Source organism: Cibotium barometz, chromosome 37 (assembly GCF_041138505.1).
Source record: "Cibotium barometz isolate CiBa-2024 chromosome 37, ASM4113850v1, whole genome shotgun sequence".
Taxonomy (NCBI): domain Eukaryota; kingdom Viridiplantae; phylum Streptophyta; class Polypodiopsida; order Cyatheales; family Cibotiaceae; genus Cibotium; species Cibotium barometz.
This window is the reverse complement of record NC_141082.1, coordinates 4,652,080-4,724,168: the sequence shown is the minus strand read 5'-3', so window position 1 is coordinate 4,724,168 and position 72,089 is coordinate 4,652,080.

Below are 72,089 nucleotides of genomic sequence, written 5' to 3'. Positions count from 1 at the left end.
CCACCACGTAGAAGGCACACATTTGTATCTTCCCTTATTTGTAATCTATATGCATAATATCACCGTTGAATTATAGTATTTGTCTCCTCGTTTGAACCTTGTCTATTCCTACCATGGAGTGAAATTCTAACATGCTAACTATCCTCTCCTCGAGTAACCAGAACATATTTTTTTATAGTATTTGTGCGAGACATTATTTGAATATCTCTATGACCTACATGAAGAGCATCCCCTTGACCTAGCATGATAGCAACTATCTTACTACCTGTAGGAACCAATTATTTCCTTAATATTGATCCAACTTCAGTGACCATTCTCAAATCTACATGTGGACTGGACTGTAACATTTCTCTTATTGTATGCAATGCACATGCATATGGATTGTGTTTATACATCATTATTTGTAAGCTTTCAAGCATGTTATGATTTATAAAAAGCATCCCATGAAGTCTATTCTCTAATTCATGCTCCGTATCATATATATATATATATATATATAATTGGAAAAATTGAGGAGCCGCATCTCATATTCTATTAGGTATTACAAGCCAACATGATGATATGTAATACCATGGATTCGAAAATTAAATACATACCTCCCCCTAGTGATTTGATTATCCAAGTGAGTACCCAGTGAAACGAATGCTAAGGCATTGTTTTTATAAGAGCATATATTCTTTCTGTGTTCCTTACTTGCATTATCATCACCAAGTAACAGATCAACCAATGTAGGAGGAGGATTGTCCTTGCATTTGGAGGAGAGGTTTCATTCTCTCAACCTCTTTCTTTTCACTAGGATTGACTCCATCTTGCTTGAAAACCGCCACGGGCAAGTTTACCTTATAACCGTATATACATAGCCTCTTTGGAGAAGAGGTTGCATTCTCTCCACCTCCTTCTTTGCAATAGGATTGACTCCATTTGCTTGAAAACCACCACGGGCAAGTTCACATTATTATAACCATGCATATCCTCAAATGCTGGCATCCTAACCCTTCTAAACACTTTATAATGCTTATAGAAGTGATGAGCAAGCTTGGTGTTGGTATTTCCCTTTAGTGATCCATATCTAGACTTGGGAATCCTCAAGAACACAAAATACCCTTTTAATTTTCAGGGCCTCCTTTGAGCATCGTCAGAGTCCTTCATTTTCTCTTGTAAGGTCCCGCTCCCAAGCCATTTATGTGTCTCTTTTAATATAGATTTCAAGAAGGAAAGAGAGCGCACTTAGAGAAGGCTGAGACAATAAGGCTAGAAACATTAGGAAAATGATAAGAGTAAAAATATTAGCTCCATAAAATCCTAAAAGAAATAAGAAGACAAGAATAGTTCTATTAAGAGAGATAAGTATCTCCAAAAAAAGAAATTCGAATTTAGGTGATAGGAGGTCATATTTAGAGTACTTTTACATATTTAGAGACCATGCACGCTAAAAAGCATTGAAAACCAATGGGATTTTGAAACGTAAGTGTGCAGTACATCCATTTAAAAGTAACAATGCAGCTATTCTAGAAGATGCACATGCGAAAGCAACTTGATTCTATCCACGTAATCAAGATAGAAAGGCACTATAAATATATATTTTGCCTAATCCACTTGCTCTGTCAAGGAAAAAAAACAATGGCAAAAAACACTTCCATTGTTTAAATAAACAGCCTCAAAGATGGTATGAAATGCTCTTGATTGACAACTATTAAGACTCCTTTTTTGGAAAGAGCCAAATCATCCTGTTGAGAACAGAATCAAACATCATCTCTTTCCATCAACAAACCATTGTTTTCAGTAGCAAGATTTGATCTATCAGGAAGAGACAACCCTTCAAAATCATATAGATGTTTTTCATACTATTGTAAGAGGTCTTGCATGTGTAATAGAGATTGATTCTTAGCTATAGAATTACAAACACCAGTGTCACCACACCTTCTCTCCAAGCCATGAAAAAAATATTTGGAAGTTTGGTAGAGAATTTGTGCCAAACCTGTCCAAGAGATATAGGCTCACAAAAAAGCAGAATAATGACAAAAAGTTGATGCAATTAGAATCTGGTTTTTTGAAATGCAGCTTCTCGAAGACATATATACCACTCGTATCTCTCCAGCATTCCTCTAGCTTCACACGAAATCTTAAAACAACAATACAAATGTCCATTCACTGTTTGTACATCCTCAAAAGATATGCAGCCTTTACACACTATAAGTAACATGTATGGATAATATTGATTACATGCACACTCGGGCTAACATTATACATATATGTACAATCATATTTCCTTTTTTATTTTAGTCCATGATCAAAAAGTTAGATAGCACGCAATTTGAATCTGCATGCAATTGACCAGCTCTGAACCATTCAGTGAGAGTAGTTATTTAGTTTTCGTTTTCCGAGCCCGATAGTGTTTTCTAGCAGGACTCCGGCAGTCCTTGCTGGGAGGGGTACGCAAGGATTTAAAGCATTGCTATATATAGGTAGATAGATATAGATACATCCATCTATCTATATGTATCATGCTATGAGTATCAACAATGTATTGTTACAAAAGTCGACCACCACGTAGAAGGCACACATTTGTATCTTCCCTTATTTGTAATCTATATGCATAATATCACCGTTGAATTATAGTATTTGTCTCCTCATTTGAACCTTGTCTATTCCTACCATGGAGTGAAATTCTAACATGCTAACTATCCTCTCCTCGAGTAACCAGAACATATTTTTTTATAGTATTTGTGCGAGACATTATTTGAATATCTCTATGACCTACATGAAGAGCATCCCCTTGACCTAGTATGATAGCAGCTATCTTACTACCTGTAGGAACCAATTATTTCCTTAATATTGATCCAACTTCAGTGACCATTCTCAAATCTACATGTGGACTGGACTGTAACATTTCTCTTATTGTATCCAATGCACATGCATATGGATTGTGTTTATACATCATTATTTGTAAGCTTTCAAGCATGTTATGATTTATAAAAAGCATCCCATGAAGTCTATTCTCTAATTCATGCTCCGTATCATATATATATATATATATATATATATATATATATATATATATATATATATATAATTGGAAAAATTGAGGAGCCGCATCTCATATTCTATTAGGTATTACAAGCCAACATGATGATATGTAATACCATGGATTCAAAAATTAAATACATACCTCCCCCTCTAGTGGTTTGATTATCCAAGTGAGTACCCAGTCAAACGAATGCTAAGGTGTTGAACTACAGATAGAATACCTAATAGTTGCTTAGTCGGATATATGCATCTTTGCTCAGTCGAAATTCTACTCAGTCGGATTGTTGATCAGTCGGAGTTTGTTATGATCTGGTTAGTCGGATATCATCTGTTAGTGTCTTGTGACATTCTAGTTACATCCGTCTAAACTGTCTGAAGTTGCCTATTTATAGGGGCTTTGTAGTCGTCTTTTATAGAAGAAAGCAATGTATGATTCATTTTGATCAATCAAACATGGTATTTCAGTTCTGTTCTGTTATTCTCTATCTTGTTTAGCAAATCTCTGCTCAATCCGTGTTCTCTATGCTCTGTTTGTGTTTAGCCTGATGTGGGAATTGAGGTTAGTGTTACCTAATGGGGTGTCTTTGCTGTGTTGTGTTTGAGAACCCCAAACACATTGGCGATCCCGCTGATCCCGTTCTGTTACGAGAAGGGAAATGAATGTCAGAGGGGGATAGAAGAGTAGGAAGGGTTTACTATACCAGGGCTCAGGCCCAAATTGGTAACACTGACCCATTTCATTATGATGACGAGGGTGAAGATGATCAGGAACACCAAATCCCTGAAGAAATTGTTGTAGGCCAAGGGGGGAAAAGTTCAGTTGCACCAGAGAAGAGGCTAGTGGGGGGACTTCTAGGCGCCCTAATCCTGACAGGAAGGTCTGCAGGAGTTAGAAGGAGTCTTCAGTTCAACCCATTAAGGGGGGCTACTAGGCAAAGACCTAGGAAACCACCTCAGCCAAATCCGATGGCTCAACAACTACCCAACCCTAGGGTGAAAGCAGCTAAATTCAGCGGAGGATCTAAGGAGGATGCTGATTGTCATGTAGCTCAGTTTGAGACAAAATGGGAAGCAAATGGGTATACTGTGTTGTACAATGATGCAGTTGAATTGCAGCAATTTGCAGCAACTCTAGAAGGGAAGGCCATGAGTTGGTTTAGCCAATATGGGATACCACACTTCCCCACATATGATGATCTTAGAACAGCCTTTTTACAGAGATTCAGGAGGGAAAAGACTCCAACAGACATTTTAAGAAAACTCCGAGACATCAGACAGAAGAAGATGCTTGTAGAGGACTATGCTCAGAAATTCAGAATTCTGGTTGAAAGGTTACAGGGAAATGAGAGACCCACCAATGAGATGCTGGCAGGTTATTTTCTGAAAGGATTGAGAAGTGGGCTGAAAAATGCCATGGCTAGCATTGACATTGCAGGTGGAATTAATGATTTGGTAATTGCAGCAGCTAGGGTAGAGAAAAGACTTGGAAGCGGCAAGGGCAAACACACCAGAAAGAATGATTCGGATTCAGATGACCAGCCAGAGTCAGCATCAGATTTTGAGGAGGAGGATTCAGAAGCAGGATCCGACAGTGAGGAAGAAGAGGTGAAGACAAAGAAAAAGCACAAGACCAAAGCAAAGCAATCCAAAGAGGAGGATTTGGTAAGTAAATTGAGAAAGATAGGTTATTCTGTTGCAGCACCAAAAGAAAAGAAGTTCTGTGAAATTTGTGACAAGGATGGGCATAAGACAGCTTTATGTTGGTATAATCCCAAGAACAGGGGTCAGACTACACCTTATGCAGGTAGAGGCAGGGGTGAGGTTGCAGCAAACCAGGCTGCTCCAACTAGGGGCAGAGGAGGATTTCAGAGAGCAAGATCTGATAGACCACCATGGAGGGAACAGGAAAACAATGAAGGAAGACATGCAAGAGTCATGCCTTGTGTTTATTGTTCAGCACCAGATCATTGGATAGGGCCAGGATGTGCCTTATGGGTGAAACATAGAGAAGAAAGAGGTGTCCCAGTGATTAGGTACAATCAGAATAACCAGCAGGGGCAGCAGCAACAACAGAATCAACCAGCAGATCAAGCAAATGTAATCATGATTCAATTAGCAGATGAACAGGTACAGGTAAAGCAAGGTCCAAAAATACAGGAGCAGCAAAGCAAAGAGCATACTGAGGATTGGGCTTGTGACTGTAACCAATGTTTGCAGATTGAGGATATTGAGGTATTGGCTGTTACCAGGTCTAAACAGAAAGGACCAATTGATTGGAAGGAACAAAAAGGCATCAGGGACCAGGTACAAAGAAGAATTTTGAAGAATCAGGACAAGCAAGAAGAATCGGAGTTGGAGGATGAAGAAGAGTTAGTTCTGCATCAGTCAGAAAGCAATGTGAAGATGAAGGATGAAAGGGACAAAGATTGGTTTGAGGTACTCATAAATTCTCCCTTGCAATTGTCATTAGATCAGTTGTTAGCTTTGGTTCCAGCATTTAAGGAAAGATTGCTTAAAAGACTTCAGGATCAGCAGTCAGGAGATAATCCGACTTTGGTTCCAGCCGTTAATAGCATTGATCCAGCAGATGTTGACTTTGTGGTTCCTGTCATTAAGGTTGAGTACCAGGGCAGGGTGTTTGATGAAGTTCTTTTGGATGGAGGATCAGGAGTTAACATTCTCCCTGAAATTGTATACAAAGAAATGGGTGCAGCAAGTTTAGCCCCAGCACCATTTCAGGTGAAAATGGCAGATCAAACCAGGGTGCAACCATTGGGAATTCTAAAGCAGCAGGAAATTGAAGTTGCAGGTATGGGATTCTTGGTAAATTTTGTGGTAATCAGAATGTCAGAATCACTATCACCTTATGAAATGTTACTGGGTAGGCCTTGGTTTAGAATGGCTAAAGTTAAACAGGATTGGGGATTGAATGTGGTGGTTCTGACCAAGGGAAAAAAGAAGATTACTGTAACCATGCAGGGTAAGAGAAATATGTCTCTTAAAGAAAAGCCATTGTTTGCACAGACAATTAATCTTGCTGAAGAAATGGAAGATGATGAGGAGGAACAGTTTTTAATGGCTAATCCAACAGTGGTGCCACTATTTGATGTTGATGTAGAAAGAATATTGCAGCTTGTGGAATATCAGAATCAGGAAGAGTCTGAGTTCTTGCCAGGTCAAGAGATTGAAGAGACAGTGTTCAGACAGTTGCTGGAACAGAAAACAGAGATTGCTACCAAGGAACAGATGGAACAAGAGCAAAAGGAGGCAGGAGAGATGGCTGTAAGGATTTATGACAAGAAGTATGGCACGTCCAGTCGGGTTAAAGAAGATGATCTTAAGGAACTGAATTTGGGTACAGATGCAGAACCAAGGATGGTGAAAGTAAGTGTGCAGGTGGAAGGACAATTTTTGGAGGATCTTTTGCAGTTGTTACAGGACTATATAGATGTCTTTGCTTGGGAGTATTCTCAGGTGAAGGGGATAGATCCTGCATTACATCAGCATCGGATTAATTTAAGAACAGATGCAGTTCCAGTGGTGCAGCAAAGGTATAGGATGAATCCGAATTTTGCATTGCAGGTGAAGGAAGAAATAGATAAGTTGTTGGCAGTAGGGTTCATTAAACCTGTGAGCCAGGTGACATGGTTATCTCCAATAATTGTGGTGCCTAAGAAAAATGGGAAGCTGAGAGTATGTGTTGATTACAGGAAACTCAATGCAGCAACCATAACAGATCCTTTTCCAATGCCATTTTGTGATGCAGTGTTAGATGCTGTAGCAGGTCATGAAATGTATAGCTTTCTGGATGGCTTTTCAGGTTACAATCAGATTAGTGTTGCTGAGGAGGATCAGCATAAAACTGCTTTCATCACTGAGTTTGGTGCATATGATTTTACTGTCATGAGTTTTGGTTTGAAAAATGGACCACCATCATTCAATTATGTGGCACATAAGGTTTTTGAGCCACACTTACAAGACTTCATGAGAGTATTTGTTGATGATTTCTCTGTTTTTGGTAAGAAGGACTTACATCTGATGCATCTGAAGTTGTGTTTGGAGAGGTGTAGGCAGTTCAGACTGGCCTTGAACCCTTACAAGAGTGTGATTGCTGTGAAGAGTGGGATTTTGTTGGGCCATGTGATCTCACAGGAAGGCATGGCAATTGATGTGAAGAAGGTTGAGGCTATTCAAACAGCAAAGTCTCCTACTAGTGTGAAGGAAGTAATGAGGTTTGTGGGTCAGATCAAATGGCATGCCAGGTACCTCAGATATTTAGCCAATATTTGTGCACCATTGACACATTTAACTAAGAAGGATGTGGCTTTTGTGTGGGCTGAGCCTCAAGAGAAGGCATTTCAATTGTTGAAGAAGATGGTAGCTGTTGCACCAGTTTTGCAGTCACCAGATTGGACTCTACCTTTCCATATTTTTGTTGATGCCTCAGATGTAGCATTAGGGGCAATTCTGATGCAGGAGAGGGTGAAAGGATGGTACAGGCCATATTTTATGCCAGTCGGATATTATCATCTGCAGAAAGGAATTATGCTGTGACTGAAAGAGAAGCTTTGGGTATGGTATATTCCTTGAATAAGTTCAGGCATTATTTGTTGGGGAACAGGGTAATATTTCATGTGGATCACCAAGCCCTGCTATATCTGATTAAGAAGCCATTGTTGACAGGAAGATTAGCCAGGTGGATGCTTTTGTTACAGGAATTTGACTTTATGATTGTCCATACTCCAGGAAAAGAGCATGCTATTGCTGATTACTTTAGCAGGTTGGAAACTGGAGAAGCACCAAGTGGGGTGGATGATGATCTACCAGATGCCCCATTGTTTGAAGTTCAGGCTGCTGAGTCGGATTCCTGGTATGATCAGTTTTTGACATTTTTAACTGAGGGATTTATGCTAGTAAAATTTACTCCAGATCAGAGAAGGAAGTTTGCTTTGAAGAGTAGACCATTCTTAGTGATTGCTGGAGCATTGTACAAAAAGGGAATTGACCAGGTGATAAGAAGATGTGTACCTGAGTATGAGCAGAAGGCAGTAATTCAGGAAGCACATTCAGGAACAGCAGGAGGACATTTCTCAGGGGATATTACAGGAAAGAAAATATTGCAGGCTGGTTTGTGGTGGCCTACAGTTTTGAAAGATGCCCATGAATATGCCAAGAGATGTGTGATTTGTCAAAAGCTTGGACAGCCAGATAATTCAGATAGGATATCAAATCATCCTATTTTGCCTTTGGAACCATTTCAAAAGTGGGGAATTGATTTTGTGGGACCTGTCAAACCAACAACTCAAAGAGGTAACAGGTATATCCTTGTTGCTACTGATTATTGTACAAAATGGGCTGAGGCTGTAGCTCTGAAGGATAACAAGGCTGCAAGTGTTGCAAAGTTCTTGTATCACAATATCATGACCAGGTTTGGGTGTCCCGTAGAACTGGTAAGTGATAGGGGAACTCACTTTCTGAATGATGTAATTTCTGAACTGACAAGAACTCATATGATTATGCACAAAAAGTCTACAGCTTATCATCCCCAGGCGAATGGACAAGCTGAGAGTACCAACAAGACATTGGTAAGGATCCTAAAGAAGATTGTGCAGGACAACCAGAAAGATTGGGACTTGAAGCTGGACTCTGCTTTATGGTCTCATAGAACAGCTTTTAAAGTTACAACAGGGATGATACCATTCAGGTTGGTATATGGATTAGAAGCAGTTGTGCCTATGGAATTTGTGGTACCAAGTTTAAGAGTAACTGCTGAGAAAATGTCTCCAAGTTTGTCAGTGAAGTACAGGAGCAGGTATTTGATGCAGTTGGAAGAGGACAGATTAGTCAGTTCTTACATCACTGAGGTGGTTCAAAGAAGAAGACAGGCTTGGGTGAGTATGAATGTCAAATTTAAGATGTTTCAGGTTGGTGATTGGGTGATGGTGTACAATTCCAGGTTGGGACCTCATCCTGGTAAGCTAACACTGAGATACAAAGGGCCTTATCAAATTGTTGAAGATCTGGGACAAGGAACCTTTATTGTGGGGCTGATGTTTTTGGAACTAGGGTTGAGAAACCAATTAATGGGTTCAGGTTGAAAAAGTTTCAAGGAAAACCACCACATTTGAATTGGGCAAGTTCAGCATTAGTACAGGTGCTGGAAAAATAGATGTTGATGAATGAAGAGTTGGATGTAAATGGAGTGCTGATGGCACAAGGGGATGTACAGATTCTGAAGCAACAAATGCATAGCACTATGCAGGATTCTTGGGGAATGATCAAGGAGAGGATGTCTACAATGATAAATTATCCCTATGATGTTATGAAAACAGGGTTTGTAACTCAGCATGAGGCAAGATTGGTAGAAGAGGTTGGACAGTTGAAGAAAGAAAGTGAGTACTGGATTCAGCAGGTACAGGAACTGAAAAAGATGCAGAGTGTGAAGATTCAGAGTGATAGGACTGTGGAGGAAGTGTTTCAGGAACCAGAAGTTCAGGTGAAAGTACCTATTATAAATTTGAGTGTGCAAACAGCAAGTCAGAGTGAGCAGCCAGTGTGGAGACTTCAGTGGAAGATAAATCAGCAGAGAAGACTGAAGTTTTGAAGGAGATTCCAGTTGTTGAAGGGATGCAGGCTGAGCAGCAAAGTGATGTCGTACCTGACATTTGAAGAAGCAGCATCAAATTTTGTCATGTGGCCAGTATTTTCTGATCAAGGGATTGTGAATTCAAGTCCGATTTCCTTGAAATCAACCACCGGGCTGTGCCATGTGTTGAACTACAGATAGAATACCTAATAGTTGCTTGGTCGGATATATGTATCTTTGCTCAGTCGGAATTCTACTCAGTCGGATTGTTGATCAGTCGGAGTTTGTTATGATCTGGTTAGTCGGATATCATCTGTTAGTGTCTTGTGACATTCTAGTTACATCCGTCTAAACTGTCTGAAGTTGCCTATTTATAGGGGCTTTGTAGTCGTCTTTTATAGAAGAAAGCAATGTACGATTCATTTTGATCAATCAAACATGGTATTTCAGTTCTGTTCTGTTATTCTCTATCTTGTTTAGCAAATCTCTGCTCAATCCGTGTTCTCTATGCTCTGTTTGTGTTTAGCCTGATGTGGGAATTGAGGTTAGTGTTACCTAATGGGGGTGTCTTTGCTGTGTCAGAAGTAGTTAGTTGTGTTGTGTTTGAGAACCCCAAACATAAGGCATTGTTTTTATAAGAGCATATATTCTTTCTGTGTTCCTTACTTGCATTATCATCACCAAGTAACAGATCAACCAATGTAGGAGGAGGATTGTCCTTGCATTTGGAGAAGAGGTTTCATTCTCTCAACCTCTTTCTTTTCACTAGGATTGACTCCATCTTGCTTGAAAACCGCCACGGGCAAGTTTACCTTATAACCGTATATACATAGCCTCTTTGGAGAAGAGGTTGCATTCTCTCCACCTCCTTCTTTGCAATAGGATTGACTCCATTTGCTTGAAAACCACCACGGGCAAGTTCTCATTATTATAACCATGCATATCCTCAAATGCTGGCATCCTAACCCTTCTAAACACTTTATAATGCTTATAGAAGTGACGAGCAAGCTTGGTGTTGGTATTTCCCTTTAGTGATCCATATCTAGACTTGGGAATCCTCAAGAACACAAAATACCCTTTTAATTTTCAGGGCCTCCTTTGAGCATCGTCAGAGTCCTTCATTTTCTCTCGTAAGGTCCCGCTTCCAAGCCATTTATGTGTCTCTTTTAATATAGATTTCAAGAAGGAAAGAGAGCGCACTTAGAGAAGGCTGAGACAATAAGGCTAGAAACATTAGGAAAATGATAAGAGTAAAAATATTAGCTCCATAAAATCCTAAAAGAAATAAGAAGACAAGAATAGTTCTATTAAGAGAGATAAGTATCTCCAAAAATAGAAATTCGAATTTAGGTGATAGGAGGTCATATTTAGAGTACTTTTACATATTTAGAGACCATGCACGCTAAAAAGCATTGAAAACCAATGGGATTTTGAAACGTAAGTGTGCAGTACATCCATTTAAAAGTAACAATGCAGCTATTCTAGAAGATGCACATGCGAAAGCAACTTGATTCTATCCATGTAATCAAGATAGAAAGGCACTATAAATATATATTTTGCCTAATCCACTTGCTCTGTCAAGGAAAAAAAACAATGGCAAAAAACACTTCCATTGTTTAAATAAACAGCCTCAAAGATGGTATGAAATGCTCTTGATTGACAACTATTAAGACTCCTTTTTTGGAAAGAGCCAAATCATCCTGTTGAGAACAGAATCAAACATCATCTCTTTCCATCAACAAACCATTGTTTTCAGTAGCAAGATTTGATCTATCAGGAAGAGACAACCCTTCAAAATCATATAGATGTTTTTCATACTATTGTAAGAGGTCTTGCATGTGTAATAGAGATTGATTCTTAGCTATAGAATTACAAACACCAGTGTCACCACACCTTCTCTCCAAGCCATGAAAAAAATATTTGGAAGTTTGGTAGAGAATTTGTGCCAAACCTGTCCAAGAGATATAGGCTCACAAAAAAGCAGAATAATGACAAAAAGTTGATGCAATTAGAATCTGGTTTTTTGAAATGCAGCTTCTCGAAGACATATATACCACTCGTATCTCTCCAGCATTCCTCTAGCTTCACACGAAATCTTAAAACAACAATACAAATGTCCATTCACTGTTTGTACATCCTCAAAAGATATGCAGCCTTTACACACTATAAGTAACATGTATGGATAATATTGATTACATGCACACTCGGGCTAACATTATACATATATGTCCAATCATATTTCCTTTTTTATTTTAGTCCATGATCAAAAAGTTAGATAGCATGCTATTTGAATCTGCGTGCAATTGACCAGCTCTGAACCATTCACTGAGAGTAGTTATTTAGTTTCTTTCACGAGGACTATTACATCACACAAATCATTAGTCATTGAATATAACATAATTTTGCATCGAAAAATGAATAGACAACCTTTGTATATATGGTTTTCACTATGTAAATCATATTGGTATAAACGCCAACTTGCCTCTGACATAGACACATACCACGCATCCGGATATTGTCTAACCTCATCAATAAGTGTCAACTTGCCTCTGACGTAGACACATACCGTGCATCTAGATATTGACTAACCTCGTCAATAACCCCATGTGTATCTTGCGACTCTATAGTAGATCTATCATGTCCTTTGTATACATACTTATATGAATATTCTCATTACAATAATGGTAGAGCATACTTCTATGTTAATATAGACTTTGTACCTCATAGAGAGAAAAAGATTATATGGAACAACCCACATTGACTATCCACCTCATGATCCTTTACTTGTATGAAACTACTTTCGTCTTGCCGCATGTAAGTTGGATACCCATTGTCATCAATAGTAGTCTCAGAAAACTTTTGAGAATAACGATGTTTGCAACTTCCATTTACCATATAAGGAGAGAGAATATTTAGTTTCCCACATGGTCCATGTACATTACAATGACTAATTGCAACTTAGGAAACATTGCCTTCTCTGGAAGTTCAACACATACAAACTTATCATAGTGAGCAATCTCAGTAGGTTTACGTCCACTTTCCAATATCAATAGTATATGTGCATGTAGAAAGTCTCTTTTTAAAATTCAACAACAAAAACAAATCCCACCACCCTTCCAAATAATTCTTTTTTCACTCACCAACAAGTGCATCATATCCTTATGCTTCTTATAGAAAACTCGTGGAATCAAGTCATCTTGGACAACCTGACTTGGCAGTAAAGCTTTGCTTATTTCATCCCACTTAGGATTTTAAGTAAAGGTAATAAAGAGGTTAGGTTTTTCCATCTTCCTAACAAAATAACCTTTTAATCTTGATACAATTGGTACATATATCAAGGCCCCTAGTATATATATAGATGGTAGAACTATCTTGCATCTATCACTCACTGCCACAAAGACTCTATTGACAGCATCGCTTATATTAATCATATATGCAAGCCCTTAGTATACTTTAGCACACAATGCTTTCTGGCTATTATGTATCCATACTAATCTTGATTCTTTCATGCTGCTATGAGTATCAATGTATTGTTACAAAAGTCGACCACCACGTAGAAGGCACACATTTGTATCTTCCCTTATTTGTAATCTATATGCATAATATTACCGTTGAATTATAGTATTTGTCTCCTCATTTGAACCTTGTCTATTGCTACCATGGAGTGAAATTCTAACATGCTAACCATCCTCTCCTCGAGTAAACAGAACATATTTTTTCATAGTATTTGTGCGAGACATTATTTGAATATCTCTATGACCTACATGAAGAGCATCCCCTTGACCTAGTATGATAGCAGCTATCTTACTACCCGTAGGAACCAATTATTTCCTTAATATTGATCCAACTTCAGTGACCATTCTCAAATCTACATGTGGATTGGACTGTAACATTTCTCTTATTGTATGAAATGCACATGCATATGGATTGTGTTTATACATCATTATTTGTAAGCTTTCAAGCATGTTATGATTTACAAAAAGCATCCCATAATTCTCTAATTCATGCTCCGTATCATATATATATATATATATATATAATTAGAAAAATTGAGGAGCCGCATCTCATATTCTATTAGGTATTACAGAGCCAACATGATGATATGTAATACCATGGATTCAAAAATCAAATACATACCTCCCCCTAGTGATTTGATTATCCAAGTGAGTACCCAGTTAAACGAATGCTAAGGCATTGTTTTTATAAGAGCATATATTCTTTCTGTGTTCCTTACTTGCATTATTATCACCAAGTAGCAGATCAACCAATGTAGGAGGAGGATTGTCCTTGCATTTAAAGGAGAGGTTTCATTCTCTCAACCTCTTTCTTTTCACTAGGATTGACTCCATCTTGCTTGAAAACCACCACGGGCAAGTTTACCTTATAACCGTATATACATAGCCTCTTTGGAGGAGAGGTTGCATTCTCTCCACCTCCTTCTTTGCAATAGGATTGACTCCATTTGCTTGAAAACCACCACGGGAAAGTTCACATTATTATAACCATGCATATCCTCAAATGGTGGCATCCTAACCCTTCTAAACACTTTATAATGCTTATAGAAGTGATGAGCAAGCTTGGTGTTGGTGTTTCCCTTTAGTGAGCCATATCTAGACTTGGGAATCCTCAAGAACACAAAATACCCTTTTAATTTCAAGGGCCTCCTTTGAGCATCATCAGAGTCCTTCATTTTCTCTTTGTAAGGTCCCTCCCAAGCCATTTATGTGTCTCTTTTAATATAGATTTCAAGAAGGAAAGAGAGCGCACTTAGAGAAGAAGGCTGAGACAATAAGGCTAGAAACATTAGGAAAATGATAAGAGTAAAAATATTAGCTCCATAAAATCCTAAAAGAAATAAGAAGACAAGAATAGTTCTATTAAGAGATAAGTATCTCCAAAAATACAAATTCGAATTTAGGTGATAGGAGGTCATATTTAGAGTACTTTTACATATTTAGAGACCATGCATGCTAAAAAGCATTGAAAACCAATGGGTTTTCTAAACGTAAGTGTGTAGTACCTCCATTTAAAAGTAACAATGCAGCTATTCTAGAAGATGAACATGCGAAAGCAACTTGATTCTATCCACGTAATCAAGATAGAAAGGCATTATAAATATATATTTTGCCTAATCGATTCGCTTGGTCTATCGACGAGGAAAAAAAACAACGGCAAAAAACACTGCCATTGTTCTCATAAACAGCCTCAAAGATGGTATGAAATGCTCTTGATTGACAACTATTAATACTCCATTTTTTGGAAAGAGCCAAATCATCTTGTTGAGAACATAATCAAACATCATCTCTTTCCATCAACAAACCATTGTTTTCAGTAGCAAGAGTTGATCTATCGGAAAGAGACAACCCTTCAAAACCATGTAGACTTTTTTCATATTATTGTAAGAGGTCTTGCATGTGTAATAGAGATTGATATATATATATATTGGAACAATTGAGGAGCCACATCTCATATTCTACTAGGTATTATAGAGCCAACATGATGATATGTAATACCATGGATTCGAAAATTAAATACATACCTCTCCCTAGTGATTTGATTATCCAAGTGAGTACCTAGTGAAATGAATGCTAAGGCATTATTTTTATAAGAGCATATATTCTTTCTGTGTTCCTTACTTGCATTATCATCACCAAGTAACAGATCAACCAATGTAGGAGGACGATTGTCCTTGCATTTGGAGGAGAGGTTTCATTCTCTCAACCTCTTTGATTCCATCTTGCTTGAAAACCGCCACGGGCAAGTTTACCTCATAACCGTATATACATAGCCTCTTCGAAGGAGAGGTTGCATTCTCTCCACCTCCTTCTTTGCAATAGGATTGACTCCATTTGCTTGAAAACCACCACGGGCAAGTTCACATTATTATAACCATGCATATTCTCAAATGCTGGCATCCTAACCCTTCTAAACACTTTATAATGCTTATAGTAGTGATGAGCAAGCTTGGTGTTGGTATTTCCCTTTAGTGATCCATATCTAGACTTGGGAATCCTCAAGAACACAAAATACCCTTTTAATTTTCAGGGCCTCCTTTGAGCATCGTCATAGTCCTTCATTTTCTCTTGTAAGGTCCCGCTCCCAAGCCATTTATGTGTCTCTTTTAATATAGATTTCAAGAAGGAAAGAGAGCGCACTTAGAGAAGGCTGAGACAATAAGGCTAGAAACATTAGGAAAATGATAAGAGTAAAAATATTAGCTCCATAAAATCCTAAAAGAAATAAGAAGACAAGAATAGTTCTATTAAGAGAGATAAGTATCTCCAAAAATAGAAATTCGAATTTAGGTGATAGGAGGTCATATTTAGAGTACTTTTACATATTTAGAGACCATGCACGCTAAAAAGCATTGAAAACCAATGGGATTTTGAAACGTAAGTGTGCAGTACATCCATTTAAAAGTAACAATGCAGCTATTCTAGAAGATGCACATGCGAAAGCAACTTGATTCTATCCACGTAATCAAGATAGAAAGAAGGCACTATAAATATATATTTTGCCTAATCCACTTGCTCTGTCAAGGAAAAAAAACAATGGCAAAAAACACTTCCATTGTTTAAATAAACAGCCTCAAAGATGGTATGAAATGCTCTTGATTGACAACTATTAAGACTCCTTTTTTGGAAAGAGCCAAATCATCCTGTTGAGAACAGAATCAAACATCATCTCTTTCCATCAACAAACCATTGTTTTCAGTAGCAAGATTTGATCTATCAGGAAGAGACAACCCTTCAAAATCATATAGATGTTTTTCATACTATTGTAAGAGGTCTTGCATGTGTAATAGAGATTGATTCTTAGCTATAGAATTACAAACACCAGTGTCACCACACCTTCTCTCCAAGCCATGAAAAAAATATTTGGAAGTTTGGTAGAGAATTTGTGCCAAACCTGTCCAAGAGATATAGGCTCACAAAAAAGCAGAATAATGACAAAAAGTTGATGCAATTAGAATCTGGTTTTTTGAAATGCAGCTTCTCGAAGACATATATACCACTCGTATCTCTCCAGCATTCCTCTAGCTTCACACGAAATCTTAAAACAACAATACAAATGTCCATTCACTGTTTGTACATCCTCAAAAGATATGCAGCCTTTACACACTATAAGTAACATGTATGGATAATATTGATTACATGCACACTCGGGCTAACATTATACATATATGTCCAATCATATTTCCTTTTTTATTTTAGTCCATGATCAAAAAGTTAGATAGCATGCTATTTGAATCTGCGTGCAATTGACCAGCTCTGAACCATTCAGTGAGAGTAGTTATTTAGTTTCCGCTTTCCGAGCCCGATAGAGTTTTCTGGCAGGTCTCCGGTAGTCCTTGCTGGGAGGGGTACGCAAGGATTTAAAGCATTGCTATATATAGGTAGATAGATATAGATACATCCATCTATCTATATGTATCATGCTATGAGTATCAACAATGTATTGTTACAAAAGTCGACCACCACGTAGAAGGCACACATTTGTATCTTCCCTTATTTGTAATCTATATGCATAATATCACCGTTGAATTATAGTATTTGTCTCCTCGTTTGAACCTTGTCTATTCCTACCATGGAGTGAAATTCTAACATGCTAACTATCCTCTCCTCGAGTAACCAGAACATATTTTTTTATAGTATTTGTGCGAGACATTATTTGAATATCTCTATGACCTACATGAAGAGCATCCCCTTGACCTAGCATGATAGCAGCTATCTTACTACCTGTAGGAACCAATTATTTCCTTAATATTGATCCAACTTCAGTGACCATTCTCAAATCTACATGTGGACTAGACTGTAACATTTCTCTTATTGTATGCAATGCACATGCATATGGATTGTGTTTACACATCATTATTTGTAAGCTTTCAAGCATGTTATGATTTATAAAAAGCATCCCATGAAGTCTATTCTCTAATTCATGCTCCGTATCATATATATATATATATATATATATATATATATATATATATATATATATAAAATTAGAAAAATTGAGGAGCTGCATCTAATATTCTATTAGGTATTACAAGCCAACATGATGCCATGGATTCGAAAATTAAATACATACCTCCCCCTAGTGATTTGATTATCCAAGTGAGTACCCAGTGAAACGAATGCTAAGGCATTGTTTTTATAAGAGCATATATTCTTTCTGTGTTCCTTACTTGCATTATCATCACCAAGTAACAGATCAACCAATGTAGGAGGAGGATTGTCCTTGCATTTGGAGGAGAGGTTTCATTCTCTCAACCTCTTTCTTTTCACTAGGATTGACTCCATCTTGCTTGAAAACCGCCACGGGCAAGTTTACCTTATAACCGTATATACATAGCCTCTTTGGAGAAGAGGTTGCATTCTCTCCACCTCCTTCTTTGCAATAGGATTGACTCCATTTGCTTGAAAACCACCACGGGCAAGTTCACATTATTATAACCATGCATATCCTCAAATGCTGGCATCCTAACCCTTCTAAACACTTTATAATGCTTATAGAAGTGATGAGTAAGCTTGGTGTTGGTATTTCCCTTTAGTGATCCATATCTAGACTTGGGAATCCTCAAGAACACAAAATACCCTTTTAATTTTTAGGGCCTCCTTTGAGCATCGTCAGAGTCCTTCATTTTCTCTTGTAAGGTCCCGCTCCCAAGCCATTTATGTGTCTCTTTTAATATAGATTTCAAGAAGGAAAGAGAGCGCACTTAGAGAAGGCTGAGACAATAAGGCTAGAAACATTAGGAAAATGATAAGAGTAAAAATATTAGCTCCATAAAATCCTAAAAGAAATAAGAAGACAAGAATAGTTCTATTAAGAGAGATAAGTATCTCCAAAAATAGAAATTCAAATTTAGGTGATAGGAGGTCATATTTAGAGTAATTTTACATATTTAGAGACCATGCACGCTAAAAAGCATTGAAAACCAATGGGATTTTGAAACGTAAGTGTGCAGTACATCCATTTAAAAGTAACAATGCAGCTATTCTAGAAGATGCACATGCGAAAGCAACTTGATTCTATCCACGTAATCAAGATAGAAAGAAGGCACTATAAATATATATTTTGCCTAATCCACTTGCTCTGTCAAGGAAAAAAAACAATGGCAAAAAACACTTCCATTGTTTAAATAAACAGCCTCAAAGATGGTATGAAATGCTCTTGATTGACAACTATTAAGACTTCTTTTTTGGAAAGAGCCAAATCATCCTGTTGAGAACAGAATCAAACATCATCTCTTTCCATCAACAAACCATTGTTTTCAGTAGCAAGATTTGATCTATCAGGAAGAGACAACCCTTCAAAATTGTATAGATGTTTTTCATATTATTGTAAGAGGTCTTGCATGTGTAATAGAGATTGATTCTTAGCTATAGAATTACAAACACCAGTGTCACCACACCTTCTCTCCAAGCCATGAAAAAAATATTTTGGAAGTTTGGTAGAGAATTTGTGCCAAACCTGTCCAAGAGATATAGGCTCACAAAAAAGCAGAATAATGACAAAAAGTTGATGCAATTAGAATCTGGTTTTTTGAAATGCAGCTTCTCGAAGACATATATACCACTCGTATCTCTCCAGCATTCCTCTAGCTTCACACGAAATCTTAAAACAACAATACAAATGTCCATTCACTGTTTGTACATCCTCAAAAGATATGCAGCCTTTACACACTATAAGTAACATGTATGGATAATATTGATTACATGCACACTCGGGCTAACATTATACATATATGTACAATCATATTTCCTTTTTTATTTTAGTCCAGGATCAAAAAGTTAGATAGCACGCAATTTGAATCTGCATGCAATTGACCAGCTCTGAACCATTCAGTGAGAGTAGTTATTCAGTTTTCGCTTTCCGAGCCCGATAGAGTTTTCTGGCAGGTCTCCGGCAGTCCTTGCTGGGAGGGGTACGCAAGGATTTAAAGCATTGCTATATATAGGTAGATAGATATAGATACATCCATCTATCTATATGTATCATGCTATGAGTATCAACAATGTATTGTTACAAAAGTCGACCACCACATAGAAGACACACATTTGTATCTTCCCTTATTTGTAATCTATATGCATAATATCACCGTTGAATTATAGTATTTGTCTCCTCGTTTGAACCTTGTCTATTCCTACCATGGAGTGAAATTCTAACATGCTAACTATCCTCTCCTCGAGTAACCAGAACATATTTTTTTATAGTATTTGTGCGAGACATTATTTGAATATCTCTATGACCTACATGAAGAGCATCCCCTTGACCTAGTATGATAGCAGCTATCTTACTACCTGTAGGAACCAATTATTTCCTTAATATTGATCCAACTTCAGTGACCATTCTCAAATCTACATGTGGACTGGACTGTAACATTTCTCTTATTGTATGCAATGCACATGCATATGGATTGTGTTTATACATCATTATTTGTAAGCTTTCAAGCATGTTATGATTTATAAAAAGCATCCCATGAAGTCTATTCTCTAATTCATGCTCCGTATCATATATATATATATATATATATATATATATATATATATATATATATATAATTGGAAAAATTGAGGAGCCGCATCTCATATTCTATTAGGTATTACAAGCCAACATGATGATATGTAATACCATGGATTCGAAAATTAAATACATGTACCTCCCCCTAGTGATTTGATTATCCAAGTGAGTACCCAGTGAAACGAATGCTAAGGCATTGTTTTTATAAGAGCATATATTCTTTCTGTGTTCCTTACTTGCATTATCATCACCAAGTAACAGATCAACCAATGTAGGAGGAGGATTGTCCTTGCATTTGGAGGAGAGGTTTCATTCTCTCAACCTCTTTCTTTTCACTAGGATTGACTCCATCTTGCTTGAAAACCGCCACGGGCAAGTTTACCTTATAACCGTATATACATAGCCTCTTTGAAGAAGAGGTTGCATTCTCTCCACCTCCTTCTTTGCAATAGGATTGACTCCATTTGCTTGAAAACCACCACGGGCAAGTTCACATTATTATAACCATGCATATCCTCAAATGCTGGCATCCTAACCCTTCTAAACACTTTATAATGCTTATAGAAGTGATGAGCAAGCTTGGTGTTGGTATTTCCCTTTAGTAATCCATATCTAGACTTGGGAATCCTCAAGAACACAAAATACCCTTTTAATTTTCAGGGCCTCCTTTGAGCATCGTCATAGTCCTTCATTTTCTCTTGTAAGGTCCCGCTCCCAAGCCATTTATGTGTCTCTTTTAATATAGATTTCAAGAAAGAAAGAGAGCGCACTTAGAGAAGGCTGAGACAATAAGGCTAGAAACATTAGGAAAATGATAAGAGTAAAAATATTAGCTCTATAAAATCCTAAAAGAAATAAGAAGACAAGAATAGTTCTATTAAGAGAGATAAGTATCTCCAAAAATAGAAATTCGAATTTAGGTGATAGGAGGTCATATTTAGAGTACTTTTACATATTTAGAGACCATGCACACTAAAAAGCATTGAAAACCAATGGGATTTTGAAACGTAAGTGTGTAGTACATCCATTTAAAAGTAACAATGCAGCTATTCTAGAAGATGCACATGCGAAAGCAACTTGATTCTATCCACGTATTCAAGATAGAAAGGCACTATAAATATATATTTTGCCTAATCCACTTGCTCTGTCAAGGAAAAAAAACAATGGCAAAAAACACTTCCATTGTTTAAATAAACAGCCTCAAAGATGGTATGAAATGCTCTTGATTGACAACTATTAAGACTCCTTTTTTGGAAAGAGCCAAATCATCCTGTTGAGAACAGAATCAAACATCATCTCTTTCCATCAACAAACCATTGTTTTCAGTAGCAAGATTTGATCTATCAGGAAGAGACAACCCTTCAAAATCGTATAAATGTTTTTCATATTATTGTAAGAGGTCTTGCATGTGTAATAGAGATTGATTCTTAGCTATAGAATTACAAACACCAGTGTCACCATACCTTCTCTCCAAGCCATGAAAAAAATATTTGGAAGTTTGGTAGAGAATTTGTGCCAAACCTGTCCAAAAGATATAGGCTCACAAAAAAGCAGAATAATGACAAAAAGTTGATGCAATTAGAATCTGGTTTTTTGAAATGCAGCTTCTCGAAGACATATATACCACTCGTATCTCTCCAGCATTCCTCTAGCTTCACACGAAATCTTAAAACAACAATACAAATGTCCATTCACTGTTTGTACATCCTCAAAAGATATGCAGCCTTTACACACTAAAAGTAACATGTATGGATAATATTGATTACATGCACACTCGGGCTAACATTATACATATATGTACAATCATATTTCCTTTTTTATTTTAGTCCAGGATCAAAAAGTTAGATAGCACGCAATTTGAATCTGCATGCAATTGACCAGCTCTGAACCATTCAGTGAGAGTAGTTATTTAGTTTCCGCTTTCCGAGCCCGATAGAGTTTTCTGGCAGGTCTCCGACAGTCCTTGCTGGGAGGGGTACGCAAGGATTTAAAGCATTGCTATATATAGGTAGATAGATATAGATACATCCATCTATCTATATGTATCATGCTATGAGTATCAACAATGTATTGTTACAAAAGTCGACCACCACGTAGAAGGCACACATTTGTATCTTCCCTTATTTGTAATCTATATGCATAATATAACCGTTGAATTATAGTATTTGTCTCCTCGTTTGAACCTTGTCTATTCCTACCATGGAGTGAAATTCTAACATGCTAACTATCCTCTCCTCGAGTAACCAGAACATATTTTTTTATAGTATTTGTGCGAGACATTATTTGAATATCTCTATGACCTACATGAAGAGCATCCCCTTGACCTAGCATGATAGCAGCTATCTTACTACCTGTAGGAACCAATTATTTCCTTAATATTGATCCAACTTCAGTGACCATTCTCAAATCTACATGTGGACTGGACTGTAACATTTCTCTTATTGTATGCAATGCACATGCGTATGGATTGTGTTTATACATCATTATTTGTAAGCTTTCAAGCATGTTATGATTTATAAAAAGCATCCCATGAACTCTATTCTCTAATTCATGCTCCGTATCATATATATATATATATATATATATATATATATATATATATATATAGAAAAATTGAGGAGCCGCATCTCATATTCTATTAGGTATTACAAGCCAACATGATGATATGTAATACCATGGATTCGAAAATTAAATACATACCTCCCCCTAGTGATTTGATTATCCAAGTGAGTACCCAGTGAAACGAATGCTAAGGCATTGTTTTTATAAGAGCATATATTCTTTCTGTGTTCCTTACTTGCATTATCATCACCAAGTAACAGATCGACCAATGTAGGAGGAGGATTGTCCTTGCATTTGGAGGAGAGGTTTCATTCTCTCAACCTCTTTCTTTTCACTAGGATTGACTCCATCTTGCTTGAAAACCGCCACGGGCAAGTTTACCTTATAACCGTATATACATAGCCTCTTTGGAGAAGAGGTTGCATTCTCTCCACCTCCTTCTTTGCAATAGGATTGACTCCATTTGCTTGAAAACCACCACGGGCAAGTTCACATTATTATAACCATGCATATCCTCAAATGCTGGCATCCTAACCCTTCTAAACACTTTATAATGCTTATAGAAGTGATGAGTAAGCTTGGTGTTGGTATTTCCCTTTAGTGATCCATATCTAGACTTGGGAATCCTCAAGAACACAAAATACCCTTTTAATTTTTAGGGCCTCCTTTGAGCATCGTCATAGTCCTTCATTTTCTCTTGTAAGGTCCCGCTCCCAAGCCATTTATGTGTCTCTTTTAATATAGATTTCAAGAAGGAAAGAGAGCGCACTTAGAGAAGGCTGAGACAATAAGGCTAGAAACATTAGGAAAATGATAAGAGTAAAAATATTAGCTCCATAAAATCCTAAAAGAAATAAGAAGACAAGAATAGTTCTATTAAGAGAGATAAGTATCTCCAAAAATAGAAATTCGAATTTAGGTGATAGGAGGTCATATTTAGAGTACTTTTACATATTTAGAGACCATGCACGCTAAAAAGCATTGAAAACCAATGGGATTTTGAAACGTAAGTGTGCAGTACATCCATTTAAAAGTAACAATGCAGCTATTCTAGAAGATGCACATGCGAAAGCAACTTGATTCTATCCACGTAATCAAGATAGAAAGAAGGCACTATAAATATATATTTTGCCTAATCCACTTGCTCTGTCAAGGAAAAAAAACAATGGCAAAAAACACTTCCATTGTTTAAATAAACAGCCTCAAAGATGGTATGAAATGCTCTTGATTGACAACTATTAAGACTCCTTTTTTGGAAAGAGCCAAATCATCCTGTTGAGAACAGAATCAAACATCATCTCTTTCCATCAACAAACCATTGTTTTCAGTAGCAAGATTTGATCTATCAAGAAGAGACAACCCTTCAAAATCGTATAGATGTTTTTCATATTATTGTAAGAGGTCTTGCATGTGTAATAGAGATTGATTCTTAGCTATAGAATTACAAACACCAGTGTCACCACACCTTCTCTCCAAGCCATGAAAAAAATATTTGGAAGTTTGGTAGAGAATTTGTGCCAAACCTGTCCAGAAGATATAGGCTCACAAAAAAGCAGAATAATGACAAAAAGTTGATGCAATTAGAATCTGGTTTTTTGAAATGCAGCTTCTCGAAGACATATATACCACTCGTATCTCTCTAGCATTCCTCTAGCTTCACACGAAATCTTAAAACAACAATACAAATGTCCATTCACTATTTGTACATCCTCAAAAGATATGCAACCTTTACACACTATAAGTAACATGTATGGATAATATTGATTACATGCACACTCGGGCTAACATTATACATATATGTACAATCATATTTCCTTTTTTATTTTAGTCCATGATCAAAAAGTTAGATAGCACGCAATTTGAATCTGCATGCAATTGACCAGCTCTGAACCATTCAGTGAGAGTAGTTATTCAGTTTCCGCTTTTCGAGCCCGATAGAGTTTTCTGGCAGGTCTCCGACAGTCCTTGCTAGGAGGGGTACGCAAGGATTTAAAGCATTGCTATATATAGGTAGATAGATATAGATACATCCATCTATCTATATGTATCATGCTATGAGTATCAACAATGTATTGTTACAAAAGTCGACCACCACATAGAAGGCACACATTTGTATCTTCCCTTATTTGTAATCTATATGCATGATATCACCGTTGAATTATAGTATTTGTCTCCTCGTTTGAACCTTGTCTATTCCTACCATGGAGTGAAATTCTAACATGCTAACTATCCTCTCCTCGAGTAACCAGAACATATTTTTTTATAGTATTTGTGCGAGACATTATTTGAATATCTCTATGACCTACATGAAGAGCATCCCCTTGACCTAGTATGATAGCAGCTATCTTACTACCTATAGGAACCAATTATTTCCTTAATATTGATCCAACTTCAGTGACCATTCTCAAATCTACATGTGGACTGGACTGTAACATTTCTCTTATTGTATGCAATGCACATGCATATGGATTGTGTTTATACATCATTATTTGTAAGCTTTCAAGCATGTTATGATTTATAAAAAGCATCCCATGAAGTCTATTCTCTAATTCATGCTCCGTATCATATATATATATATATATATATATATATATATATATATATATATATATATATATATATATATATAATTGGAAAAATTGAGGAGCCGCATCTCATATTCTATTAGGTATTACAAGCCAACATGATGATATGTAATACCATGGATTCGAAAATTAAATACATGTACCTCCCCCTAGTGATTTGATTATCCAAGTGAGTACCCAGTGAAACGAATGCTAAGGCATTGTTTTTATAAGAGCATATATTCTTTCTGTGTTCCTTACTTGCATTATCATCACCAAGTAACAGATCAACCAATGTAGGAGGAGGATTGTCCTTGCATTTGGAGGAGAGGTTTCATTCTCTCAACCTCTTTCTTTTCACTAGGATTGACTCCATCTTGCTTGAAAACCGCCACGGGCAAGTTTACCTTATAACCGTATATACATAGCCTCTTTGGAGAAGAGGTTGCATTCTCTCCACCTCCTTCTTTGCAATAGGATTGACTCCATTTGCTTGAAAACCACCACGGGCAAGTTCACATTATTATAACCATGCATATCCTCAAATGCTGGCATCCTAACCCTTCTAAACACTTTATAATGCTTATAGAAGTGATGAGCAAGCTTGGTGTTGGTATTTCCCTTTAGTGATCCATATCTAGACTTGGGAATCCTCAAGAACACAAAATACCCTTTTAATTTTCAGGGCCTCCTTTGAGCATCGTCATAGTCCTTCATTTTCTCTTGTAAGGTCCCGCTCCCAAGCCATTTATGTGTCTCTTTTAATATAGATTTCAAGAAAGAAAGAGAGCGCACTTAGAGAAGGCTGAGACAATAAGGCTAGAAACATTAGGAAAATGATAAGAGTAAAAATATTAGCTCTATAAAATCCTAAAAGAAATAAGAAGACAAGAATAGTTCTATTAAGAGAGATAAGTATCTCCAAAAATAGAAATTCGAATTTAGGTGATAGGAGGTCATATTTAGAGTACTTTTACATATTTAGAGACCATGCACACTAAAAAGCATTGAAAACCAATGGGATTTTGAAACGTAAGTGTGTAGTACATCCATTTAAAAGTAACAATGCAGCTATTCTAGAAGATGCACATGCGAAAGCAACTTGATTCTATCCACGTAATCAAGATAGAAAGGCACTATAAATATATATTTTGCCTAATCCACTTGCTCTGTCAAGGAAAAAAAACAATGGCAAAAAACACTTCCATTGTTTAAATAAACAGCCTCAAAGATGGTATGAAATGCTCTTGATTGACAACTATTAAGACTTCTTTTTTGGAAAGAGCCAAATCATCCTGTTGAGAACAGAATCAAACATCATCTCTTTCCATCAACAAACCATTGTTTTCAGTAGCAAGATTTGATCTATCAGGAAGAGACAACCCTTCAAAATCGTATAGATGTTTTTCATATTATTGTAAGAGGTCTTGCATGTGTAATAGAGATTGATTCTTAGCTATAGAATTACAAACACCAGTGTCACCACACCTTCTCTCCAAGCCATGAAAAAAATATTTGGAAGTTTGGTAGAGAATTTGTGCCAAACCTGTCCAAGAGATATAGGCTCACAAAAAAGAAGAATAATGACAAAAAGTTGATGCAATTAGAATCTGGTTTTTTGAAATGCAGCTTCTCGAAGACATATATACCACTCGTATCTCTCCAGCATTCCTCTAGCTTCACACGAAATCTTAAAACAACAATACAAATGTCCATTCACTGTTTGTACATCCTCAAAAGATATGCAGCCTTTACACACTATAAGTAACATGTATGGATAATATTGATTACATGCACACTCGGGCTAACATTATACATATATGTCCAATCATATTTCCTTTTTTATTTTAGTCCATGATCAAAAAGTTAGATAGCATGCTATTTGAATCTGCGTGCAATTGACCAGCTCTGAACCATTCAGTGAGAGTAGTTATTCAGTTTCCGCTTTCCGAGCCCGATAGAGTTTTCTGGCAGGTCTCCGGCAGTCCTTGCTGGGAGGGGTACGCAAGGATTTAAAGCATTGCTATATATAGGTAGATAGATATAGATACATCCATCTATCTATATGTATCATGCTATGAGTATCAACAATGTATTGTTACAAAAGTCGACCACCACGTAGAAGGCACACATTTGTATCTTCCCTTATTTGTAATCTATATGCATAATATCACCGTTGAATTATAGTATTTGTCTCCTCGTTTGAACCTTGTCTATTCCTACCATGGAGTGAAATTCTAACATGCTAACTATCCTCTCCTCGAGTAACCAGAACATATTTTTTTATAGTATTTGTGCGAGACATTATTTGAATATCTCTATGACCTACATGAAGAGCATCCCCTTGACCTAGCATGATAGCAGCTATCTTACTACCTGTAGGAACCAATTATTTCCTTAATATTGATCCAACTTCAGTGACCATTCTCAAATCTACATGTGGACTAGACTGTAACATTTCTCTTATTGTATGCAATGCACATGCATATGGATTGTGTTTACACATCATTATTTGTAAGCTTTCAAGCATGTTATGATTTATAAAAAGCATCCCATGAAGTCTATTCTCTAATTCATGCTCCGTATCATATATATATATATATATATATATATATATATATAATTAGAAAAATTGAGGAGCTGCATCTAATATTCTATTAGGTATTACAAGCCAACATGATGCCATGGATTCGAAAATTAAATACATACCTCCCCCTAGTGATTTGATTATCCAAGTGAGTACCCAGTGAAACGAATGCTAAGGCATTGTTTTTATAAGAGCATATATTCTTTCTGTGTTCCTTACTTGCATTATCATCACCAAGTAACAGATCAACCAATGTAGGAGGAGGATTGTCCTTGCATTTGGAGGAGAGGTTTCATTCTCTCAACCTCTTTCTTTTCACTAGGATTGACTCCATCTTGCTTGAAAACCGCCACGGGCAAGTTTACCTTATAACCGTATATACATAGCCTCTTTGGAGAAGAGGTTGCATTCTCTCCACCTCCTTCTTTGCAATAGGATTGACTCCATTTGCTTGAAAACCACCACGGGCAAGTTCACATTATTATAACCATGCATATCCTCAAATGCTGGCATCCTAACCCTTCTAAACACTTTATAATGCTTATAGAAGTGATGAGTAAGCTTGGTGTTGGTATTTCCCTTTAGTGATCCATATCTAGACTTGGGAATCCTCAAGAACACAAAATACCCTTTTAATTTTTAGGGCCTCCTTTGAGCATCGTCAGAGTCCTTCATTTTCTCTTGTAAGGTCCCGCTCCCAAGCCATTTATGTGTCTCTTTTAATATAGATTTCAAGAAGGAAAGAGAGCGCACTTAGAGAAGGCTGAGACAATAAGGCTAGAAACATTAGGAAAATGATAAGAGTAAAAATATTAGCTCCATAAAATCCTAAAAGAAATAAGAAGACAAGAATAGTTCTATTAAGAGAGATAAGTATCTCCAAAAATAGAAATTCGAATTTAGGTGATAGGAGGTCATATTTAGAGTACTTTTACATATTTAGAGACCATGCACGCTAAAAAGCATTGAAAACCAATGGGATTTTGAAACGTAAGTGTGTAGTACATCCATTTAAAAGTAACAATGCAGCTATTCTAGAAGATGCACATGCAAAAGCAACTTGATTCTATCCACGTAATCAAGATAGAAAGAAGGCACTATAAATATATATTTTGCCTAATCCACTTGCTCTGTCAAGGAAAAAAAACAATGGCAAAAAACACTTCCATTGTTTAAATAAACAGCCTCAAAGATGGTATGAAATGCTCTTGATTGACAACTATTAAGACTCCTTTTTTGGAAAGAGCCAAATCATCCTGTTGAGAACAGAATCAAACATCATCTCTTTCCATCAACAAACCATTGTTTTCAGTAGCAAGATTTGATCTATCAGGAAGAGACAACCCTTCAAAATCGTATAGATGTTTTTCATACTATTGTAAGAGGTCTTGCATGTGTAATAGAGATTGATTCTTAGCTATAGAATTACAAACACCAGTGTCACCACACCTTCTCTCCAAGCCATGAAAAAAATATTTGGAAGTTTGGTAGAGAATTTGTGCCAAACCTGTCCAAGAGATATAGGCTCACAAAAAAGCAAAATAATGACAAAAAGTTGATGCAATTAGAATCTGGTTTTTTGAAATGCAGCTTCTCGAAGACATATATACCACTCGTATCTCTCCAGCATTCCTCTAGCTTCACACGAAATCTTAAAACAACAATACAAATGTCCATTCACTGTTTGTACATCCTCAAAAGATATGCAGCCTTTACACACTATAAGTAACATGTATGGATAATATTGATTACATGCACACTCGGGCTAACATTATACATATATGTCCAATCATATTTCCTTTTTTATTTTAGTCCATGATCAAAAAGTTAGATAGCATGCTATTTGAATCTGCGTGCAATTGACCAGCTCTGAACCATTCAGTGAGAGTAGTTATTCAGTTTCCGCTTTCCGAGCCCGATAGAGTTTTCTGGCAGGTCTCCGGCAGTCCTTGCTGGGAGGGGTACGCAAGGATTTAAAGCATTGCTATATATAGGTAGATAGATATAGATACATCCATCTATCTATATGTATCATGCTATGAGTATCAACAATGTATTGTTACAAAAGTCGACCACCACGTAGAAGGCACACATTTGTATCTTCCCTTATTTGTAATCTATATGCATAATATCACCGTTGAATTATAGTATTTGTCTCCTCGTTTGAACCTTGTCTATTCCTACCATGGAGTGAAATTCTAACATGCTAACTATCCTCTCCTCGAGTAACCAGAACATATTTTTTTATAGTATTTGTGCGAGACATTATTTGAATATCTCTATGACCTACATGAAGAGCATCCCCTTGACCTAGCATGATAGCAGCTATCTTACTACCTGTAGGAACCAATTATTTCCTTAATATTGATCCAACTTCAGTGACCATTCTCAAATCTACATGTGGACTAGACTGTAACATTTCTCTTATTGTATGCAATGCACATGCATATGGATTGTGTTTACACATCATTATTTGTAAGCTTTCAAGCATGTTATGATTTATAAAAAGCATCCCATGAAGTCTATTCTCTAATTCATGCTCCGTATCATATATATATATATATATATATATATATATATATATATATATATATATATATATATAATTAGAAAAATTGAGGAGCTGCATCTAATATTCTATTAGGTATTACAAGCCAACATGATGCCATGGATTCGAAAATTAAATACATACCTCCCCCTAGTGATTTGATTATCCAAGTGAGTACCCAGTGAAACGAATGCTAAGGCATTGTTTTTATAAGAGCATATATTCTTTCTGTGTTCCTTACTTGCATTATCATCACCAAGTAACAGATCGACCAATGTAGGAGGAGGATTGTCCTTGCATTTGGAGGAGAGGTTTCATTCTCTCAACCTCTTTCTTTTCACTAGGATTGACTCCATCTTGCTTGAAAACCGCCACGGGCAAGTTTACCTTATAACCGTATATACATAGCCTCTTTGGAGAAGAGGTTGCATTCTCTCCACCTCCTTCTTTGCAATAGGATTGACTCCATTTGCTTGAAAACCACCACGGGCAAGTTCACATTATTATAACCATGCATATCCTCAAATGCTGGCATCCTAACCCTTCTAAACACTTTATAATGCTTATAGAAGTGATGAGTAAGCTTGGTGTTGGTATTTCCCTTTAGTGATCCATATCTAGACTTGGGAATCCTCAAGAACACAAAATACCCTTTTAATTTTTAGGGCCTCCTTTGAGCATCGTCAGAGTCCTTCATTTTCTCTTGTAAGGTCCCGCTCCCAAGCCATTTATGTGTCTCTTTTAATATAGATTTCAAGAAGGAAAGAGAGCGCACTTAGAGAAGGCTGAGACAATAAGGCTAGAAACATTAGGAAAATGATAAGAGTAAAAATATTAGCTCCATAAAATCCTAAAAGAAATAAGAAGACAAGAATAGTTCTATTAAGAGAGATAAGTATCTCCAAAAATAGAAATTCGAATTTAGGTGATAGGAGGTCATATTTAGAGTACTTTTACATATTTAGAGACCATGCACGCTAAAAAGCATTGAAAACCAATGGGATTTTGAAACGTAAGTGTGCAGTACATCCATTTAAAAGTAACAATGCAGCTATTCTAGAAGATGCACATGCGAAAGCAACTTGATTCTATCCACGTAATCAAGATAGAAAGAAGGCACTATAAATATATATTTTGCCTAATCCACTTGCTCTGTCAAGGAAAAAAAACAATGGCAAAAAACACTTCCATTGTTTAAATAAACAGCCTCAAAGATGGTATGAAATGCTCTTGATTGACAACTATTAAGACTCCTTTTTTGGAAAGAGCCAAATCATCCTGTTGAGAACAGAATCAAACATCATCTCTTTCCATCAACAAACCATTGTTTTCAGTAGCAAGATTTGATCTATCAGGAAGAGACAACCCTTCAGAATCGTATAGATGTTTTTCATACTATTGTAAGAGGTCTTGCATGTGTAATAGAGATTGATTCTTAGCTATAGAATTACAAACACCAGTGTCACCACACCTTCTCTCCAAGCCATGAAAAAAATATTTGGAAGTTTGGTAGAGAATTTGTGCCAAACCTGTCCAAGAGATATAGGCTCACAAAAAAGCAGAATAATGACAAAAAGTTGATGCAATTAGAATCTGGTTTTTTGAAATGCAGCTTCTCGAAGACATATATACCACTCGTATCTCTCCAGCATTCCTCTAGCTTCACACGAAATCTTAAAACAACAATACAAATGTCCATTCACTGTTTGTACATCCTCAAAAGATATGCAGCCTTTACACACTATAAGTAACATGTATGGATAATATTGATTACATGCACACTCGGGCTAACATTATACATATATGTCCAATCATATTTCCTTTTTTATTTTAGTCCATGATCAAAAAGTTAGATAGCACGCAATTTGAATCTGCGTGCAATTGACCAGCTCTGAACCATTCAGTGAGAGTAGTTATTCAGTTTCCGCTTTCCGAGCCCGATAGAGTTTTCTGGCAGGTCTCCGGCAGTCCTTGCTGGGAGGGGTACGCAAGGATTTAAAGCATTGCTATATATAGGTAGATAGATATAGATACATCCATCTATCTATATGTATCATGCTATGAGTATCAACAATGTATTGTTACAAAAGTCGACCACCACGTAGAAGGCACACATTTGTATCTTCCCTTATTTGTAATCTATATGCATAATATCACCGTTGAATTATAGTATTTGTCTCCTCGTTTGAACCTTGTCTATTCCTACCATGGAGTGAAATTCTAACATGCTAACTATCCTCTCCTCGAGTAACCAGAACATATTTTTTTATAGTATTTGTGCGAGACATTATTTGAATATCTCTATGACCTACATGAAGAGCATCCCCTTGACCTAGCATGATAGCAGCTATCTTACTACCTGTAGGAACCAATTATTTCCTTAATATTGATCCAACTTCAGTGACCATTCTCAAATCTACATGTGGACTAGACTGTAACATTTCTCTTATTGTATGCAATGCACATGCATATGGATTGTGTTTACACATCATTATTTGTAAGCTTTCAAGCATGTTATGATTTATAAAAAGCATCCCATGAAGTCTATTCTCTAATTCATGCTCCGTATCATATATATATATATATATATATATATATATATATATATATATAATTAGAAAAATTGAGGAGCTGCATCTAATATTCTATTAGGTATTACAAGCCAACATGATGCCATGGATTCGAAAATTAAATACATACCTCCCCCTAGTGATTTGATTATCCAAGTGAGTACCCAGTGAAACGAATGCTAAGGCATTGTTTTTATAAGAGCATATATTCTTTCTGTGTTCCTTACTTGCATTATCATCACCAAGTAACAGATCAACCAATGTAGGAGGAGGATTGTCCTTGCATTTGGAGGAGAGGTTTCATTCTCTCAACCTCTTTCTTTTCACTAGGATTGACTCCATCTTGCTTGAAAACCGCCACGGGCAAGTTTACCTTATAACCGTATATACATAGCCTCTTTGGAGAAGAGGTTGCATTCTCTCCACCTCCTTCTTTGCAATAGGATTGACTCCATTTGCTTGAAAACCACCACGGGCAAGTTCACATTATTATAACCATGCATATCCTCAAATGCTGGCATCCTAACCCTTCTAAACACTTTATAATGCTTATAGAAGTGATGAGTAAGCTTGGTGTTGGTATTTCCCTTTAGTGATCCATATCTAGACTTGGGAATCCTCAAGAACACAAAATACCCTTTTAATTTTTAGGGCCTCCTTTGAGCATTGTCAGAGTCCTTCATTTTCTCTTGTAAGGTCCCGCTCCCAAGCCATTTATGTGTCTCTTTTAATATAGATTTCAAGAAGGAAAGAGAGCGCACTTAGAGAAGGCTGAGACAATAAGGCTAGAAACATTAGGAAAATGATAAGAGTAAAAATATTAGCTCCATAAAATCCTAAAAGAAATAAGAAGACAAGAATAGTTCTATTAAGAGAGATAAGTATCTCCAAAAATAGAAATTCGAATTTAGGTGATAGGAGGTCATATTTAGAGTACTTTTACATATTTAGAGACCATGCACGCTAAAAAGCATTGAAAACCAATGGGATTTTGAAACGTAAGTGTGCAGTACATCCATTTAAAAGTAACAATGCAGCTATTCTAGAAGATGCACATGCGAAAGCAACTTGATTCTATCCACGTAATCAAGATAGAAAGAAGGCACTATAAATATATATTTTGCCTAATCCACTTGCTCTGTCAAGGAAAAAAAACAATGGCAAAAAACACTTCCATTGTTTAAATAAACAGCCTCAAAGATGGTATGAAATGCTCTTGATTGACAACTATTAAGACTCCTTTTTTGGAAAGAGCCAAATCATCCTGTTGAGAACAGAATCAAACATCATCTCTTTCCATCAACAAACCATTGTTTTCAGTAGCAAGATTTGATCTATCAGGAAGAGACAACCCTTCAGAATCGTATAGATGTTTTTCATACTATTGTAAGAGGTCTTGCATGTGTAATAGAGATTGATTCTTAGCTATAGAATTACAAACACCAGTGTCACCACACCTTCTCTCCAAGCCATGAAAAAAATATTTGGAAGTTTGGTAGAGAATTTGTGCCAAACCTGTCCAAGAGATATAGGCTCACAAAAAAGCAGAATAATGACAAAAAGTTGATGCAATTAGAATCTGGTTTTTTGAAATGCAGCTTCTCGAAGACATATATACCACTCGTATCTCTCCAGCATTCCTCTAGCTTCACACGAAATCTTAAAACAACAATACAAATGTCCATTCACTGTTTGTACATCCTCAAAAGATATGCAGCCTTTACACACTATAAGTAACATGTATGGATAATATTGATTACATGCACACTCGGGCTAACATTATACATATATGTCCAATCATATTTCCTTTTTTCTTTTAGTCCATGATCAAAAAGTTAGATAGCACGCAATTTGAATCTGCGTGCAATTGACCAGCTCTGAACCATTCAGTGAGAGTAGTTATTCAGTTTCCGCTTTCCGAGCCCGATAGAGTTTTCTGGCAGGTCTCCGGCAGTCCTTGCTGGGAGGGGTACGCAAGGATTTAAAGCATTGCTATATATAGGTAGATAGATATAGATACATCCATCTATCTATATGTATCATGCTATGAGTATCAACAATGTATTGTTACAAAAGTCGACCACCACGTAGAAGGCACACATTTGTATCTTCCCTTATTTGTAATCTATATGCATAATATCACCGTTGAATTATAGTATTTGTCTCCTCGTTTGAACCTTGTCTATTCCTACCATGGAGTGAAATTCTAACATGCTAACTATCCTCTCCTCGAGTAACCAGAACATATTTTTTTATAGTATTTGTGCGAGACATTATTTGAATATCTCTATGACCTACATGAAGAGCATCCCCTTGACCTAGCATGATAGCAGCTATCTTACTACCTGTAGGAACCAATTATTTCCTTAATATTGATCCAACTTCAGTGACCATTCTCAAATCTACATGTGGACTAGACTGTAACATTTCTCTTATTGTATGCAATGCACATGCATATGGATTGTGTTTACACATCATTATTTGTAAGCTTTCAAGCATGTTATGATTTATAAAAAGCATCCCATGAAGTCTATTCTCTAATTCATGCTCCGTATCATATATATATATATATATATATATATATATATATATATATATATATATATATATATATATATATATAAAATTAGAAAAATTGAGGAGCTGCATCTAATATTCTATTAGGTATTACAAGCCAACATGATGCCATGGATTCGAAAATTAAATACATACCTCCCCCTAGTGATTTGATTATCCAAGTGAGTACCCAGTGAAACGAATGCTAAGGCATTGTTTTTATAAGAGCATATATTCTTTCTGTGTTCCTTACTTGCATTATCATCACCAAGTAACAGATCAACCAATGTAGGAGGAGGATTGTCCTTGCATTTGGAGGAGAGGTTTCATTCTCTCAACCTCTTTCTTTTCACTAGGATTGACTCCATCTTGCTTGAAAACCGCCACGGGCAAGTTTACCTTATAACCGTATATACATAGCCTCTTTGGAGAAGAGGTTGCATTCTCTCCACCTCCTTCTTTGCAATAGGATTGACTCCATTTGCTTGAAAACCACCACGGGCAAGTTCACATTATTATAACCATGCATATCCTCAAATGCTGGCATCCTAACCCTTCTAAACACTTTATAATGCTTATAGAAGTGATGAGTAAGCTTGGTGTTGGTATTTCCCTTTAGTGATCCATATCTAGACTTGGGAATCCTCAAGAACACAAAATACCCTTTTAATTTTTAGGGCCTCCTTTGAGCATCGTCAGAGTCCTTCATTTTCTCTTGTAAGGTTCCGCTCCCAAGCCATTTATGTGTCTCTTTTAATATAGATTTCAAGAAGGAAAGAGAGCGCACTTAGAGAAGGCTGAGACAATAAGGCTAGAAACATTAGGAAAATGATAAGAGTAAAAATATTAGCTCCATAAAATCCTAAAAGAAATAAGAAGACAAGAATAGTTCTATTAAGAGAGATAAGTATCTCCAAAAATAGAAATTCGAATTTAGGTGATAGGAGGTCATATTTAGAGTACTTTTACATATTTAGAGACCATGCACGCTAAAAAGCATTGAAAACCAATGGGATTTTGAAACGTAAGTGTGCAGTACATCCATTTAAAAGTAACAATGCAGCTATTCTAGAAGATGCACATGCGAAAGCAACTTGATTCTATCCACGTAATCAAGATAGAAAGAAGGCACTATAAATATATATTTTGCCTAATCCACTTGCTCTGTCAAGGAAAAAAAACAATGGCAAAAAACACTTCCATTGTTTAAATAAACAGCCTCAAAGATGGTATGAAATGCTCTTGATTGACAACTATTAAGACTCCTTTTTTGGAAAGAGCCAAATCATCCTGTTGAGAACAGAATCAAACATCATCTCTTTCCATCAACAAACCATTGTTTTCAGTAGCAAGATTTGATCTATCAGGAAGAGACAACCCTTCAAAATCGTATAGATGTTTTTCATATTATTGTAAGAGGTCTTGCATGTGTAATAGAGATTGATTCTTAGCTATAGAATTACAAACACCAGTGTCACCACACCTTCTCTCCAAGCCATGAAAAAAATATTTGGAAGTTTGGTAGAGAATTTGTGCCAAACCTGTCCAAGAGATATAGGCTCACAAAAAAGCAGAATAATGACAAAAAGTTGATGCAATTAGAATCTGGTTTTTTGAAATGCAGCTTCTCGAAGACATATATACCACTCGTATCTCTCCAGCATTCCTCTAGCTTCACACGAAATCTTAAAACAACAATACAAATGTCCATTCACTGTTTGTACATCCTCAAAAGATATGCAGCCTTTACACACTATAAGTAACATGTATGGATAATATTGATTACATGCACACTCGGGCTAACATTATACATATATGTACAATCATATTTCCTTTTTTATTTTAGTCCATGATCAAAAAGTTAGATAGCACGCAATTTGAATCTGCATGCAATTGACCAGCTCTGAACCATTCAGTGAGAGTAGTTATTCAGTTTCCGCTTTCCGAGCCCGATAGAGTTTTCTGGCAAGTCTCCGGCAGTCCTTGCTGGGAGGGGTACGCAAGGATTTAAAGCATTGCTATATATAGGTAGATAGATATAGATACATCCATCTATCTATATGTATCATGCTATGAGTATCAACAATGTATTGTTACAAAAGTCGACCACCACATAGAAGGCACACATTTGTATCTTCCCTTATTTGTAATCTATATGCATAATATCACCGTTGAATTATAGTATTTGTCTCCTCGTTTGAACCTTGTCTATTCCTACCATGGAGTGAAATTCTAACATGCTAACTATCCTCTCCTCGAGTAACCAGAACATATTTTTTTATAGTATTTGTGCGAGACATTATTTGAATATCTCTATGACCTACATGAAGAGCATCCCCTTGACCTAGTATGATAGCAGCTATCTTACTACCTGTAGGAACCAATTATTTCCTTAATATTGATCCAACTTCAGTGACCATTCTCAAATCTACATGTGGACTGGACTGTAACATTTCTCTTATTGTATGCAATGCACATGCATATGGATTGTGTTTATACATCATTATTTGTAAGCTTTCAAGCATGTTATGATTTATAAAAAGCATCCCATGAAGTCTATTCTCTAATTCATGCTCCGTATCTTATATATATATATATATATATATATATATATATATATATATAAAATTGGAAAAATTGAGGAGCCGCATCTCATATTCTATTAGGTATTACAAGCCAACATGATGATATGTAATACCATGGATTCGAAAATTAAATACATGTACCTCCCCCTAGTGATTTGATTATCCAAGTGAGTACCCAGTGAAACGAATGCTAAGGCATTGTTTTTATAAGAGCATATATTCTTTCTGTGTTCCTTACTTGCATTATCATCACCAAGTAACAGATCAACCAATGTAGGAGGAGGATTGTCCTTGCATTTGGAGGAGAGGTTTCATTCTCTCAACCTCTTTCTTTTCACTAGGATTGACTCCATCTTGCTTGAAAACCGCCACGGGCAAGTTTACCTTATAACCGTATATACATAGCCTCTTTGGAGAAGAGGTTGCATTCTCTCCACCTCCTTCTTTGCAATAGGATTGACTCCATTTGCTTGAAAACCACCACGGGCAAGTTCACATTATTATAACCATGCATATCCTCAAATGCTGGCATCCTAACCCTTCTAAACACTTTATAATGCTTATAGAAGTGATGAGCAAGCTTGGTGTTGGTATTTCCCTTTAGTGATCCATATCTAGACTTGGGAATCCTCAAGAACACAAAATACCCTTTTAATTTTCAGGGCCTCCTTTGAGCATCGTCATAGTCCTTCATTTTCTCTTGTAAGGTCCCGCTCCCAATCCATTTATGTGTCTCTTTTAATATAGATTTCAAGAAAGAAAGAGAGTGCACTTAGAGAAGGCGGAGACAATAAGGCTAGAAACATTAGGAAAATGATAAGAGTAAAAATATTAGCTCCATAAAATCCTAAAAGAAATAAGAAGACAAGAATAGTTCTATTAAGAGAGATAAGTATCTCCAAAAATAGAAATTCGAATTTAGGTGATAGGAGGTCATATTTAGAGTACTTTTACATATTTAGAGACCATGCACGCTAAAAAGCATTGAAAACCAATGGGATTTTGAAACGTAAGTGTGCAGTACATCCATTTAAAAGTAACAATGCAGCTATTCTAGAAGATGCACATGCGAAAGCAACTTGATTCTATCCACGTAATCAAGATAGAAAGAAGGCACTATAAATATATATTTTGCCTAATCCACTTGCTCTGTCAAGGAAAAAAAACAATGGCAAAAAACACTTCCATTGTTTAAATAAACAGCCTCAAAGATGGTATGAAATGCTCTTGATTGACAACTATTAAGACTCCTTTTTTGGAAAGAGCCAAATCATCCTGTTGAGAACAGAATCAAACATCATCTCTTTCCATCAACAAACCATTGTTTTCAGTAGCAAGATTTGATCTATCAGGAAGAGACAACCCTTCAAAATCATATAGATGTTTTTCATACTATTGTAAGAGGTCTTGCATGTGTAATAGAGATTGATTCTTAGCTATAGAATTACAAACACCAGTGTCACCACACCTTCTCTCCAAGCCATGAAAAAAATATTTGGAAGTTTGGTAGAGAATTTGTGCCAAACCTGTCCAAGAGATATAGGCTCACAAAAAAGCAGAATAATGACAAAAAGTTGATGCAATTAGAATCTGGTTTTTTGAAATGCAGCTTCTCGAAGACATATATACCACTCGTATCTCTCCAGCATTCCTCTAGCTTCACACGAAATCTTAAAACAACAATACAAATGTCCATTCACTGTTTGTACATCCTCAAAAGATATGCAGCCTTTACACACTATAAGTAACATGTATGGATAATATTGATTACATGCACACTCGGGCTAACATTATACATATATGTACAATCATATTTCCTTTTTTATTTTAGTCCAGGATCAAAAAGTTAGATAGCACGCAATTTGAATCTGAATGCAATTGACCAGCTCTGAACCATTCAGTGAGAGTAGTTATTCAATTTCCGCTTTCCGAGCCCGATAGAGTTTTCTGGAAGGTCTCCGGCAGTCCTTGCTGGGAGGGGTACGCAAGGATTTAAAGCATTGCTATATATAGGTAGATAGATATAGATACATCCATCTATCTATATGTATCATGCTATGAGTATCAACAATGTATTGTTACAAAAGTCGACCACCACGTAGAAGGCACACATTTGTATCTTCCCTTATTTGTAATCTATATGCATAATATCACCGTTGAATTATAGTATTTGTCTCCTCGTTTGAACCTTGTCTATTCCTACCATGGAGTGAAATTCTAACATGCTAACTATCCTCTCCTCGAGTAACCAGAACATATTTTTTTATAGTATTTGTGCGAGACATTATTTGAATATCTCTATGACCTACATGAAGAGCATCCCCTTGACCTAGTATGATAGTAGCTATCTTACTACCTGTAGGAACCAATTATTTCCTTAATATTGATCCAACTTCAGTGACCATTCTCAAATCTACATGTGGACTGGACTGTAACATTTCTCTTATTGTATGCAATGCACATGCATATGGATTGTGTTTATACATCATTATTTGTAAGCTTTCAAGCATGTTATGATTTATAAAAAGCATCCCATGAACTCTATTCTCTAATTCATGCTCCGTATCATATATATATATATATATATATATATATATATATAAAATTAGAAAAATTGAGGAGCCGCATCTCATATTCTATTAGGTATTACAAGCCAACATGATGATATGTAATACCATGGATTCGAAAATTAAATACATACCTCCCCCTAGTGATTTGATTATCCAAGTGAGTACCCAGTGAAACGAATGCTAAGGCATTGTTTTTATAAGAGCATATATTCTTTCTGTGTTCCTTACTTGCATTATCATCACCAAGTAACAGATCGACCAATGTAGGAGGAGGATTGTCCTTGCATTTGGAGGAGAGGTTTCATTCTCTCAACCTCTTTCTTTTCACTAGGATTGACTCCATCTTGCTTGAAAACCGCCACGGGCAAGTTTACCTTATAACCGTATATACATAACCTCTTTGGAGAAGAGGTTGCATTCTCTCCACCTCCTTCTTTGCAATAGGATTGACTCCATTTGCTTGAAAACCACCACGGGCAAGTTCACATTATTATAACCATGCATATCCTCAAATGCTGGCATCCTAACCCTTCTAAACACTTTATAATGCTTATAGAAGTGATGAGTAAGCTTGGTGTTGGTATTTCCCTTTAGTGATCCATATCTAGACTTGGGAATCCTCAAGAACACAAAATACCCTTTTAATTTTTAGGGCCTCCTTTGAGCATCGTCAGAGTCCTTCATTTTCTCTTGTAAGGTCCCGCTCCCAAGCCATTTATGTGTCTCTTTTAATATAGATTTCAAGAAGGAAAGAGAGCGCACTTAGAGAAGGCTGAGACAATAAGGCTAGAAACATTAGGAAAATGATAAGAGTAAAAATATTAGCTCCATAAAATCCTAAAAGAAATAAGAAGACAAGAATAGTTCTATTAAGAGAGATAAGTATCTCCAAAAATAGAAATTCGAATTTAGGTGATAGGAGGTCATATTTAGAGTACTTTTACATATTTAGAGACCATGCACGCTAAAAAGCATTGAAAACCAATGGGATTTTGAAACGTAAGTGTGCAGTACATCCATTTAAAAGTAACAATGCAGCTATTCTAGAAGATGCACATGCGAAGCAACTTGATTCTATCCACGTGATCAAGATAGAAAGAAGGCACTATAAATATATATTTTGCCTAATCCACTTGCTCTGTCAAGGAAAAAAACAATGGCAAAAAACACTTCCATTGTTTAAATAAACAGCCTCAAAGATGGTATGAAATGCTCTTGATTGACAACTATTAAGACTCCTTTTTTGGAAAGAGCCAAATCATCCTGTTGAGAACAAAATCAAACATCATCTCTTTCCATCAACAAACCATTGTTTTCAGTAGCAAGATTTGATCTATCAGGAAGAGACAACCCTTCAAAATCGTATAGATGTTTTTCATATTATTGTAAGAGGTCTTGCATGTGTAATAGAGATTGATTCTTAGCTATAGAATTACAAACACCAGTGTCACCACACCTTCTCTCCAAGCTATGAAAAAAATATTTAGAAGTTTGGTAGAGAATTTGTGCCAAACCTGTCCAAGAGATATAGGCTCACAAAAAAGCAGAATAATGACAAAAAGTTGATGCAATTAGAATCTGGTTTTTTGAAATGCAGCTTCTCGAAGACATATATACCACTCGTATCTCTCCAGCATTCCTCTAGCTTCACACGAAATCTTAAAACAACAATACAAATGTCCATTCATTGTTTGTACATCCTCAAAAGATATGCAGCCTTTACACACTATAAGTAACATGTATGGATAATATTGATTACATGCACACTCGGGCTAACATTATACATATATGTACAATCATATTTCCTTTTTTATTTTAGTCCATGATCAAAAAGTTAGATAGCACGCAATTTGAATCTGCATGCAATTGACCAGCTCTGAACCATTCAGTGAGAGTAGTTATTCAGTTTCCGCTTTCCGAGCCCGATAGAGTTTTCTGGCAGGTCTCCGGCAGTCCTTGCTGGGAGGGGTACGCAAGGATTTAAAGCATTGCTATATATAGGTAGATAGATATAGATACATCCATCTATCTATATGTATCATGCTATGAGTATCAACAATGTATTGTTACAAAAGTCGACCACCACGTAGAAGGCACACATTTGTATCTTCCCTTATTTGTAATCTATATGCATAATATCACCGTTGAATTATAGTATTTGTCTCCTCGTTTGAACCTTGTCTATTCCTACCATGGAGTGAAATTCTAACATGCTAACTATCCTCTCCTCGAGTAACCAGAACATATTTTTTTATAGTATTTGTGCGAGACATTATTTGAATATCTCTATGACCTACATGAAGAGCATCCCCTTGACCTAGTATGATAGCAGCTATCTTACTACCTGTAGGAACCAATTATTTCCTTAATATTGATCCAACTTCAGTGACCATTCTCAAATCTACATGTGGACTGGACTGTAACATTTCTCTTATTGTATGCAATGCACATGCATATGGATTGTGTTTATACATCATTATTTGTAAGCTTTCAAGCATGTTATGATTTATAAAAAGCATCCCATGAAGTCTATTCTCTAATTCATGCTCCGTATCTTATATATATATATATATATATATATATATATATATATATATATATATAAAATTGGAAAAATTGAGGAGCCGCATCTCATATTCTATTAGGTATTACAAGCCAACATGATGATATGTAATACCATGGATTCGAAAATTAAATACATGTACCTCCCCCTAGTGATTTGATTATCCAAGTGAGTACCCAGTGAAACGAATGCTAAGGCATTGTTTTTATAAGAGCATATATTCTTTCTGTGTTCCTTACTTGCATTATCATCACCAAGTAATAGATCAACCAATGTAGGAGGAGGATTGTCCTTGCATTTGGAGGAGAGGTTTCATTCTCTCAACCTCTTTCTTTTCACTAGGATTGACTCCATCTTGCTTGAAAACCGCCACGGGCAAGTTTACCTTATAACCGTATATACATAGCCTCTTTGGAGAAGAGGTTGCATTCTCTCCACCTCCTTCTTTGCAATAGGATTGACTCCATTTGCTTGAAAACCACCACGGGCAAGTTCACATTATTATAACCATGCATATCCTCAAATGCTGGCATCCTAACCCTTCTAAACACTTTATAATGCTTATAGAAGTGATGAGCAAGCTTGGTGTTGGTATTTCCCTTTAGTGATCCATATCTAGACTTGGGAATCCTCAAGAACACAAAATACCCTTTTAATTTTCAGGGCCTCTGTAAGATTCCTCCCCCAAACCCCCTTTTTGATGTCTAGTATCTTTCCCTGTAATCAATCCCTCTTCAGAAATATAAAGACCTTGTTTCTATCTGTTTTAGCCTAGAGAGAGAAAAATATTCTAGAGAGAGAATATTCAAATTTTGAATATTTTTGGATAGAAAAATATCTCTTCTAATTCAGATGAGTTCCCCTGAAACAGAAATTCAAAAAGAATTTTCCAATGTGCAATTGGAATTAATTGAAAATAGCTATAAAGAACCTTAGCCTAAGGGTCTAGATTTTCAGAAATCTTTAGACTATGGTCCAATTAAGGTTCCTATGGACCAATAGCATCAATCCATGTGTAGGGAGGAGATAAATCCAACTTGTAAAAAGAAAATACCCAAAAATGAGTAAATGCTCACATGAGGTGAAGAGTTGAAAATGTACAAGGTTTATTAGTAAAAAAACTATGAGCAATATTAAAAATATGACATATGTAAGGAAAGGGAATTCTTTAAAGGAGGTGCATATTTCACATAAGATGAAGAGTTGAAAATGTACAAGGATTATTAGTAAAAAACTATGAGCAATATTAAAAATATGACATATGTAAGGAAGGGGAATTCTTTAAAGGAGGTGCATATTTCACATAAGATGAAGAGTTGAAAATGTACAAGGATTATTAGTAAAAAACTATGAGCAATATTAAAAATATGACATATGTAAGGAAGGGGAATTCTTTAAAGGAGGTGCATATTTCACATAAGATGAAAAGTTGAAAATGTACAAGGTTTATTAGTAAAAAAACTATGAGCAATATTAAAATGATTCCATTATGACACATATGTAAGGAAGGGGAGTTCTTTAAAGGAGGTGCATATTTCACATGCTTGAATGAGTTTTAAACTCATAAAAATTGAGATATTTCATCTCTCCTCTCTCCTCATTCAAGTCTAGTTCCAAAAAGTTAGCTTAACTGACCTAAAAATGGTCAAATATTGACCAAACTGATTTAGAAAATTCTAGAATCAGTTTGTTTGGTTAGGAGCTCAATTTTTCCTATAAATAGAAGCCTCACCCTTGTTGAAAAAAATATAGTGTTTATGCATCGTTACTCTACTCCACCTAAGCCAAGAACTGTGAATTCATTTAATAATTCACTAGTTTTTGGAGCTTCCCTCTTTCTTCAATCCCCATTAGTGGCTCCATCAACATACTTAACCAATTGATTGGTTGGGGGCCTCTACCGTGAACAAAGAATCAAGCAAGTTGTAAGGTAATTAGTGAATATTCATCTTTCTATAATTTCTCAATGTTTCTCTCTTCTCAACCCCTCTCAAGCTTGAGAAGTTTAATTGGTATGGTTTTTTTTAAATGCTATTGAAGTTTGAATAGTAGTGAAGAGTTACATAATTTAATAAATGCTATTGAAGTTAATTTTCATTTATGTTTAAATTCTAATGATTCTTATGTAAATTCTCTCTCTCACTCAAGAAATGGTCATACTCATGACCCATTCTCAATCCAAATCAAGCTTTTCATAAAGCTTTTCCTTAACCCAAGATTAAGTTATGCTTGAGGCCAAATTAATGGCTTTTTCTTATGCTTTTAGTTTATGTATATTGATGATTCAATCCATTATGGATTAAGGATCCAATTAGAGAATCATTTTAATTATTTCCTTAATGATAAGCTTTATCCCTTAGAAAAATTGAGATTTATCAGTCATGGCAGCGGAGCTATGGCAAAATTTTTATAAAAATTATGCATAAAAAAAATTTTCATTCAAAGCATAAAAAGAGGACTTCCTACCATATTCTAGGAATTATCATCCTAGATTAATTGAAAGAATTTCATTACAATCATGGAGAAATTGAATTTTAATATTATGCATAAAGGAAAATTTTTATATCAAAAGTGTTACTTTTATCATTTTTAATTTTCATGCATAGAAGTATGCATAAAGGAAAATTTTTTATATCAAAAGTGTTACTTTTATCATTTTTAATTTTCATGCATAGAAGTATGCATAAAAGATAATTTTTTATATTAAAAGTGTTACTTTTACCATTTTTAATTTTCATGCATAGAAGTATGCATAAAGGAAATTTTTTTATATCAAAAGTGTTACTTTTATCATTTTTAATTTTCATGCATAGAAGTATGCATAAAAGATAATTTTTTATATTAAAAGTGTTACTTTTACCATTTTTAATTTTCATGCATAGAAGTATGCATAAAGGAAAATTTTTTATATCAAAAGTGTTACTTTTATCATTTTTAATTTTCATGCATAGAAGTATGCATAAAAGATAATTTTTTATATTAAAAGTGTTACTTTTACCATTTTTAATTTTCATGCATAGAAGTATGCATAAAGGAAAATTTTTATATCAAAAGTGTTACTTTTATCATTTTTAATTTTCATGCATAGAAGTATGCATAAAGGATAATTTTTTTTAATATCAAAAGTGATACTTTTATCATATTGGATTTCATGTATAGAGGTATGGATAAAAGATGATTATTTTAATGTAAAAAGTGTTACTTTTGTCACAATTAAATTTCATGCATAGAGGTATGCATAAAAGTTGATTATTTTATTATAAAAGTGTAACTTTTATCATAATTGGATTTCATGCATGGAGGTATGCATAAAAGATATTCTTTTTATACTAAAAGTGTGATTTTCATCATAAATGGATTTTATGCATAACTTAGATGCATAAGAGAAATTCTTTTATTCTAAAAGTGTAATTCCTACCAAATTGACTTTATGCATAAGAAGATGCATTTTAAAAAAATGATTTTTAATTCAAAAGTGTCATTCTCATCTAAATTGAATTTATGCATAGGAAGATGCATAAAAGATTGAATTTTAATTCAAAAGTGTTATTTTCATTTAAAATGAGTTTATGCATAGGAAGATGCATAAAAGATTGATTTTTCTTCGGAAGTATTAAAATCCTTAAATGGAATTTATGCATAAGTAAATGTGTAAAGAAATCTTATATCAAATATAAGAGTTCTCTTGTATTCTATAAATAGATATGAGATGTGATAGGATGTGATAAGAGGTGTATAAGAGATGATAAGAGGTGATAAGATGAATTAAGATGTGATAAGATGTGTATGGGATGAGGTAAGAAGTGTATGTGATAGGATAAGATGTATATGGGTTGTGATAGGGCGAGAATGGATGTGATGTAAAAGATTAGATGTGAAGGTATATGGGGTTATATAAATGGGAATGTGAAAATGGATGTATGTATGTGGATGTGTGGATATGGAGATGGGAGTGTGGATGTATGAACATGAAAATGGATATATGCATGAAGATGTATATGCATAGATGTAAATGTGGATGTAGATGTGGATGTATAGATGTGAATGGATGTGGATGTATAGATGTAAATGGAAATGTGGATGTGGATGTATGTGAATGTGGATGTAGATGTGGATGTATAGATGTGAATGTGGAATGTGGATGTGGATGTATGTGAATGTGAATGTAGATGTGGATGCATGTATGTGAATGTGAATGTAGATGTGAATGTGGAATGTGGATGTATAGATGTGGATGTATGGGAATGTGGATGTGGATGTATGTGAATGTGAATGTAGATGTGGATGTATAGATGTGAATGTGGAATGTGGATGTGGATGTATGTATGTATGTGGATGTAGATGTGGATGTATGGATGTGTACGTATGAATGTGGATATGGGATGTGGATGTATAAATGAGGATGTGAAAATGGAGGTAAGCATGTAGATGTGGATGCATGGATGTGAATGTGGATGTGGATGTGGATGTGGATATGGGTGTGTATGTATGAATGTGGATATGGGATGTGGATGTATAAATGAGGATGTGAAAATGGAGATAAGCATGTAGATGTGGATGTATGGATGTGAATGTGGATGTGGATGTGGATGTATGGATGTGGATATGGATGTGAATATATGATATGTGATGTGAAGGAATCTGAAGTGAAGAGATGGAAAAGGAGGTGATTGGATGAGTACACATATACATGGAATGTGGAATAAGTAATGTGGATTAATGAGGGATAATGTGGAAAAATGAGAGTTAATATAGAAACTGTATTTGTAAACTGTTTGTAAATGCTGTTTGTAAATGGCTGTTTTATGTCAAGAATGCTGGGGAAGCATTTTGACCGTCTTGTGATTAAGGTCGTGGAGACCTAACTGATAAAGTTGCAACTGCTGACGGAGAGTCAATGGAGGACGTCTCGCGTAGCAAGGTCGACCGAGGTCTTGACCAGCCTCGGTTCGATTAAAATGGTGAGCTTCCGTTACGGTGGATGAGGGACCAAGGAAGCGGCCTATGAGTGAAGCGCTAGGTCACCTGCGAAGGATCCTAGAGGGTGCTGACCATACGGTGCTCGGGCTCTGGGTCGCCTAGGATACCCACGCGTGCGTCGAGGAAGATATTGGAACAAGGAGTAAGAGTTGTTTTGTGAAACTGGGCATGGATCTGATTGATTGACCTTGCTGGTCTTCAATGGATGAGTCCATGGCTCTTTATATGGATCTGTTGGTTGATCTTGCTGATCTTCAACGAGAGTCCATCTTGAATCTTGATAAGTGATTATATTGCCGAGTATTATGGGCTAGGAACTATGGAAACGGCCTCTGTGTGGACAGGTGGTGAGCGTTCTAGTTGCCAATGATGCCATAGATACTCTGATGAAGGAATGATGGGAAATTATGAATCAACTGGATAAATTGGGAGATTGTGATCAGTGGTACTATGGTTTCATTAAAGGATTGTTTTAAAGTTAGCTGATGCTAAGAAAAAGGCAATTTTCATATTGGGTGTGTAAGTGGTGTGGCTAGTTTTATGTTTGCATGAAATTCCGGCTAGGGGGCCTTGGAACTCTTTTCCTTGGTACCCGGGACAAAACCTAACCAAATTCCAAATTGGATCCCATCACTACAGTGGTTGGGCGGTTGGCTAACCCATGGGATCGGATGGGGTTAGGCTGGACTGATGGATCCGTAAACCGAGACTCAATTTCTGTTATTACGATAGATGAAGTAAGTCCCGGATAGTAATTGTTCTATGGATAGGAATCAACGGCTGTGCCTCTTGATGGGGAAAAAAGCGTTGATCCCAATGATTCAAGTGCAAGTTTCTTCCTTGATCCGACCGAGTATCTTTATAGGTGCAGTTGGATCAGCGTGATCAGTAATGATCTTGACTACGTTAGAGTAAAAAATTATCCTGGTGGAATCGCCCGTGCTTTCCGGGTAAGGGAAGTTTTTTCTGGGTTCGGTTTTGGAAAAACCGACGGATTAGTCTCTTGTCCGGATATCCGTGGGCGAGGCCCCGAATGTGGGATCCCTGCCCCGCGCATGAAGTGCTACTTCCGTTGCTAGTACCCCGAATCCGTCGCATGGTGGGGACAGGGATCTCACAGTTGGTATCAGAGCATTTGGTTAATAAAGATCAATTGAGAAGACAAATAGGTCAGAAATTTATCAAGAAACACAAAAAGGTTGTAATTGTGTGATATAATTCATACAATTTGATATTCAAATTGAAATTCGTAATTTGGTAATTGGGTCTTCAGATGGAAGTACCGCAATTATATAGAATCCTTGACTTGCTTGAGGCCTAGACATGATGGTATTTACCTTATAATTCCAAGGGCCGTGACTATCCGTATATACCGAGAGTATAACTGCAGCTCTTTACTGACAGTATATACGAGTAAATCTAAGACTTGAAATTATAAGCGTTAATGCTATCCAGATGATGAATTTGAATGTGGTTGATATGATTTTTAATTCTGTTTGGGAACTGATGAATTGATTGGGATTCTGATTGAAAAATGATGATTTTTGAAATTTAGTTGAAATATAATAACTTGAGCAAAACCGCAATGAGGATGAATGGGACGAGTCCCTGTAATGATAAATGATGATAATGATTTCAACAAATCACTATGAGATTAGTGGATTGTGCTGTCAAAGTACTACTGTTAACACTTGACTCGGTATATCAAGTTAAGGGATGACAAATTGAAAACTTGCTTGACTGAAATTCCCGTGGAGGAATGTTCAGAAAGAAAAAATTTCGATCTGATGGACCATTATCGTGTTAAAGATATGAATGATATGATCTGAAATGAATTTATTTAATGATGAGTTCTATATAAGGGATATTTATCCCCGTATTTTGTTGGGTTGACCAGAATATAAGGAACCCTAGAATAAATTGGATCTTAAGAAAAAGAGTTGTCCTCTACTTGGCGAGATGAGGACATCTCGCACTTTTTTAAGTGGGGTAGAATGTAAGATTCCTCCCCAGCCTTCGAGGCATACAGGAGTAAGAATCTCCCTTTTTGATCTTAAAATTATTCCCTCTCAAAAATAAAAGAAAGATTCTGTTTAAAAAAAGGAAGACCCTTTCCCTAGAATACTTCTCAAGAGTCACGCTGTTTTAAGGATTCAGAACAATGAGTTCAGAAGTGAAAATCGGTGTTTTGGATACCAAGGTTTTGGTCTTCATTTGAGTACGGCACAAAAGAAGTTCTTTATCTATTGGGGAGTTTAAGAAGTTATCCCCCAGATATTGTGAGCCTTATCTAACTTCAAAGAAAGTAAGTGACTTAGCTTACGAGCTTCTTTTATCTCCTCATCTCAAAGTTCTTAATGGCTTCTATAGAAAATTGTGCCAAACCCAAATCATGGAAAGACGGTAAAACTTCAGTGGCAAGCTACCGTTGGCTTCTAAGTTACGCTAGCTCCTTCCTTTATATAAGTCGTAACTTTTACTTGTCGTTCACAGTAATCTTACTCCCATCGATCTCCTTTCTTCCTAATCTCCTTCATGGCTTGGCAACAAGAATTAGTTTTATCCATAATGATTCCTCACCTTCAAGACGCAAGTGAGTCTGTGAAGAAGGATTTTATAGAACAGTATGAGCGCTCACTTTTCCCTCACTTGGGAACTTCTGTAGCGCAGACCAAATGGCGGACCTATCAAGACATAACTAGGGTAACACCCTGGGGTCAGCAGCACTTCCGTAACAATGTCCGCTTGGCCATGGTTATTGAAGCTTTGGGTTTGGGTCCCCGATACTACTGCGTCATGAGATCAAGACATCCTGGGTTTTCTGAGCGGGTCTTCTTACTGGCGTGTTTTCTTCCTCATGAGAAGATATGCCTTTACCCCGTTTTTGGCTTGCCTCTCAGAGGTCCTTTTGTTAGAACACCTCATACCACTGAGATAGGCGCAGCAATAACCCACAAAATCATTCCCATAGATGAGTTACCTTATACTTGTGCAGCTTGTGAGGACTGCTTTTGTGACCATATGATGGACGGGCTTATGGAAGTGTAAAGAGTTCCTCTATCTTTACTGTATAAGTTCTGAGAATGAATAAAGTTTAAATCTTGTTCGTATTTTGAATCTTGCTCTCTTTAAGACTTATCTTGGTGGTTAATCTTGATTAAAATTTTTCTCTAAGTCTCATATTCGTGAATCTTGCGAAATTATCACAAGTTGCGAGATGAGGACATCTCGCGTTTTTTAAGTGGGGTAGAATGTAAGATTCCTCCCCCAAACCCCCTTTTTGATGTCTAGTATCTTTCCCTGTAATCAATCCCTCTTCAGAAATATAAAGACCTTGTTTCTATCTGTTTTAGCCTAGAGAGAGAAAAATATTCTAGAGAGAGAATATTCAAATTTTGAATATTTTTGGATAGAAAAATATCTCTTCTAATTCAGATGAGTTCCCCTGAAACAGAAATTCAAAAAGAATTTTCCAATGTGCAATTGGAATTAATTGAAAATAGCTATAAAGAACCTTAGCCTAAGGGTCTAGATTTTCAGAAATCTTTAGACTATGGTCCAATTAAGGTTCCTATGGACCAATAGCATCAATCCATGTGTAGGGAGGAGATAAATCCAACTTGTAAAAAGAAAATACCCAAAAATGAGTAAATGCTCACATGAGGTGAAGAGTTGAAAATGTACAAGGTTTATTAGTAAAAAAACTATGAGCAATATTAAAAATATGACATATGTAAGGAAGGGGAATTCTTTAAAGGAGGTGCATATTTCACATAAGATGAAGAGTTGAAAATGTACAAGGATTATTAGTAAAAAACTATGAGCAATATTAAAAATATGACATATGTAAGGAAGGGGAATTCTTTAAAGGAGGTGCATATTTCACATAAGATGAAGAGTTGAAAATGTACAAGGATTATTAGTAAAAAACTATGAGCAATATTAAAAATATGACATATGTAAGGAAGGGGAATTCTTTAAAGGAGGTGCATATTTCACATAAGATGAAAAGTTGAAAATGTATAAGGTTTATTAGTAAAAAAACTATGAGCAATATTAAAATGATTCCATTATGACACATATGTAAGGAAGGGGAGTTCTTTAAAGGAGGTGCATATTTCACATGCTTGAATGAGTTTTAAACTCATAAAAATTGAGATATTTCATCTCTCCTCTCTCCTCATTCAAGTCTAGTTCCAAAAAGTTAGCTTAACTGACCTAAAAATGGTCAAATATTGACCAAACTGATTTAGAAAATTCTAGAATCAGTTTGTTTGGTTAGGAGCTCAATTTTTCCTATAAATAGAAGCCTCATCCTTGTTGAAAAAAATATAGTGTTTATGCATCGTTACTCTACTCCACCTAAGCCAAGAACTGTGAATTCATTTAATAATTCACTAGTTTTTGGAGCTTCCCTCTTTCTTCAATCCCCATTAGTGGCTCCATCAACATACTTAACCAATTGATTGGTTGGGGGCCTCTACCGTGAACAAAGAATCAAGCAAGTTGTAAGGTAATTAGTGAATATTCATCTTTCTATAATTTCTCAATGTTTCTCTCTTCTCAACCCCTCTCAAGCTTGAGAAGTTTAATTGGTATGGTTTTTTTTAAATGCTATTGAAGTTTGAATAGTAGTGAAGAGTTACATAATTTAATAAATGCTATTGAAGTTAATTTTCATTTATGTTTAAATTCTAATGATTCTTATGTAAATTCTCTCTCTCACTCAAGAAATGGTCATACTCATGACCCATTCTCAATCCAAATCAAGCTTTTCATAAAGCTTTTCCTTAACCCAAGATTAAGTTATGCTTGAGGCCAAATTAATGGCTTTTTCTTATGCTTTTAGTTTATGTATATTGATGATTCAATCCATTATGGATTAAGGATCCAATTAGAGAATCATTTTAATTATTTCCTTAATGATAAGCTTTATCCCTTAGAAAAATTGAGATTTATCAGTCATGGCAGCGGAGCTATGGCAAAATTTTTATAAAAATTATGCATAAAAAAAATTTTCATTCAAAGCATAAAAAGAGGACTTCCTACCATATTCTAGGAATTATCATCCTAGATTAATTGAAAGAATTTCATTACAATCATGGAGAAATTGAATTTTAATATTATGCATAAAGGAAAATTTTTATATCAAAAGTGTTACTTTTATCATTTTTAATTTTCATGCATAGAAGTATGCATAAAGGAAAATTTTTTATATCAAAAGTGTTACTTTTATCATTTTTAATTTTCATGCATAGAAGTATGCATAAAAGATAATTTTTTATATTAAAAGTGTTACTTTTACCATTTTTAATTTTCATGCATAGAAGTATGCATAAAGGAAATTTTTTTATATCAAAAGTGTTACTTTTATCATTTTTAATTTTCATGCATAGAAGTATGCATAAAAGATAATTTTTTATATTAAAAGTGTTACTTTTACCATTTTTAATTTTCATGCATAGAAGTATGCATAAAGGAAAATTTTTTATATCAAAAGTGTTACTTTTATCATTTTTAATTTTCATGCATAGAAGTATGCATAAAAGATAATTTTTTATATTAAAAGTGTTACTTTTACCATTTTTAATTTTCATGCATAGAAGTATGCATAAAGGAAAATTTTTATATCAAAAGTGTTACTTTTATCATTTTTAATTTTCATGCATAGAAGTATGCATAAAGGATAATTTTTTTTAATATCAAAAGTGATACTTTTATCATATTGGATTTCATGTATAGAGGTATGGATAAAAGATGATTATTTTAATGTAAAAAGTGTTACTTTTGTCACAATTAAATTTCATGCATAGAGGTATGCATAAAAGTTGATTATTTTATTATAAAAGTGTAACTTTTATCATAATTGGATTTCATGCATGGAGGTATGCATAAAAGATATTCTTTTTATACTAAAAGTGTGATTTTCATCATAAATGGATTTTATGCATAACTTAGATGCATAAGAGAAATTCTTTTATTCTAAAAGTGTAATTCCTACCAAATTGACTTTATGCATAAGAAGATGCATTTTAAAAAAATGATTTTTAATTCAAAAGTGTCATTCTCATCTAAATTGAATTTATGCATAGGAAGATGCATAAAAGATTGAATTTTAATTCAAAAGTGTTATTTTCATTTAAAATGAGTTTATGCATAGGAAGATGCATAAAAGATTGATTTTTCTTCGGAAGTATTAAAATCCTTAAATGGAATTTATGCATAAGTAAATGTGTAAAGAAATCTTATATCAAATATAAGAGTTCTCTTGTATTCTATAAATAGATATGAGATGTGATAGGATGTGATAAGAGGTGTATAAGAGATGATAAGAGGTGATAAGATGAATTAAGATGTGATAAGATGTGTATGGGATGAGGTAAGAAGTGTATGTGATAGGATAAGATGTATATGGGTTGTGATAGGGCGAGAATGGATGTGATGTAAAAGATTAGATGTGAAGGTATATGGGGTTATATAAATGGGAATGTGAAAATGGATGTATGTATGTGGATGTGTGGATATGGAGATGGGAGTGTGGATGTATGAACATGAAAATGGATATATGCATGAAGATGTATATGCATAGATGTAAATGTGGATGTAGATGTGGATGTATAGATGTGAATGGATGTGGATGTATAGATGTAAATGGAAATGTGGATGTGGATGTATGTGAATGTGGATGTAGATGTGGATGTATAGATGTGAATGTGGAATGTGGATGTGGATGTATGTGAATGTGAATGTAGATGTGGATGCATGTATGTGAATGTGAATGTAGATGTGAATGTGGAATGTGGATGTATAGATGTGGATGTATGGGAATGTGGATGTGGATGTATGTGAATGTGAATGTAGATGTGGATGTATAGATGTGAATGTGGAATGTGGATGTGGATGTATATATGTATGTGGATGTAGATGTGGATGTATGGATGTGTACGTATGAATGTGGATATGGGATGTGGATGTATAAATGAGGATGTGAAAATGGAGGTAAGCATGTAGATGTGGATGCATGGATGTGAATGTGGATGTGGATGTGGATGTGGATATGGGTGTGTATGTATGAATGTGGATATGGGATGTGGATGTATAAATGAGGATGTGAAAATGGAGATAAGCATGTAGATGTGGATGTATGGATGTGAATGTGGATGTGGATGTGGATGTATGGATGTGGATATGGATGTGAATATATGATATGTGATGTGAAGGAATCTGAAGTGAAGAGATGGAAAAGGAGGTGATTGGATGAGTACACATATACATGGAATGTGGAATAAGTAATGTGGATTAATGAGGGATAATGTGGAAAAATGAGAGTTAATATAGAAACTGTATTTGTAAACTGTTTGTAAATGCTGTTTGTAAATGGCTGTTTTATGTCAAGAATGCTGGGGAAGCATTTTGACCGTCTTGTGATTAAGGTCGTGGAGACCTAACTGATAAAGTTGCAACTGCTGACGGAGAGTCAATGGAGGACGTCTCGCGTAGCAAGGTCGACCGAGGTCTTGACCAGCCTCGGTTCGATTAAAATGGTGAGCTTCCGGTACGGTGGATGAGGGACCAAGGAAGCGGCCTATGAGTGAAGCGCTAGGTCACCTGCGAAGGATCCTAGAGGGTGCTGACCATACGGTGCTCGGGCTCTGGGTCGCCTAGGATACCCACGCGTGCGTCGAGGAAGATATTGGAACAAGGAGTAAGAGTTGTTTTGTGAAACTGGGCATGGATCTGATTGATTGACCTTGCTGGTCTTCAATGGATGAGTCCATGGCTCTTTATATGGATCTGTTGGTTGATCTTGCTGATCTTCAACGAGAGTCCATCTTGAATCTTGATAAGTGATTATATTGCCGAGTATTATGGGCTAGGAACTATGGAAACGGCCTCTGTGTGGACAGGTGGTGAGCGTTCTAGTTGCCAATGATGCCATAGATACTCTGATGAAGGAATGATGGGAAATTATGAATCAACTGGATAAATTGGGAGATTGTGATCAGTGGTACTATGGTTTCATTAAAGGATTGTTTTAAAGTTAGCTGATGCTAAGAAAAAGGCAATTTTCATATTGGGTGTGTAAGTGGTGTGGCTAGTTTTATGTTTGCATGAAATTCCGGCTAGGGGGCCTTGGAACTCTTTTCCTTGGTACCCGGGACAAAACCTAACCAAATTCCAAATTGGATCCCATCACTACAGTGGTTGGGCGGTTGGCTAACCCATGGGATTGGATGGGGTTAGGCTGGACTGATGGATCCGTAAACCGAGACTCAATTTCTGTTATTACGATAGATGAAGTAAGTCCCGGATAGTAATTGTTCTATGGATAGGAATCAACGGCTGTGCCTCTTGATGGGGAAAAAAGCGTTGATCCCAATGATTCAAGTGCAAGTTTCTTCCTTGATCCGACCGAGTATCTTTATAGGTGCAGTTGGATCAGCGTGATCAGTAATGATCTTGACTACGTTAGAGTAAAAAATTATCCTGGTGGAATCGCCCGTGCTTTCCGGGTAAGGGAAGTTTTTTCTGGGTTCGGTTTTGGAAAAACCGACGGATTAGTCTCTTGTCCGGATATCCGTGGGCGAGGCCCCGAATGTGGGATCCCTGCCCCGCGCATGAAGTGCTACTTCCGTTGCTAGTACCCCGAATCCGTCGCATGGTGGGGACAGGGATCTCACAGCCTCCTTTGAGCATCGTCATAGTCCTTCATTTTCTCTTGTAAGGTCCCGCTCCCAAGCCATTTATGTGTCTCTTTTAATATAGATTTCAAGAAAGAAAGAGAGCGCACTTAGAGAAGGCTGAGACAATAAGGCTAGAAACATTAGGAAAATGATAAGCGTAAAAATATTAGCTCTATAAAATCCTAAAAAAAATAAGAAGACAAGAATAGTTCTATTAAGAGAGATAAGTATATCCAAAAATAGAAATTCGAATTTAGGTGATAGGAGGTCATATTTAGAGTACTTTTACATATTTAGAGACCATGCACACTAAAAAGCATTGAAAACCAATGGGATTTTGAAACGTAAGTGTGTAGTACATCCATTTAAAAGTAACAATGCAGCTATTCTAGAAGATGCACATGCGAAAGCAACTTGATTCTATCCACGTAATCAAGATAGAAAGGCACTATAAATATATATTTTGCCTAATCCACTTGCTCTGTCAAGGAAAAAAAACAATGGCAAAAAACACTTCCATTGTTTAAATAAACAGCCTCAAAGATGGTATGAAATGCTCTTGATTGACAACTATTAAGACTTCTTTTTTGGAAAGAGCCAAATCATCCTGTTGAGAACAAAATCAAACATCATCTCTTTCCATCAACAAACCATTGTTTTCAGTAGCAAGATTTGATCTATCAGGAAGAGACAACCCTTCAAAATCGTATAGATGTTTTTCATATTATTGTAAGAGGTCTTGCATGTGTAATAGAGATTGATTCTTAGCTATAGAATTACAAACACCAGTGTCACCACACCTTCTCTCCAAGCCATGAAAAAAATATTTGGAAGTTTGGTAGAGAATTTGTGCCAAACCTGTCCAAGAGATATAGGCTCACAAAAAAGCAGAATAATGACAAAAAGTTGATGCAATTAGAATCTGGTTTTTTGAAATGCAGCTTCTCGAAGACATATATACCACTCGTATCTCTCCAGCATTCCTCTAGCTTCACACGAAATCTTAAAACAACAATACAAATGTCCATTCACTGTTTGTACATCCTCAAAAGATATGCAGCCTTTACACACTATAAGTAACATGTATGGATAATATTGATTACATGCACACTCGAGCTAACATTATACATATATGTACAATCATATTTCCTTTTTTATTTTAGTCCATGATCAAAAAGTTAGATAGCACGCAATTTGAATCTGCATGCAATTGACCAGCTCTGAACCATTCAGTGAGAGTAGTTATTCAGTTTCCGCTTTCCGAGCCCGATAGAGTTTTCTGGCAGGTCTCCGGCAGTCCTTGCTGGGAGGGGTACGCAAGGATTTAAAGCATTGCTATATATAGGTAGATAGATATAGATACATCCATCTATCTATATGTATCATGCTATGAGTATCAACAATGTATTGTTACAAAAGTCGACCACCACGTAGAAGGCACACATTTGTATCTTCCCTTATTTGTAATCTATATGCATAATATCACCGTTGAATTATAGTATTTGTCTCCTCGTTTGAACCTTGTCTATTCCTACCATGGAGTGAAATTCTAACATGCTAACTATCCTCTCCTCGAGTAACCAGAACATATTTTTTTATAGTGTTTGTGCGAGACATTATTTGAATATCTCTATGACCTACATGAAGAGCATCCCCTTGACCTAGCATGATAGCAGCTATCTTACTACCTGTAGGAACCAATTATTTCCTTAATATTGATCCAACTTCAGTGACCATTCTCAAATCTACATGTGGACTGGACTGTAACATTTCTCTTATTGTATGCAATGCACATGCATATGGATTGTGTTTATACATCATTATTTGTAAGCTTTCAAGCATGTTATGATTTATAAAAAGCATCCCATGAACTCTATTCTCTAATTCATGCTCCGTATCATATATATATATATATATATATATATATATATATATATATAAAATTAGAAAAATTGAGGAGCCGCATCTCATATTCTATTAGGTATTACAAGCCAACATGATGATATGTAATACCATGGATTCGAAAATTAAATACATACCTCCCCCTAGTGATTTGATTATCCAAGTGAGTACCCAGTGAAACGAATGCTAAGGCATTGTTTTTATAAGAGCATATATTCTTTCTGTGTTCCTTACTTGCATTATCATCACCAAGTAACAGATCGACCAATGTAGGAGGAGGATTGTCCTTGCATTTGGAGGAGAGGTTTCATTCTCTCAACCTCTTTCTTTTCACTAGGATTGACTCCATCTTGCTTGAAAACCGCCACGGGCAAGTTTACCTTATAACCGTATATACATAGCCTCTTTGGAGAAGAGGTTGCATTCTCTCCACCTCCTTCTTTGCAATAGGATTGACTCCATTTGCTTGAAAACCACCACGGGCAAGTTCACATTATTATAACCATGCATATCCTCAAATGCTGGCATCCTAACCCTTCTAAACACTTTATAATGCTTATAGAAGTGATGAGTAAGCTTGGTGTTGGTATTTCCCTTTAGTGATCCATATCTAGACTTGGGAATCCTCAAGAACACAAAATACCCTTTTAATTTTTAGGGCCTCCTTTGAGCATCGTCAGAGTCCTTCATTTTCTCTTGTAAGGTCCCGCTCCCAAGCCATTTATGTGTCTCTTTTAATATAGATTTCAAGAAGGAAAGAGAGCGCACTTAGAGAAGGCTGAGACAATAAGGCTAGAAACATTAGGAAAATGATAAGAGTAAAAATATTAGCTCCATAAAATCCTAAAAGAAATAAGAAGACAAGAATAGTTCTATTAAGAGAGATAAGTATCTCCAAAAATAGAAATTCGAATTTAGGTGATAGGAGGTCATATTTAGAGTACTTTTACATATTTAGAGACCATGCACGCTAAAAAGCATTGAAAACCAATGGGATTTTGAAACGTAAGTGTGCAGTACATCCATTTAAAAGTAACAATGCAGCTATTCTAGAAGATGCACATGCGAAAGCAACTTGATTCTATCCACGTAATCAAGATAGAAAGAAGGCACTATAAATATATATTTTGCCTAATCCACTTGCTCTGTCAAGGAAAAAAAACAATGGCAAAAAACACTTCCATTGTTTAAATAAACAGCGTCAAAGATGGTATGAAATGCTCTTGATTGACAACTATTAAGACTCCTTTTTTGGAAAGAGCCAAATCATCCTGTTGAGAACAAAATCAAACATCATCTCTTTCCATCAACAAACCATTGTTTTCAGTAGCAAGATTTGATCTATCAGGAAGAGACAACCCTTCAAAATCGTATAGATGTTTTTCATATTATTGTAAGAGGTCTTGCATGTGTAATAGAGATTGATTCTTAGCTATAGAATTACAAACACCAGTGTCACCACACCTTCTCTCCAAGCCATGAAAAAAATATTTAGAAGTTTGGTAGAGAATTTGTGCCAAACCTGTCCAAGAGATATAGGCTCACAAAAAAGCAGAATAATGACAAAAAGTTGATGCAATTAGAATCTGGTTTTTTGAAATGCAGCTTCTCGAAGACATATATACCACTCGTATCTCTCCAGCATTCCTCTAGCTTCACACGAAATCTTAAAACAACAATACAAATGTCCATTCACTGTTTGTACATCCTCAAAAGATATGCAGCCTTTACACACTATAAGTAACATGTATGGATAATATTGATTACATGCACACTCGGGCTAACATTATACATATATGTACAATCATATTTCCTTTTTTATTTTAGTCCATGATCAAAAAGTTAGATAGCACGCAATTTGAATCTGCATGCAATTGACCAGCTCTGAACCATTCAGTGAGAGTAGTTATTCAGTTTCCGCTTTCCGAGCCCGATAGAGTTTTCTGGCAGGTCTCCGGCAGTCCTTGCTGGGAGGGGTACGCAAGGATTTAAAGCATTGCTATATATAGGTAGATAGATATAGATACATCCATCTATCTATATGTATCATGCTATGAGTATCAACAATGTATTGTTACAAAAGTCGACCACCACGTAGAAGGCACACATTTGTATCTTCCCTTATTTGTAATCTATATGCATAATATCACCGTTGAATTATAGTATTTGTCTCCTCGTTTGAACCTTGTCTATTCCTACCATGGAGTGAAATTCTAACATGCTAACTATCCTCTCCTCGAGTAACCAGAACATATTTTTTTATAGTATTTGTGCGAGACATTATTTGAATATCTCTATGACCTACATGAAGAGCATCCCCTTGACCTAGTATGATAGCAGCTATCTTACTACCTGTAGGAACCAATTATTTCCTTAATATTGATCCAACTTCAGTGACCATTCTCAAATCTACATGTGGACTGGACTGTAACATTTCTCTTATTGTATGCAATGCACATGCATATGGATTGTGTTTATACATCATTATTTGTAAGCTTTCAAGCATGTTATGATTTATAAAAAGCATCCCATGAAGTCTATTCTCTAATTCATGCTCCGTATCATATATATATACATATATATATAATTAGAAAAATTGAGGAGCCGCATCTCATATTCTATTAGGTATTACAAGCCAACATGATGATATGTAATACCATGGATTCGAAAATTAAATACATGTACCTCCCCCTAGTGATTTGATTATCCAAGTGAGTACCCAGTGAAACGAATGCTAAGGCATTGTTTTTATAAGAGCATATATTCTTTCTGTGTTCCTTACTTGCATTATCATCACCAAGTAACAGATCAACCAATGTAGGAGGAGGATTGTCCTTGCATTTGGAGGAGAGGTTTCATTCTCTCAACCTCTTTCTTTTCACTAGGATTGACTCCATCTTGCTTGAAAACCGCCACGGGCAAGTTTACCTTATAACCGTATATACATAGCCTCTTTGGAGAAGAGGTTGCATTCTCTCCACCTCCTTCTTTGCAATAGGATTGACTCCATTTGCTTGAAAACCACCACGGGCAAGTTCACATTATTATAACCATGCATATCCTCAAATGCTGGCATCCTAACCCTTCTAAACACTTTATAATGCTTATAGAACTGATGAGTAAGCTTGGTGTTGGTATTTCCCTTTAGTGATCCATATCTAGACTTGGGAATCCTCAAGAACACAAAATACCCTTTTAATTTTTAGGGCCTCCTTTGAGCATTGTCAGAGTCCTTCATTTTCTCTTGTAAGGTCCCGCTCCCAAGCCATTTATGTGTCTCTTTTAATATAGATTTCAAGAAGGAAAGAGAGCGCACTTAGAGAAGGCTGAGACAATAAGGCTAGAAACATTAGGAAAATGATAAGAGTAAAAATATTAGCTCCATAAAATCCTAAAAGAAATAAGAAGACAAGAATAGTTCTATTAAGAGAGATAAGTATCTCCAAAAATAGAAATTCGAATTTAGGTGATAGGAGCTCATATTTAGAGTACTTTTACATATTTAGAGACCATGCACGCTAAAAAGCATTGAAAATCAATGGGATTTTGAAACGTAAGTGTGCAGAACATCCATTTAAAAGTAACAATGCAGCTATTCTAGAAGATGCACATGCGAAAGCAACTTGATTCTATCCACGTAATCAAGATAGAAAGGCACTATAAATATATATTTTGCCTAATCCACTTGCTCTGTCAAGGAAAAAAACAATGGCAAAAAACACTTCCATTGTTTAAATAAACAGCCTCAAAGATGGTATGAAATGCTCTTGATTGACAACTATTAAGACTCCTTTTTTGGAAAGAGCCAAATCATCCTGTTGAGAACAGAATCAAACATCATCTCTTTCCATCAACAAACCATTGTTTTCAGTAGCAAGATTTGATCTATCAGGAAAAGACAACCCTTCAAAATCATATAGATGTTTTTCATATTATTGTAAGAGGTCTTGCATGTGTAATAGAGATTGATTCTTAGCTATAGAATTACAAACACCAGTGTCACCACACCTTCTCTCTCCAAGCCATGAAAAAAATATTTGCAAGTTTGGTAGAGAATTTGTGCCAAACCTGTCCAAGAGATATAGGCTCACAAAAAAGCAGAATAATGACAAAAAGTTGATGCAATTAGAATCTGGTTTTTTGAAATGCAGCTTCTCGGAGACATATATACCACTCGTATCTCTCCAGCATTCCTCTAGCTTCACACGAAATCTTAAAACAACAATACAAATGTCCATTCACTGTTTGTACATCCTCAAAAGATATGCAGTCTTTACACACTATAAGTAACATGTATGGATAATATTGATTACATGCACACTCGGGCTAACATTATACATATATGTACAATCATATTTTCTTTTTTATTTTAGTCCATGATCAAAAAGTTAGATAGCACGCAATTTGAATCTGCATGCAATTGACCAGCTCTGAACCATTCAGTGAAAGTAGTTATTTCGTTTCCGCTTTTCGAGCCCGATAGAGTTTTCTGGCAGGTCTCCGGCAGTCCTTGCTGGGAGGGGTACGCAAGGATTTAAAGCATTGCTATATATAGGTAGATAGATATAGATACATCCATCTATCTATATGTATCATGCTATGAGTATCAACAATGTATTGTTACAAAAGTCGACCACCATGTAGAAGGCACACATTTGTATCTTCCCTTATTTGTAATCTATATGCATAATATCACCGTTGAATTATAGTATTTGTCTCCTCGTTTGAACCTTGTCTATTCCTACCATGGAGTGAAATTCTAACATGCTAACTATCCTCTCCTCGAGTAACCAGAACATATTTTTTTATAGTATTTGTGCGAGACATTATTTGAATATCTCTATGACCTACATGAAGAGCATCCCCTTGACCTAGTATGATAGCAGCTATCTTACTACCTGTAGGAACCAATTATTTCCTTAATATTGATCCAACTTCAGTGACCATTCTCAAATCTACATGTGGACTGGACTGTAACATTTCTCTTATTGTATGCAATGCACATGCATATGGATTGTGTTTATACATCATTATTTGTAAGCTTTCAAGCATGTTATGATTTATAAAAAGCATCCCATGAAGTCTATTCTCTAATTCATGCTCCGTATCATATATATATATATATATATAATTGGAAAAATTGAGGAGCCGCATCTCATATTCTATTAGGTATTACAAGCCAACATGATGATATGTAATACCATGGATTCGAAAATTAAATACATGTACCTCCCCCTAGTGATTTGATTATCCAAGTGAGTACCCAGTGAAACGAATGCTAAGGCATTGTTTTTATAAGAGCATATATTCTTTCTGTGTTCCTTACTTGCATTATCATCACCAAGTAACAGATCAACCAATGTAGGAGGAGGATTGTCCTTGCATTTGGAGGAGAGGTTTCATTCTCTCAACCTCTTTCTTTTCACTAGGATTGACTCCATCTTGCTTGAAAACCGCCACGGGCAAGTTTACCTTATAACCGTATATACATAGCCTCTTTGGAGAAGAGGTTGCATTCTCTCCACCTCCTTCTTTGCAATAGGATTGACTCCATTTGCTTGAAAACCACCATGGGCAAGTTCACATTATTATAACCATGCATATCCTCAAATGCTGGCATCCTAACCCTTCTAAACACTTTATAATGCTTATAGAAGTGATGAGCAAGCTTGGTGTTGGTATTTCCCTTTAGTGATCCATATCTAGACTTGGGAATCCTCAAGAACACAAAATACCCTTTTAATTTTCAGGGCCTCCTTTGAGCATCGTCATAGTCCTTCATTTTCTCTTGTAAGGTCCCGCTCCCAAGCCATTTATGTGTCTCTTTTAATATAGATTTCAAGAAAGAAAGAGAGCGCACTTAGAGAAGGCTGAGACAATTAGGAAAATGATAAGAGTAAAAATATTAGCTCCATAAAATCCTAAAAGAAATAAGAAGACAAGAATAGTTCTATTAAGAGAGATAAGTATCTCCAAAAATAGAAATTCGAATTTAGGTGATAGGAGGTCATATTTAGAGTACTTTTACATATTTAGAGACCATGCACGCTAAAAAGCATTGAAAACCAATGGGATTTTGAAACGTAAGTGTGCAGTACATCCATTTAAAAGTAACAATGCAGCTATTCTAGAAGATGCACATGCGAAAGCAACTTGATTCTATCCACGTAATCAAGATAGAAAGGCACTATAAATATATATTTTGCCTAATCCACTTGCTCTGTCAAGGAAAAAAAACAATGGCAAAAAACACTTCCATTGTTTAAATAAACAGCCTCAAAGATGGTATGAAATGCTCTTGATTGACAACTATTAAGACTCCTTTTTTGGAAAGAGCCAAATCATCCTATTGAGAACAGAATCAAACATCATCTCTTTCCATCAACAAACCATTGTTTTCAGTAGCAAGATTTGATCTATCAGGAAGAGACAACCCTTCAAAATCATATAGATGTTTTTCATATTATTGTAAGAGGTCTTGCATGTGTAATAGAGATTGATTCTTAGCTATAGAATTACAAACACCAGTGTCACCACACCTTCTCTCCAAGCCATGAAAAAAATATTTGGAAGTTTGGTAGAGAATTTGTGCCAAACCTGTCCAAGAGATATAGGCTGACAAAAAAGCAGAATAATGACAAAAAGTTGATGCAATTAGAATCTGGTTTTTTGAAATGCAGCTTCTCGAAGACATATATACCACTCGTATCTCTCCAGCATTCCTCTAGCTTCACACGAAATCTTAAAACAACAATACAAATGTCCATTCACTGTTTGTACATCCTCAAAAGATATGCAGCCTTTACACACTATAAGTAACATGTATGGATAATATTGATTACTGCACACTCGGGCTAACATTATACATATATGTACAATCATATTTCCTTTTTTATTTTAGTCCATGATCAAAAAGTTAGATAGCACACAATTTGAATCTGCATGCAATTGACCAGCTCTGAACCATTCAGTGAGAGTAGTTATTTAGTTTCCGCTTTCCGAGCCCGATAGAGTTTTCTGGCAGGTCTCTGGCAGTCCTTGCTGGGAGGGGTACGCAAGGATTTAAAGCATTGCTATATATAGGTAGATAGATATAGATACATCCATCTATCTATATGTATCATGCTATGAGTATCAACAATGTATTGTTACAAAAGTCGACCACCATGTAGAAGGCACACATTTGTATCTTCCCTTATTTGTAATCTATATGCATAATATCACCGTTGAATTATAGTATTTGTCTCCTCATTTGAACCTTGTCTATTCCTACCATGGAGTGAAATTCTAACATGCTAACTATCCTCTCCTCGAGTAACCAGAACATATTTTTTTATAGTATTTGTGCGAGACATTATTTGAATATCTCTATGACCTACATGAAGAGTATCCCCTTGACCTAGTATGATAGCAGCTATCTTACTACCTGTAGGAACCAATTATTTCCTTAATATTGATCCAACTTCAGTGATTATTCTCAAATCTTCATGTGGACTGGACTGTAACATTTCTTTTATTGTATGCAATGCACATGCATATGGATTGTGTTTATACATCATTATTTGTAAGCTTTCAAGCATGTTATGATTTATAAAAAGCATCCCATGAAGTCTATTCTCTAATTCATGCTCCGTATCATATATATATATATATAATTGGAAAAATTGAGGAGCCGCATCTCATATTCTATTAGGTATTACAAGCCAACATGATGATATGTAATACCATGGATTCGAAAATTAAATACATACCTCCCCCTAGTGATTTGATTATCCAAGTGAGTACCCAGTGAAACGAATGCTAAGGCATTGTTTCTATAAGAGCATATATTCTTTCTGTGTTCCTTACTTGCATTATCATCACCAAGTAACAAATCAACCAATGTAGGAGGAGGATTGTCCTTGCATTTGGAGGAGAGGTTTCATTCTCTCAACCTCTTTCTTTTCACTAGGATTGACTCCATCTTGCTTGAAAACCGCCACGGGCAAGTTTACCTTATAACCGTATATACATAGCCTCTTTGGAGAAGAGGTTGCATTCTCTCCACCTCCTTCTTTGCAATAGGATTGACTCCATTTGCTTGAAAACCACCACGGGCAAGTTCTCATTATTATAACCATGCATATCCTCAAATGCTGGCATCCTAACCCTTGTAAACACTTTATAATGCTTATAGAAGTGACGAGCAAGCTTGGTGTTGGTATTTCCCTTTAGTGATCCATATCTAGACTTGGGAATCCTCAAGAACACAAAATACCCTTTTAATTTTCAGGGCCTCCTTTGAGCATCGTCAGAGTCCTTCATTTTCTCTTGTAAGGTCCCGCTCCCAAGCCATTTATGTGTCTCTTTTAATATAGATTTCAAAAAAGAAAGAGAGCGCACTTAGAGAAGGCTGAGACAATAAGGCTAGAAACATTAGGAAAATGATAAGAGTAAAAATATTAGCTCCACAAAATCCTAAAAGAAATAAGAAGACAAGAATAGTTCTATTAAGAGAGATAAGTATCTCCAAAAATAGAAATTCGAATTTAGGTGATAGGAGGTCATATTTAGAGTACTTTTACATATTTAGAGACCATGCATGCTAAAAAGCATTGAAAACCAATGGGATTTTGAAACGTAAGTGTGCAGTACATCCATTTAAAAGTAACAAAGCAGCTATTCTAGAAGATGCACATGCAAAAGCAACTTGATTCTATCAACGTAATCAAGATATAAAGGCACTATAAATATATATTTTGCCTAATCCACTTGCTCTGTCAAGGAAAAAAAACAATGGCAAAAAACACTTCCATTGTTTAAATAAACAGCCTCAAAGATGGTATGAAATGCTCTTGATTGACAACTATTAAGACTCCTTTTTTGGAAAGAGCCAAATCATCCTGTTGAGAACAGAATCAAACATCATCTCTTTCCATCAACAAACCATTGTTTTCAGTAGCAAGATTTGATCTATCAGGAAAAGACAACCCTTCAAAATCGTATAGATGTTTTACATATTATTGTAAGAGGTCTTGCATGTGTAATAGAGATTGATTCTTAGCTATAGAATTACAAACACCAGTGTCACCACACCTTCTCTCCAAGCCATGAAAGAAATATTTGGAAGTTTGGTAGAGAATTTGTGCCAAACCTGTCCAAGAGATATAGGCTCACAAAAAAGCAGAATAATGACAAAAAGTTGATGTAATTAGAATCTGGTTTTTTGAAATACAGCTTCTCGAAGACATATATACCACTCGTATCTCTCCAGCATTCCTCTAGCTTCACACGAAATCTTAAAATAACAATACAAATGTCCATTCACTGTTTGTACATCCTCAAAAGATATGCAGCCTTTACACACTATAAGTAACATGTATGGATAATATTGATTACATGCACACTCGGGCTAACATTATACATATATGTACAATCATATTTCCTTTTTTATTTTAGTCCATGATCAAAAAGTTAGATAGCACGCAATTTGAATCTGCATGCAATTGACCAGCTCTGAACCATTCAGTGAGAGTAGTTATTCAGTTTTCGCTTTCCGAACCCGCATTGCTATATATATAGGTAGATAGATATAGATACATCCATCTATCTATATGTATCATGCTATGAGTATCAACAATGTATTGTTACAAAAGTCGACCACCATGTAGAAGGCACACATTTGTATCTTCCCTTATTTGTAATCTATATGCATAATATCACCGTTGAATTATAGTATTTGTCTTCTCATTTGAACCTTGTCTATTCCTACCATGGAGTGAAATTCTAACATGCTAACTATCCTCTCCTCGAGTAACCAGAACATATTTTTTTATAGTATTTGTGCGAGACATTATTTGAATATCTCTATGACCTACATGAAGAGCATCCCCTTGACCTAGTATGATAGCAGCTATCTTACTACCTGTAGGAACCAATTATTTCCTTAATATTGATCCAACTTCAGTGACCATTCTCAAATCTTCATGTGGACTGGACTGTAACATTTCTTTTATTGTATGCAATGCACATGCATATAAATTGTGTTTATACATCATTATTTGTAAGCTTTCGAGCATGTTATGATTTATAAAAAGCATCCCATGAAGTCTATTCTCTAATTCATGCTCCGTATCATATATATATATATATATATATATATAAAATTGGAAAAATTGAGGAGCCGCATCTCATATTCTATTAGGTATTACAAGCCAACATGATGATATGTAATACCATGGATTCGAAAATTAAATACATACCTCCCCCTAGTGATTTGATTATCCAAGTGAGTACCCCGTGAAACGAATGCTAAGGCATTGTTTTTATAAGAGCATATATTCTTTCTGTGTTCCTTACTTGCATTATCATCACCAAGTAACAAATCAACCAATGTACGAGGAGGATTGTCCTTGCATTTGGAGGAGAGGTTTCATTCTCTCAACCTCTTTCTTTTCACTAGGATTGACTCCATCTTGCTTGAAAACCGCCACGGGCATGTTTACCTTATAACCGTATATACATAGCCTCTTTGGAGAAGAGGTTGCATTCTCTCCACCTCCTTCTTTGCAATAGGATTGACTCCATTTGCTTGAAAACCACCACGGGTAAGTTCTCATTATTATAACCATGCATATCCTCAAATGCTGGCATCCTAACCCTTCTAAACACTTTATAATGCTTATAGAAGTGACGAGCAAGCTTGGTGTTGGTATTTCCCTTTAGTGATCCATATCTAGACTTGGGAATCCTCAAGAACACAAAATACCCTTTTAATTTTCAGGGCCTCCTTTGAGCATCGTCAGAGTCCTTCATTTTCTCTTGTAAGGTCCCGCTCCCAAGCCATTTATGTGTCTCTCTTAATATAGATTTCAAGAAGGAAAGAGAGCGCACTTAGAGAAGGCTGAGACAATAAGGCTAGAAACATTAGGAAAATGATAAGAGTAAAAATATTAGCTCCATAAAATCCTAAAAGAAATAAGAAGACAAGAATAGTTCTATTAAGAGAGATAAGTATCTCCAAAAATAGAAATTCGAATTTAGGTGATAGGAGGTCATATTTAGAGTACTTTTACATATTTAGAGACCATGCACGCTAAAAAGCATTGAAAACCAATGGGATTTTGAAACGTAAGTGTGCAGTACATCCATTTAAAAGTAACAATGCAGCTATTCTAGAAGATGCACATGCGAAAGCAACTTGATTCTATCCACGTAATCAAGATAGAAAGGCACTATAAATATATATTTTGCCTAATCCACTTGCTCTGTCAAGGAAAAAAAACAATGGCAAAAAACACTTCCATTGTTTAAATAAACAGCCTCAAAGATGGTATGAAATGCTCTTGATTGACAACTATTAAGACTCCTTTTTTGGAAAGAGCCAAATCATCCTGTTGAGAACAGAATCAAACATCATCTCTTTCCATCAACAAACCATTGTTTTCAGTAGCAAGATTTGATCTATCAGGAAGAGACAACCCTTCAAAATCGTATAGATGTTTTACATATTATTGTAAGAGGTCTTGCATGTGTAATAGAGATTGATTCTTAGCTATAGAATTACAAACACCAGTGTCACCACACCTTCTCTCCAAGCCATGAAAGAAATATTTGGAAGTTTGGTAGAGAATTTGTGCCAAACCTGTCCAAGAGATATAGGCTCACAAAAAAGCAGAATAATGACAAAAAATTGATGCAATTAGAATCTGGTTTTTTGAAATGCAGCTTCTCGAAGACATATATACCACTCGTATCTCTCCAGCATTCCTCTAGCTTCACACGAAATCTTAAAACAACAATACAAATGTCCATTCACTGTTTGTACATCCTCAAAAGATATGCAGCCTTTACACACTATAAGTAACATGTATGGATAATATTGATTACATGCACAATCGGGCTAACATTATACATATATGTACAATCATATTTTATTTTTTATTTTAGTCCATGATCAAAAAGTTAGATAGCACGCAATTTGAATCTGCATGCAATTGACCAGCTCTGAACCATTCAGTAAGGTCCCGCTCCCAAGCCATTTATGTGTCTCTTTTAATATAGATTTCAAGAAGGAAAGAGAGCGCACTTAGAGAAGGCTGAGACAATAAGGCTAGAAACATTAGGAAAATGATAAGAGTAAAAATATTAGCTCCATAAAATCCTAAAAGAAATAAGAAGACAAGAATAGTTCTATTAAGAGAGATAAGTAGCTCCAAAAATAGAAATTCGAATTTAGGTGATAGGAGGTCATATTTAGAGTACTTTTACATATTTAGAGACCATGCACGCTAAAAAGCATTGAAAACCAATGGGATTTTGAAACGTAAGTGTGCAGTACATCCATTTAAAAGTAACAATGCAGCTATTCTAGAAGATGCACATGCGAAAGCAACTTGATTCTATCCACGTAATCAAGATAGAAAGGCACTATAAATATATATTTTGCCTAATCCACTTACTCTGTCAAGGAAAAAAAACAATGGCAAAAAACACTTCCATTGTTTAAATAAACAGCCTTAAAGATGGTATGAAATGCTCTTGATTGACAACTATTAAGACTCCTTTTTTGGAAAGAGCCAAATCATCCTGTTGAGAACAGAATCAAACATCATCTCTTTCCATCAACAAACCATTGTTTTCAGTAGCAAGATTTGATCTATCAGGAAGAGACAACCCTTCAAAATCGTATAGATGTTTTACATATTATTGTAAGAGGTCTTGCAAAGAGGTCTTGCATGTGTAATAGAGATTGATTCTTAGCTATAGAATTACAAACACCAGTGTCACCACACCTTCTCTCCAAGCCATGAAAGAAATATTTGGAAGTTTGGTAGAGAATTTGTGCCAAACCTGTCCAAGAGATATAGGCTCACAAAAAAGCAGAATAATGACAAAAAATTGATGCAATTAGAATCTGGTTTTTTGAAATGCAGCTTCTCGAAGACATATATACCACTCGTATCTCTCCAGCATTCCTCTAGCTTCACACGAAATCTTAAAACAACAATACAAATGTCCATTCACTGTTTGTACATCCTCAAAAGATATGCAGCCTTTACACACTATAAGTAACATGTATGGATAATATTGATTACATGCACACTCGGGCTAACATTATACATATATGTACAATCATATTTTCTTTTTTATTTTAGTCCATGATCAAAAAGTTAGATAGCACGCAATTTGAATCTGCATGCAATTGACCAGCTCTGAACCATTCAGTAAGGTCCCGCTCCCAAGCCATTTATGTGTCTCTTTTAATATAGATTTCAAGAAGGAAAGAGAGCGCACTTAGAG